Source organism: Lampetra fluviatilis, chromosome 1, assembly GCF_964198595.1.
Source record: "Lampetra fluviatilis chromosome 1, kcLamFluv1.1, whole genome shotgun sequence".
Lineage (NCBI taxonomy): Eukaryota > Metazoa > Chordata > Hyperoartia > Petromyzontiformes > Petromyzontidae > Lampetra > Lampetra fluviatilis.
In genome coordinates, this window is record NC_136275.1 from 32,732,295 (window position 1) to 32,795,461 (window position 63,167).

At 53.5% G+C, this 63,167-nt stretch overlaps 1 protein-coding gene across 1 annotated transcript; it reads left to right on the forward strand.

The window, feature by feature from the left end:
• Positions 1 to 36,744: 36,744 nt before the first annotated feature.
• LOC144934790 (uncharacterized) lies at positions 36,745 to 52,863 on the forward strand. Its single transcript, XM_078860949.1, has 2 exons — positions 36,745 to 38,454; positions 48,746 to 52,863. The coding sequence occupies exons 1-2, from the start codon at positions 37,466 to 37,468 to the stop codon at positions 49,761 to 49,763; spliced, it is 2,007 nt and encodes a 668-aa protein (XP_078717075.1). The 5' UTR covers positions 36,745 to 37,465; the 3' UTR covers positions 49,764 to 52,863.
• Positions 52,864 to 63,167: the final 10,304 nt, after the last annotated feature.

Sequence of the window (63,167 nt, forward strand, 5' to 3'; positions counted from 1 at the left end):
TCCACGTCCTCCTGTACCACATCACTCCATCTCTTCTCTAGCCCGTGCCGCGCCCGTTTAGCCCCCTCGATCCGGCCGAACAAAAGCTGTTTAGGCATGCGGTGGTTGGGCATGTGGGCTACATGACCCAGCCAACGCAGCCTTGCCTGCCGGAGGAGCTCACCGATGGGACTTTGCCCAGATCTTTCAAGGATTTGTGAGCTCCTCACACAATCCAGCCTGGTTAAACCCAGGATGGATCGTAGGCAGGCCAGCCTAAATGTTTCCAACACATACACACACACACACAGACACACACAGACACACACACAGACAGACACACACACAGACACACACACAAACACAGACACACACACACAGATACACGCACACAGACACACGCACACAGACACACACATACAGACACACGCACACAGACACACACACAGACACACAGACACACGCACACAGACACACGCACACAGACACACACACAGACACACACAGACACACACACACAGACACACACACACACACAGACAGACTCACACACAGACACACAGAGACACACATACACAGACACATACACAGACACACACAGACACACACACAGACACACACAGACACACACACACAGACACACAGACACACACACACACAGACAACAACAACAACAACCGCCATTCGCCACTAAGTGGCGGTGACGTCACCACGACGCTTGTGCCAGGCCATGTGCACCTTGAGGCCACGTGAAGTGTCGAACGCCCGCTGGCAGGAGGTCACGGGGCAGACCCAGGTGCCACGGGTCGACTGACCGAGATGACCGAGATGACTGGCTGATGCACCACCTGTGCCCCCTACTGTACCAACTTGCTGTGCTTTTGCCACCCGTCGCTCCGCTCGTTGTTGTGAGCGTCGCTCCTCCGCCCTCCGTTGTTGTTGGAGGGCGACTGCCTCCAACTGCCCAGTAGCGTCCTTCACGAGCCTCCTCCACAGAGGCCGATCTTGACACCGCTGGTACCAGTCATCGGCAAATCCACTCAGCTCCACATCCTCCTGTATCACATCACTCCATCTCTTCTCTAGCCCGTGCCGCGCCCATTTAGCCCCCTCGATCCGGCCGAACAAAAGCTGTTTAGGCATGCGGTGGCTGGGCATGCGGGCTACATGACCCAGCCAACGCAGCCTTGCCTGCCGGAGGAGCTCACTGATGGGACTTTGCCCAGATCTTTCAAGGACTTGTGAGCTCCTCACACAATCCAGCCTGGTTAAACCCAGGATGGATCGTAGGCAGGCCAGCCTAAATGTTTCCAACCGGCGAAGATGCTCCACTAGGGGGGTCCACGTTTCGCAAGCGTAGAGAAGGGAGGGAATGACCGTGGCCGAGAAGACCTGAAGCTTCGTGCGGAGCGATAGACCAGGTAGCTTCCACACAGCGTTACGCAACCGATGAAAAGATATTGCCGCTCGACTGATTCGGAGTGAGACCTCTGCTGATAAACTGGAGCCGGTCATAAGCACACTTCCCAGGTATGGGAAACTCTCCACTCTCTCCACAACTACCCCATCACCAATTGGCAGTTGTGGGGGTGGAGTGTCCGATGGTACAAAATACCCAGGCAGGTGCTTAGTTTTGGTGGGGCTGATGGTAAGGCCCCACCTCTTAGTGGCACGCTCCAGTCTCAGCAGCAGCGTCTCCAACTCCTCTTCTGAATGAGCAGCTATTACCAAATCATCGGCATACATAACGTGGTTGACCAATAGGGAGCCATCCCTTGATCGCACCCGGGCGTCGATCAGCCTCCCATTATATCTGTACCAAATAGAAATTCCCCCGGTACAGCTATTGAAGGCTTCACGAACTACGCAGTCGAAATAGATGTTAAATAATGTGGGAGCCAGAGGACATCCCTGTCGCACCCCAAGGTGTACAGGGAAAGGCTCCGACTCCCGGCCACGTAGTTTTACCCGGGCCCGCTCACCATCATGAAGGTCCTTAATGATCGTGAGCAGAGGGTCAGGGACTCCGAAAGCACGAAGAACAACCCAGAGCCCAGTCCTACTGATGGTATCATAGGCCTTGACCAGGTCAATAAAGCAGAGATGTAGGTCTTTTTGGAATTTCCTACACCTCTGCTGTAGCAGACGGACAGAAAATATGGCATCTGTGCAGGACCGCCCTTTCCTGAAACCGCATTGGGGCTCCACAAGCCTCTCCTCAGCGTGCCTAGCAAGGCGATGTTGAATAATCCTTGCCAGGACCTTACCCGGCACACTGAGGAGTGAGATGCCCCTGTAGTTGTTACAGTCAGTACGGTCCCCCTTCTTAAAGAGGGGGACCACCAGGGCATCCTTCCAGTCCTGCGGAACCCGTCCAGTGGTCCAGACTGTTGTTATGATGTCATGTAGGGCAGTCTGTGCACAAACGCCACCCTCCCTCAGCATTTCGCTTGGGAGATCATCTCTGCCCGGTGCCTTCCCTGGTCTCAGACTCCGGATCGCCCTCAGTACTTCCTCAACAGCTGGCACCTCAGCCAGCCACTCACAGGGGGTGACCTCTTCCAATATTTGAGGCACCGCAGCCTCAGCAGGGTTATCCCCACTTTGTGCCATGATGTTTTCCTGGCTGAGAGATTTTCCCTCCCCCAGGACCTCACAGAAATGCTCAGCAAATCTGCAAACCTGTTCCTGGGGGTCGGAGATTGGATCACCGTTTTTTCCTCTAATGATGGTACTAGGTGTGGCGCTGCAGGTTACTTTTTTGATGGAGTTAAATAGTGATTTGTGATCGTGGGCCAATGAGGCAGACTCCATCTCCTCAGCAACCCGCGACCACCACCCATCCTTACAGCGCCTCACGGCTCTCTGAACCTCCGAGCGAAGGCTGCGGTAAACCTCCTCATTCTCTGACGTGGGATGCTGTAGGCGATGAGAGTGGGCCTGTCGCTTTTTCTCAATTAACCTGAACACCTCCTCCGTCAGCCAGGGTTTCTGTGGAGGTCTGGACCGCGTACCCAAAGCAGCCATTGCAGCTGCATGAGTCACAGTCTTAAACCTCGCCCATTTACCCTCGACATCAGGTGGAGTGGGGGACGATGCCAACCCCAGCTGCAAGCAATGATGAAATTCTCGCTTGCAACTTTCATCAGCTAACTTAGACCAGGCCACTTTTGGTTGGAATGGGATCCTGGGTGTACACCCACCACCGGAGTGGAAGAATGGCAGGCGCATCTTACAGATGACTAGTCGATGGTCAGAGGTCAGATCAGCTCCACGGTAGGTCCTGGTGTCAAGGACATCCGCTGGTCGTCACTATGTAGTCCAGCAGATGTTCTTGCTTGGACCCGGCATGTATCCATGATGTTGTGTGGATGCGCCGATGCCGGAAGAGCGTGTTGGTAATTACAGCCTCCTACCGTTATTATTGAGCTGATCTGGCCCATGCCTTCCAATCACTCCAGACCAGGTGCCAGCATCATGACCAACTCGGGCATTGAAGTCACCCAACAAGATGACTCTGTCCCGAGTGGCCACTTTAGCCAGCACCTGTGACAGGAGGTCATAGAAAGCGTCTGACTCATCGGCTTTGCCTGCATCCCTCCACGGATGTTCGTCTTCGGTGGGGGCATAAGTAACCACGACCACCACTCCTCGCCTCTGGTTGATGGGAAGGCGAGCCCAAAGTATCCTGGGGCTTACAGCTTCCCACACCTCACCGCCACGCTCCCACGCCCCCTTCATTCTTTTGTTCAGAAGAAGAGCCACACCCTGTTGTTTGGCAGTCTCCTGCCCCGAGTAGAGGACTGTCCACCCCTCATGGTGGCAGGAGCCAGAACCGGTCCACCGGACCTCCTGAATGCCACAGAGATCCAGGCGGTATCGGTCCAGCTCCCGACAGAGGAGTGGCAGCCTCTCCTCCGCAGTGAGCGTTCGAACATTCCATGTGGCCATCCGCAATGGTTTTTCGTTGTTTCTGGAGGAGCCCCGAGGGTGAAAATTCAATCTCCTGGCTCCGCCAAATGGGGTTTGGCCAGGAGACGTCATAAAAACCTGACCCCCCGGGGCCTCCGGCACAAGCTTATTAATTACAGGTTCATGTTTAATTCGTAGTTTAGTGGTGGTTAATTGAAGGTGGAGGGGTTACCAGCCCCTCGCACCCGTCCAGAGCCCCCGTTTAGCCACTGTGGTGGTCACAGACGCCATGAGGGGAGAGGCCAATGGGCATTGGCCCTCCCCCCACAACACTGCCCACGACAGTGTTGCCCGTCCGGCACCGCGAGGAGGTAGGAGGTTGTTTTGCCGGACACACAGACACACACACACAGACACACACACACACAGACACACACACACACAGACACACACACAGACACACACACACAGACACACACAGACACACACACACAGACACAGACACACACACACAGACACACACACACAGACACACACACAGACACACACACAGACACACACACAGACACACACACACACAGACAAACGCACACAGACACACACACACACAGACACACACACACAGACACACACACACAAGACACATACACACAAGACACACAGACCCCCCTGAAAGCTTTAACAGACTGTTGGGACAAGTGCCAAGGGCTTCTAGCGAGTAACACCTGTGAAGGCCGGCACGGCACACGAGGGGGTCGGGTGGCCAACACCACTCCCGGCCACCTTTGTCTCCTCAATGTTGATGTTTGACCCCGCACTAGACACTCATTTGAGGTTGAGTAGACCTTGGGGAGGTCCAGAACCGGTTTAGATAGTTTTAACTGGTGTTGGTCCTGAGCGGGATTCGAACTCGGGTGGCTGAGGTTTTAGCTGCCAGCGCGCTAACCGCTGGAAGCTTTAAATCGGCCCATCATTCCTCCGGGATTGATCAAATACGTGCCACTTTGTGTGCAAGTCACGGGTCGTCGGCCTATGGATAAACTCGCCCCCGCCACAGTAACGTGGAATATCCGCCACTGACTCGGAGTCGTCGGCCGCCATTTTGGGCGCGCCTACCACCACGCGGCCGCCGGACGCCATTTTGTCTGCACCGAGTGGAGAGCGGGAATGGCGGCCGGAGACGCCCGCGGCACGCGCCTGCCACCGCGGACATCGCCTTCCACAAATAAAAGAATTTATCGCCGGGGGCGATTGGAGTGCTTTTACGTGGCGCTTCGAGTCAGCTTTTAGATCTGTCAACTGGACGGAGGAAGAAGCGCTGGGAGCGCTACCTACGCTGCTCAATGGTGTGTCTCTGGGAGTCTTCCACTCCATCCCGGCGTCCAAGAAGAAGACATTGCGGGATGCTTTCACAGAGATGGCGGAATTTTACGACCCGCCGACATCGGCCACCAGAAAATTTATGTCGCGTCGCCGAGCACCAGAGGAATCGCCGTTGGCCTATCGGGGGGCGTTGATGGCGATGGCCATGGCCGCCTACCCCGAATCAACGGCCGAGCATTTGGATCCGCTCATCCTTTCCCGCATGCTGGAGTTGTCTCAGGAGCTCAACATCTCTCTACCAGTGTGCGACCACGAACCGCTTTCATCGCGGTGGGTGGCGCGCTGCCTGGACGCTAAGTTTAATATCAAGCGTTGGGACCAGATGGCGGCGTGGACGGGAAAACCCGAGATTGACGGGCCGCCTCTGGGGTGGTCTCCGCGACTGGTTGTCTACTGCTCCGACGACTCGGGCGACGACGACATGCTGGCTGCTGCTGTCCCGCATAGGATTCCGGGACGGCGGCTGCGCGACCAGCGGGGCGACTACACGGGCCGGCCGCGTGCGGGGGCCGGGTCGTCCGACCACCGGCCGACGTCGGCCGCGTGTTTCAAGTGCGGCAGACGAGGCCACTTCGCCCGTGACTGCCGCTGCCGACCTCTGCTGTCGCCTCCTCCGCCAAGGGGACCTCCATCTCCTCTACCTGCTGCGGAGCTGCAACAACCTCGGGCGAGTCGGCACAAATCGGACACCCGCAGGTCGTGTCACATCACTCATCCACTCGCACTCATTCTTACACTCCTAAGGATAATTTTACTTCTCCTACTCCATTGACACGCTCTGCTACACAGTGGAAGAAATTGGCTCGCAGGATTGTGGCTGCGGCGTCGGGCTCGTCGACAGTACGAGGTACCATCGACGGCGTTGACGTCCGTATCTTGGTGGACACTGGCGCATCGGCTACCATCATTTCGGATGTTATTTTTCATTTGTTGTCCATTCCTGCATCGCGGATACGCAAGGTTAATGATGCGTGTGTTGCCGCCAATGGGGGGAGCATGGGTATCTGCGGACAGGTGGATGTGAGCATCGCTATCGGAAATATTACCGCCGCAGGACCTGTGTTAATTTCTCGCTCGCTAGCTGTTCCATGCTTGTTGGGTACGGATTTCCTGCGCTGGATGCCGTTGAGAATACGGGTCAACCAACTGTTTGGAAATGCCGGAAGGTCGTAGGATGGCGTTCCTGCCTTCCCTGCTGGCCAAGGCGCCTACAGGTAACGCAGTTACTGCTGTAGTTGCGGCTACGGTGGAGGTTCCATCGGGAGCGCAAATGCTTATTCCGCTGCGTTACCGAAAACCACTTCAAATGGGAAGGGATGCGAATTCCGTATCGAAATCTTTTTCTTTGGTGGCGGCACAAACGATCGTGCGCCCAGGTCAGGCACCTTTCATACAGGTCTTGAATGGGGGACCTGACCGCGTTGTTGTTCCGGAGGGATCGGTGCTGGCTCACGCCACTACCGATTTCGCCTCTTGTGACAAACCGCCACGCGCTCGGATGCCCGCGGACGGGCCTCCGCATGATCGTTCACAAGAACGCTGGATCGCAGATTTATGCGGAGAGAATTCTTCCTTGTCAAATGAACATAGGAACGCCTTGCGTTCGCTGTTGCTGCAGTACGCTGATGTGTTCAGCAGAAATGATTTGGACCTCGGCCGCACGTCGCTTTTGTCACACCATATTGAAACCGGTGCGGCGCCTCCCGTCTGTATGCACTCTCACCGCATGAGCCCGGCGGAAAGGGAACACGTGCGGGGGGCAGTAGATGAATTGCTGGCGGCGGATATTATTTCGCCGTCCAACAGCCCTTGGGGCGCGCCCGTCATTCTGGTTAAGAAGAAAGATGGTGGTACGAGGTTTTGCGTTGATTTCCGCCGGTTGAACAAAATTTCGGTAGCGGACGCGTACCCCTTACCGAGGATGGATGACTCATTGGATGCTTTATCGGGTGCTAAATTCTTTTCCACGCTTGACCTGTCCTCAGGGCTTCTGGCAGCTTCCCCTCGATGACGAGTCAAAAGCCAAAACGGCATTCCGCACGCCGCAAGGTCTCTTTGAATTTAATCGGTTGCCGATGGGCCTGAACGCGGCTCCGGCCACGTTCCAGCGGCTCATGGAATTGGTGTTGGCGGGACTGCAGTGGGAAACGTGCCTCATATATCTAGACGATATAATTGTCTTTAGCCGCACGTTCGAGGAACATCTCCAACGCCTTGAGACAGTTTTTCAAAGAATGCGTGCGGCTGACCTTAAGTTTAAACCGAGGAAATGCCACCTTCTGCAACACTCCGTCCGTTACCTGGGTCATATTGTCAGTTCGGACGGTGTATCCACTGGTGTTGGTCCTGAGCGGGATTCGAACTCGGGTGGCTGAGGTTTTAGCTGCCAGCGCGCTAACCGCTGGAAGCTTTAAATCGGCCCATCATTCCTCCGGGGTTGATCAAATACGTGCCACTTTGTGTGCAAGTCACGGGTCGTCGGCCTATGGAGAAACTCGCCCCCGCCACAGTAACGTGGAATATCCGCCACTGACTCAGGGCTGTCAACAGAAGATGGCCACTGACCCAATGCTCACGTGAGCTGGAAATCCCTCCGACTGTTGGACGCACGCACACACAGAGAGAGGCAGACACCAAACGAGGAATGCCAGCAAGAGTCTGACTTGCGGATAATAATTTCCCTCTCGGGAAAAATCTGAATTGGTGATGGAAGCGTTTCGACAGGTCAAGCAGACTTTGATCGTTCGAATCATCGTGTCACGATCGAGCTGGCAGGGGCGTCCGCATCTCTGCTCGATGACGCTATTTCTCTCAAGGCCTGGAGTAGATCCACAACACTACCGGTACTCGTTTAAGGCTGAGTCGACCTAGGGGTGGCCCAGGACCGTTTTTGATAACACTCGCCACTGATTGTTTGACCCGTGAGGGGGGGATCGAACTCGGGTGGCTGGGTTCGTAGCACAAAGGGTGCGCGAGGAGAGACACGGGGAGACAGAGACGAATGAGACAGTGGCATGGAGACAAAGAGACACGGGGAAACAGAGACGAGTGAGACAGTGGCATGGAGACAAAGAGACACGGGAAGACAGACAAAGAGGGACAACCACGGGCAGAGGGACAGTGAGGAAGACACAGACACTGGGAGACAGAGACGGGGAGAGAGACAGACACTGGGAGATAGACACGGGGAGAGAGATAGACACTGGGAGATAGACACGGGTAGAGAGACAGACACTGGGAGACATACACGGGGAGAGAGATAGACACTGGGAGATAGACACGGGGAGAGAGACAGACACTGGGAGATAGACACGGGGAGAGAGATAGACACTGGGAGATAGACACGGGGAGAGAGACAGACACTGGGAGATAGACACGGGGAGAGAGACAGACACTGGGAGACATACACGGGGAGAGAGATAGACACGGGGAGAGAGACAGACACGGGGAGAGAGACACTGAGAGACAGACACTGGGAGAGACACACACACTGGGAGACAGATACGGGGAGTGGGGAGAGAGAAACACCACTGGTGGAGATGTGTCAGTGTGTGTGTGTGGTGGACCTGTCGTGGACAGTGCTGTGGGGGGAGGGCCAATGCCGATTGGCCTCTCCCCTCATGGCGTCTGTGACCACCACAGTGGCTAAACGGAGGCTCTGGACGGGTGCGAGGGGCTGGTAACCCCTCCACCTTCAATTAATTACCACTAAACCACGACTTAAATATGTAACTAATAAGCTTATGCCGGAGGCCCCGGGGGGACAGGTGTCTATGACGTCTCCTGGCCAAACCCCAATTGGCGGAGCCAGGAGATTGAATCTTTACCCTCGGGGCTCCTCAGGAAACAACGAAAAGCCACTTTGTGTGGCCACGTGGAATGTTCGAACGCTCACTACGGAGGAGAGGCTGCCACTCCTCTTTCGGGAGTTGGACAGGTACCGCCTAGATTCAGGAGGTCCGGTGGACCGGTTCTGGCTCCTGCCACCATGAGGGGTGGACAGTCCTCTACTCGGGGAGACTGCCAAACAACAGGGCGTGGCTCTTCTTCTGAACAAAAGAATGAAGGGGGCGTGGGAGCGTGGCGGTGAGGTGTGGGAAGCTGTAAGCCCCAGGCTACTATGGGCTCGCCTTCCCATCAACCGGAGGTGAGGAGTGGTGGTCGTGGTTACTTATGCCCCCACCGAAGACGAACATCCGTGGAGGGATGCAGGCAAAGCCGATGAGTCAAATGCCTTCTATGACCTCCTGTCACAGGTGCTGGCTAAAGTGACAACTCGGGATAGAGTCATCTTGTTGGGTGACTTCAATGCCCGAGTTGGTCATGATGCTGGCACCTGGTCTGGAGTGATTGGAGGGCATGGGCCAGATCAGCTCAATAACAACGGTAGGAGGCTGCTAGATTTTTGTGCAGCCCATGGGCTTGTAATTTCCAGCACGCTCTTCTGGCATCGGCGCATCCACACAACATCATGGATGTGTAATAACAGCCATAGAGGGTTCACGTGGGGATTGGCTTGCCGGTCCTGCTTGTAGCCAATAAGGGTTGAGATAGGGACCATGGCCCAGGCGTGATCACGACATGTCATCAGGAGTGATTGGCCTAGCCATTCGGGGCCCCAGCTAATGGGGAGCCGGATGAGGGGCGTGGTCCCGGGATTGACAGGGAACCATCGAGAATGGTCGAAGCTGTCCATGAACGATTGGCTGGGGGGACCACGTGACGAAGGTATTAAGAGAGAGTGAGGGAGAACGATCGGGAGCAGACTGAAACTGACAAGAGCAGGGTCACGCGTGGACGGGGGCTCTGGGTGCCACGTGCGCGGTGGGGACTTAGTGCGAAGTCTGTCCTCTCTCCGTTGTCTGCCAGCAACGGAGAGTGAGTGAGCAAAGTGTATTGTGGAGTGGAATTAAAAGGACTGATTCCGAAGCCATCTCAAGAAAGATTATTACATTGGTGTCAGAAGTAATTCTGCGACTGTTTGGACGATCGTCAAGATGTCTAAGCACCCCAGAAAAAAGAACCTGCCCGTGCCTCTGGGGTGGTCTCCGCGACTGGTTGTCCACTGCTCCGACGACTCGGGCGACGACGACATGCTGGCTGCTGCTGTCCCGCATAGGATTCCGGGACGGTGGCTGCGCGACCAGCGGGGCGACTACACGGGCCGGCCGCGTGCGGGAGCCGGGTCGTCCGACCACCGGCCGACGTCGGCCGCGTGTTTCAAGTTCGGCAGACGGGGCCTTTTCGCCCGTGACTGCCGCTGCCGACCTCTGCTGTCGCCTCCTCCGCCAAGGGGACCTCCATCTCCTCTACCTGCTGCGGAGCTGCAACAACCTCGGGCGAGTCGGCACAAATCGGACACCCGGCAGGTCGTGTCACATCACTCATCCACTCGCACTCATTCTTACACTCCTAAGAATAATTTTACTTCTCCTGCTCCATTGACACGCTCTGCTACACAGTGGAAGAAATTGGCTCGCAGGATTGTGGCTGCGGCGTCGGGCTCGTCGACGGTACAAGGTACCATCAACGGCGTTGACGTCCGTATCTTGGTGGACACTGGCGCATCGGCTACCATCATTTCGGATGTTATTTTTCATTTGTTGTCCATTCCTGCGTCGCGGATACGCAAGGTTAATGATGCGTGTGTTGCCGCCAATGGGGGGAGCATGGGTATCTGCGGACAGGTGGATGTGAGCATCGCTATCGGAAATATTACCGCCGCAGGACCTGTGTTAATTTCTCGCTCGCTAGCTGTTCCATGCTTGTTGGGTACGGATTTCCTGCGCCGGATGCCGTTGAGAATACGGGTCGACCAGGACTGTTTGGAAATGCCGGGGGGTCGTAGGATGGCGTTCCTGCATTCCCTGCTGGCCAAGGCGCCTACAGGTAATGCAGTTACTGCTGTAGTTGCGGCTACGGTGGAGGTTCCATCGGGAGCGCAAATGCTTATCCCGCTGCGTTACCAAAAAACACTTGAAATGGGAAGGGATGCTATTATCCCCATCGAATTCCGTATCGAAATCTTTTTCTTTGGCGGCGGCACAAACGATCGTGCGCCCAGGTCAGGCACCTTTCATACAGGTCTTGAATGGGGGACCTGACCGCGTTGTTGTTCCGGAGGGATCGGTGCTGGCTCACGCCACTACCGATTTCGCCTCTTGTGACAAACCGCCGCGCGCTCGGATGCCCGTGTATGGGCCTCCGCATGATCGTTCACAAGAACGCTGGATCACAGATTTATGCGGAGAGAATTCTTCCTTGTCAAATGAACATAGGAACGCCTTGCGTTCGCTGTTGCTGCAGTACGCTGATGTGTTCAGCAGAAATGATTTGGACCTCGGCCGCACGTCGCTTTTGTCGCACCATATTGAAACCGGTGCGGCGCCTCCCGTCTGTATGCACTCTCACCGCATGAGCCCGGCGGAAAGGGAACACGTGCGGGGGGCAGTAGATGAATTGCTGGCGGCGGATATTATTTCGCCGTCCAACAGCCCTTGGGGCGCGCCCGTCGTTCTGGTTAAGAAGAAAGATGGTGGTACGAGGTGTTGTGTTGATTTCCGCCGGTTGAACAAAATTTCGGTAGCGGACGCGTACCCCTTACCGAGGATGGATGACTCATTGGATGCTTTATCGGGTGCTAAATTCTTTTCCACCCTTGACCTGTCCTCAGGGCTTCTGGCAGCTTCCCCTCGATGACGAGTCAAAAGCCAAAACGGCATTCCGCACGCCGCAAGGTCTCTTTGAATTTAATCGGTTGCCGATGGGCCTGAACGCGGCTCCGGCCACGTTCCAGCGGCTCATGGAATTGGTGTTGGCGGGACTGCAGTGGGAAACGTGCCTCATATATCTAGACGATATAATTGTCTTTAGCCGCACGTTCGAGGAACATCTCCAACGCCTTGAGACAGTTTTTCAAAGAATGCTTGCGGCTGACCTTAAGTTTAAACCGAGGAAATGCCACCTTCTGCAACACTCCGTCCGTTACCTGGGTCATATTGTCAGTTCGGACGGTGTATCCACTGACCCTCTGAAAACGAAGTGTGTACGTGAGTGGCCCACACCCACCTCGGTGGGTGATGTTCGGCGGTTTATTGGATTCGCTTCCTATTATCGCCGCTTCGTTAAGAACTTTGCGACGTTGGCAAAACCATTACACGTTCTGACTGGCAAAAATCAAAGGTTTAAATGGGGGGCGGAGGAAGAAAGTTCCTTTATGGCACTTCGGGACCACCTCGCCACGGCGCCTACGTTAGATTACCCAGATTTTTCGCAGCCGTTCATCCTTGATACGGATGCTAGTGATATCGGCATTGGGGCTGTTTTGTCGCAACGTAAGGACGGGGTTGAGAGGGTGGTGGCGTATGGCAGCAGGGTTCTGTCCCCTGCGGAAACGCGATATTGCGTGACAAGGCGGGAACTTTTGGCAATTGTCCATTTTGTTCGATTGTACCGGCCGTACCTGTATGGACGGAAATTCCTGGTCCGCACTGATCATGCGGCTTTGCAATATTCCCTCAAATTGGATCAGCCGTCAGGCCAATTGGCCCGGTGGTTGGAATCGTTACAGGAATTTTCCTTCGATATAACATACCGAAAGGGGGCCCATCACGCGAACGCTGATGCGCTCTCAAGGCTGCCGCCCGTTCCTCCGTGCACTTGCCTGACGGGCACGCACCGCTGCGCCGCACCGCCCACGTCGCCCTGCCCGGTTATGGGGGCGATAACGAATGAGGACGACGCAGGGGCGAAAGCGAAGGAGGAGGGCCAGCAGGTGTTGGTGGACACCGATGATACCTTACGGCTGCCGCACGCGGTCTGGTTGCGCGAGCAGGAGGCTGATGCCTCGCTGTCTCCGCTACGTAATTTGGTTGGGAAACAGAAATCGCAATTGGCGGGCTGGAAGTGGCAGATGTTCCGGGGTAAGTCGGGATTGTTAATGTGTACCAACGGGTTGTCTGACCGACCACGCTTGGTGGTGCCTACTTCGCTTCGCTACGACCTGCTCCGTGCTCTGCACGCTGATAAGTTGATGCACCTCGGCGTCCAAAAGACTGTGGCCGCGATGCAAAAGGATTTTTTCTGGGCCGGTATGACGGCAGACATCAATGATTTTGTCCGCTCGTGCCATGATTGTGCGAAGAGGAAGCCGCCTCAGAACCACTATGTACCACCGTTGCGTTCCATTGAAGTGTCCCGTATCAACGAATTAGTGGCTCTCGACATTCTGGGGCCGTTTCCCCCGTCGGCTAGAGGCAATAAATACCTTCTGGTCGGGGTGGAATATTTTTCTCGATGGCCGATGGCCTGGCCTCTGCCCGACCAAACGGCAGCGTCCATCACCGACGCTTTCTTGAACGGGTATGTCATGGACAAGGGGGCACCTGAAAGGCTGCTCACAGATCAAGGCCGGAATTTCTCCTCTAAATTGCTTAGGGAAGTTTGTGATGCGCTAGGTACAAAGAAAGTTCGCACCTCCCCATACCATCCACAAACAGATGGTATGGTGGAACGATTCAACGTACCCTTTCGGCTATGCTTTGTCACACGGTCAGTGAAAAGCAAACCGATTGGGACCTGCACATACCAGGCGTCTTGGCGGCATACCGCATGGTTCCGCACACGTCCACGGGATACTCACCATTTTTTTTTATGTATGGCCGTGAAAATGTTCCACCCATCGATGTGCAACTGGGTACGCCGAGTAAACAACCGTCCCGCTCCCTGCCTGACCACGTGCGTGACTCGCTTGAACGAGTAACGGAGGCGCGAGAGGCTGCCCGGTGTGCGACGGCCCGTGCTCAGGCAAGGAACGAACGGTACGCGCGTCGATCGCATACTCGCATGCCTTGGTCAGTGGGAGACCTGGCGTGGCTCCACTGCCCCCAAGTACCGGCGGGCACATCCCCTAAACTGCACAGGCCATGGCGGGGGCTTGTGACGCTGGTAGATGTTCGGAACTCGCAAAGTATCCGCGTTCAATACGGAAAACGTCGGTGGTATGTTCATTCCTCGCGACTTAAACCCTATGTTGACGCGCGTGTCGGTCCTTCATCCCCAATAGCTGACCTGCCGGGTTCTGCCGGGCCAACTACGCCGCTTGACACGCCCGTTGATCCCAGGGGGGACTGTGTTGTGCCTCCTGCAGATGAACAGGTTCTGAGGGCTGAGGAAGCCCCCGCTGCCCCCCCTTCAACGGGGCCCGCCCTGGACGTGACCAAGCACCAACAACCGACTTCTTCTTCGAGCCTGCCACCTCCTGTCCATCCGGAAGCAAAGCGACCTTGCGCTGGGAGCGGAGAGGGTCCCGCGTCGCGTACGCGGTCGAAATCTCTTCCGTTTTGTTAACGTTTGATCGTTTCGCTGATTTCCCTGTCGTTACTGCGCTGCAGGGGCGCCCTAATGTATGTTGTGACTTTTTTATTATGGGTGACTGTTTTAAATGTTGTTAAGCGCGGGAACGCCGGTTCACCCTCGAATTGATGAACGCACCTTGGTGCCCTAATAAGATGTTGCGGAATTGGTTCTTCACCCTTTTCCCAGCCGAGACGGCTAAATTTTTTCACCGGGGGGGGGGGGTGATGTAATAACAGCCATAGAGGGTTCACGTGGGGATTGGCTTGCCGGTCCTGCTTGTAGCCAATAAGGGTTGAGATAGGAACCATGGCCCAGGCGTGATCACGACATGTCATCAGGAGTGATTGGCCTAGCCATTCGGGGCCCCAGCTAATGGGGAGCCGGATGAGGGGCGTGGTCCCGGGATTGACAGGGAACCATCGAGAATGGTCGAAGCTGTCCATGAACGATTGGCTGGGGGGACCACGTGACGAAGGTATTAAGAAAGAGTGAGGGAGAACGATCGGGAGCAGACTGAAACTGACAAGAGCAGGGTCACGCGCTGACGGGGGCTCTGGGTGCCACGTGCGCGGTGGGGACTTAGTGCGACGTCTGTCCTCTCTCCGTTGTCTGCCAGCAACGGAGAGTGAGTGAGCAAAGTGTATTGTGGAGTGGAAATAAAAGGACTGATTCCGACGCCGTCTCAAGAAAGATTATTACAGATGCATGCCGGGTCCAAGCAAAAACATCTGCTGGACTACATAGTGACGGACCAGCGGATGCAAGCCCATGTCCTTGACACCAGGACCTACCGTGGAGCTGATCTCCCCTCTGACCATCGACTAGTCATCTGGAAGATGCGCCTGCCATTCTTCCACTCCGGTGGTGGGTGTACACCCAGGACCCCATTCCAACCTAAAGTGACCTGGTCTCAGTTAGCTGATGAAAGTTGCAAGCGAGAATTTCATCATCGCTTGTGGCTGGGGTTGGCATCGTCCCCCACTCCTCTTGATGTCGAGGGTAAATGGGCGAGGTTTAGGACTGTGACTCATGCAGCTGCAATCGCTGCTTTGGGTACGCGGTCCAGACCTACCCAGAGACCCTGGCTGACAGAGGAGGTGTTCAGGATAGATGAGAAAAAGCGACAGGCCCACTCTCATCGGCTACAACATCCCACGTCAGAGAATGAGGAGGCTTACCGCAGCCTTCGCTCGGAGGTTCGGAGAGCCGTAAGGCGCTGCAAGGATGGGTGGTGGTCGCGGGTTGCTGAGGAGATGGAGTCTGCCTCAGTGGCCCGCGATCACAAATCACTATTTAACTCCATCAAAAAAGTAACCTGCAGCGCTACACCTATTACCATCATTAGGAAAATAAACGGTGATCCAATCTCCGACCCCCAGGAGCAGGTTTGCAGATTTGCTGAGCATGTGTGTGAGGTCCTGGGGGAGAGTAAATCCCTCAGCCAGGAAAACATCATAACACAAAGTCGGGATGACCCTTCTGAGGCTGCGGTGCCTCAAATATTGGAAGAAGTCACCCCCTGTGAGTGGCTGGCTGAGGTGCCATCTGTTGAGGAAGTACCAGCGAAATGCTGAGGGAGGGTGGCGTTTGTGCACAGACTGCCCTATATGACATCGTAACAACAGTCTGGAGCACTGGACTGGTTCCGCAGGATTGGAAGGATGCCCTGGTGGTCCCCCTCTTTAAGAAGGGGGACCGCACAGACTGTAACAACTACAGGGGCATCTCACTCCTCAGTGTGCCGGGAAAGGTCCTGGCAAGGATTATTCAACATTGCCTTGCTAGGCACGCTGAGGGGAGGCTTGCGGAGCCCCAATGCGGTTTCAGGAAAGGTGGTCCTGCACAGATGCCATATTTTCTGTCCGTCTGCTACAGCAGAGGTGTAGGGAATTCCAACAAGACCTACATCTCTGCTTTATTGACCTGGTCAATGCCTATGATACCATCAGTAGGCCTGGGCTCTGGGTTGTTCTTCGTGCTTTCGGAGTCCCTGACCCTCTGCTCACGATCATTAAGGACCTTCATGATGGTGAGCGGGCCCTGGTAAAACTACGTGGCCGGGAGTCAGAGCCATTCCCTGTACACCTTGGGGTGCGACAGGGATGTCCTCTAGCTCCCACATTATTTAACATCTATTTTGACCACGTAGTTCGTGAAGCCTTCAATAGCTGTACCGGGGAAATTTCCCTTTGGTACAGATATAATGGGAGGCTGATCGATGCCCGGGTGCGATCAAGGGATGGCTCCCTATTGGTCAACCACGTTATTTATGCCGATGATTTGGTAATAGCTGCACATTCAGAGGAGGAGTTGGAGATGCTGCTGTTGAGACTGGAGCGTGCCACTAAGAGGTGGGGCCTTACCATCAGCCCCACCAAAACTAAGCACCTGCCTGGGTATTTTGTACCATCGGACACTCCACCCCCACAACTCCCAATCGGTGATGGGGCAGTTGTGGAGAGAGTAGAGAGTTTTCCATACCTGGGCAGTGTGCTTATGACCGACTTCAGTTTAACAGCAGAGGTCTCACTCCGAATCAGTCGAGCGGAAATATATTTTCATCGGTTGCGTAATGCTGTGTGGAAGCTAACTGGTCTGTCGCTCCGCACGAAGCTTCAGGTCTTCTCGGCCACAGTCATTCCCTCCCTTCTCTACGCTTGTGAAACGTGGACCCCCCTAATGGAGCATCTTCGCCGGTTAGAAACATTTAGGCTGGGCTGCCTATGATCCATCCTGGGTTTATCCAGGCTGGATTGTGTGAGGAGCTCACAAATCCTTGAAAGATCTGGGCAAAGTCCCATCGGTGAGCTCCTCCTGCAGGCAAGGCAACGTTGGCTGGGTCATGTAGCCCGCATGCCCAGCCACCGCATGCCTAAACAGCTTTTGTTCGGCCGGATCGAGGGGGCTAAATGGGCGCGGCACGGGCTATAGAAGAGATGGAGTGATGTGGTACAGGAGGACGTGGAGCTGAGTGGACTTGCCGATGACTGGTACCAGCGGTGTCAAAATCAGCCTCTGTGGAGGAGGCTCGTGAAGGACGCTACTGGGCAGTTGGAGGCAGTCGCCCTCCAACATCAACGGAGGGCGGAGGAGCGACGCTCACAACAACGAGCGGAGCACCGGGTGGCTAAAGCACAGCAAGTTGGCACAGTAGGGGGCACAGGTGGTGCATCAGCCAGTCATCTCGGTCGTCAGTCGACCCGTGGCACCTGGGTCTGCCCCATGATATCCTGCCAGCGGGCGTTCTACACTTCACGTGGCCTCAAGGTGCACATGGCCTGGCACAAGCGTCGTGGTGACTTCACCGCCACTTAGTGGCGAATGGCTGTTGTTGTTGTTGGTGGTGGAGCTGTGTGTCAGTGTGTGTGTGGTGGAGATGTGTGTCAGTGTGTGTGTGGGGGGAGTAGGGAGCGGTGGTGCAGCGGTTAGCGCACTGCGCTACGAATCCGGCGACCCGTTTTTAATTCCCGCTCACGGCCAACACCAGTGACGGTTATCTGGACCAGTCCTGGGCTTCCTCTAGGTCCACTCAGCCTAAAATTATTACCTGAGGCAAAGGCGGCCGGGCGTGGTGCTGGGCACCCACCACCCCCTCGTGTGCCGTGCCGGCCTTCATAGGTGCTCGCTAACAGCACTTCCTCCTCCAGTCTGTTAAGGCTACACGGGGGATCTTTGTCTTTGTGTCGTGGCGCAGTGTTTAGGACTCGCTCACATCTCGATTCCCGCTCGCAGCCAAAATTGGCGACGAACAATCCGAACCGGTCCCGAGCCTCGTCGAGGTCGACTCAGCCTTAAATGAGTAGCCTGGTGCGGTGTGTAAAAAAGAAAAAAGAAACACGTAATTTTTTTTTTAGAACCCATCTGTACTGCGTTGGCACATGCTCCCTGCTCGTGTGCCGTGCTCGCACATAGCACGTGCAACCAGTGGCATATGAATAGCTATGCGAGTGGGCTCGATGTGATCTCCCTTGGCCTGGTTACGCAGGAGGATGTGGGTTCGACCCCGGACCCTGACGATGCCTGTCGTATGTTTGGCGGTCGCGAGTGGTGGGAATTCTCTCCGAGCCTGCTTGTTCTGCCCTCTACATTTGTAAACACGAGGAGCTGTCACGTGTGGCCACCAGTAGAGCGAACAGCTCGGCGGGCTTTGCTCGTCGATGCCAATGCCGGAGTGAGTGAATGTGTGTGAGTGAATGTGTGTGAGTGAATGTGTGTGAGTGAATGTGTCTACGTGTGTAAACGTGTGAATGAATGCGTTGGTGAATGCGGGCGTGAGTGAACCTGTGCGTGATTGCGTGTTTACGTGAGCGAACGTGCGATTTGAATGCGTGAGTGAATGCGGGCGTGAGTGAATACGTGAGTGAAATACGTGTGTATGTGAGTGAATGCGTTAGCGAATGCGGGAGAGTGAATGTGTGCGTGATTGCGTGTTTACGTGAGCGAACGTGCGATTTGAATGCGTGAGTGAATGCGGGCGTGAGTGAATACGTGAGTGAAATACGTGTGTATGTGAGTGAATGCGTTGGTGAATGCGGGCGTGAGTGAAAGTGTGAGTGAATGCGTGTGTATGTGAGTGAATGCGTTGGTGAATGTGGGTGTGAGTGAACGTGTGAGTGAATACGTGTGTATGTGAGTGAATGCGTTGGTGAATGCGGGCGTGAGTGAATGTGTGCGTGATTGCGTGTTTACGTGAGCGAACGTCCGATTTGAATGCGTGGGTGAATGCGGGCGTGAGTGAATGTGTGAGTGAACGCGTGGGCGTGAGTGAATGCGTGAGTGAACGCGTGAGCGATAGTGAATGCGTGAGTGAATGTGGGCGTGAGTGAATGCGTGAGTGAATGTGTGAGTGAATGCGTGAGTGAACGCGTGCGCGTGGCCGTTGCGCGTGAACGTGCGCACGCGAGCGACGAGGCACGTGCGCGTTCGTGTAACGCGAACTGTTAAATTGGATTTGAAAATAAACACGCGCCGTGCGTGTGAACACGGCAGACAAACCCCGCCCCACCCCCCCCCCGCACAATGATTATGCCGAACGACCCGGGTCACGGTGTTTATTCGCCGCGTTCACAAACGTAATTGCGCGAGTCTTGCGGGTCGCCCTGTGGGGACTTGTCGCTACCGACGTGGCAATTACCCCGTGCACATTTTCCAACTTGCTCCGCCGCGCGAACCACCCTCCCCTCCATCCGCCCTCGGTATTTAAACCGGACGAGAGACAATTTGCATTCGCTCGCGATCGGCGCGCCGAGTACAACGGGCGAGACCCGGGAGCCCCCCGCTCGCCACGACGACCAGACGATGGGTCTTTGTGAATAATCATCATTTCGTGACTCTTAAAGTCGTTCGCTCCACGTCATGCACGGGCCGCTGTCTCTAACAGTGGGTGGAGGTGGTGGGACCTCGCCAGCGAAACAAAACAAGAAGGGCCATCATTTTTTTTTCCTTCCGAATTCGGTACCCAAACACAAACAAAAACACAAAATCAACGTTTTTGGGTTAGATCGCGTTTTTTATAAATGTGTCGTAACCCTCCACCACCCGACACGGCCAATCAGCAAAAAAGTGTCACGTTGACAAAAGATAAATAGTTCACTGCTTTAGCCCACCGGTGTATTGAAGCGTGAAACCACAACATTTACAATTTTTGAGTACGACGTTTCGCTGGTAATTGCATCCAGCATCATCGGGCAATTCGCCAGAATGGCGAGGCTCTGCTCTTGCTCCCGGTCTTAAATAGAGCAGCAGCAGCAGCAGGGTGACGTCATCATTTAACTCATCAGGTGCAACGATTTGAGGCGGAGGGGAGGGGAGGGTTATTGCAATTATATACTAGATTATGAATAATATTGGTCGCGAAAGCCTACGTGTTAAACCAACAAAAACACACAAGCTCCCTGTGGCGAGACGTCAGGTCCCCGAATCGATAACGGCCACGAAGCAATCCCTGAGAAGAAGAAGACGAGCTGCATGGTTGCCGTGCTGTGCTCGTGACGCCGGCGGTGTGCTGCAGAGGGCGATGCATTGGGCACGCTTCGTTCGCGTGACAGCTTTATGCAATGGGGGTGTCGTGTGGCGGAGGGTTTACGACACACAATTTGCTTACACCCCCCCCCCCTATTATTGGTGGCGACAGCCGACACGTGTTCAGTGTGTCACACCGTGTGTGAGACATACACGGTGCATGTGTAGGGGTGATACGCGCTGGCAGTAGGGATCGTGGGACAGCGCGTTGTGATTGGCTGTGTAGTGGTGACGCGCGCTGACAGTGATGGATCGTGTGGCAGCGCGTGGTGATTGGTCGACTAGGGTGGGTGCTCACATCGCGGTCCGCATAGGCTCCGTCTCCTCGGGAGCGGAGGGCTATATAAGGCTGTGCGCACGGGAGTTGGTGACCAGTGAAGACGAAAGACGGAGGAGGAAGAGATAGGGACCTGAGACCCCTAGTCCCGCTGTCCTTGTAAGGACCGGGGCCCTGTGTGGCTCAGAGGCGGGACCTTGGGACCCGGGGCCGGACGTCCGTGTGAGGGCCGGGCCGCGGGATCCAGTGGTCGTGACCCATACCCAAGCTGGGGTGGGTCTGTAGGTTCCCCTGGATGCTACGGGGCTGGAATGCCTGTGTGTGTGTAGCCGGGTGGAACGTGTAGCGTGAGCTGTAGTAACCACACGTGTCAGTGGAACGTGTAGCGTGAGCTGTAGTGACCACACGTGTTATTGTGGCAAAGACAAATGTTAATAAAGTGTGCTTCCCGTCAAGTGGTCTCCCGCCGTAATTTACAATATTACACATGCGTCACTCGTGGCATGAGTAACGTGCACACACCCAGAGACAGACACACACAACACACACAAAGATCCCCCGTATAGCCTTAACAGACTGTAGGGGCAAGTGCTGTTAGCGAGCACCTATGAAGGCCGGAACGGTACCCAGTGGCGATGTTTACACACCGCACCAGGTATTCATTTAAGGCTGAGTCGACCTAGGGGAGGCCCAGGACCGGTTCAGATAATCGTCACTGGTGTTGGCCGTGAGCGGGAATCGAACCCGGGTCGCCAGGTTCATAGCGCAGCGCACTAACCGTTACACTACCGCTCCCCACACAACACACACAACGTGCACACACACACAGACACACACACAACGTGCACACAGACACACACACGCACAACACACACAACGTGCACACACACACAGACACGCACACAACGTGCACACAGACACACACACACACAACACACACAACGTGCACACACACACAGACACGCACACAACGTACACAACACACACAACGTACACACACACACAGACACACACACAACGTGCACACACACACACAGACACACACACACAACACACAGACAACGTGCACACACACACACAGACACACACACACACAACACACACAACGTGCACACACACACACAGACACACACACAACGTACACAACACACACAGCGTACACACACACACAGACACACACACAACGTGCACACACACACACAGACACACACACAACACACAGACAACGTGCACACACAGACACACACACAACACACACAACGTGCACACACACACACAGACACACACACAACGTACACAACACACACAACGTACACACACAGACACACACACACACAACGTGCACACACACACACAGACACACACAACGTGCACACAGACACACACACACAACACACACAACGTGCACACACACACAGACACGCACACAACGTACACAACACACACAACGTACACACACACACAGACACACACAACGTGCACACACACACACAGACACACACACAACACAGACAACGTGCACACACACACACAGACACACACACACACAACACACACAACGTGCACACACACACACAGACACACACACACAACGTACACAACACACACAGCGTACACACACACACAGACACACACACAACGTGCACACACACACACAGACACACACACAACACACAGACAACGTGCACACACAGACACACACACAACACACACAACGTGCACACACACACACAGACACACACACAACGTACACAACACACACAACGTACACACACAGACACACACACAACGTACACAACACACACAACGTACACACACAGACACACACACACACAACGTGCACACACACAGACACACACACACAACGTGCACACAGACACACACACACACAACGTGCACACACACACACAGACGCACACACAACGTATACAACACACACAACGTACACACACACAGACACACACACAACGTGCACACACAGACACACACACACAACTTGCACACACACACACACAACGTGCACACACACACAACGTGCACACACACAACACACACAACATGCACACACACACACCTGTAGCGGAGTGTGAGACTGGCTGTAAGGGGCTAGAGGGGGCTAATCTCTCCCCCCCCCGCTCCCTACCACCTGCTCAAGGCTGAGCCCCCCTTTCTAATTGATTTTCGTCATCAGCCATGATCAATCCACTGCTGGATTAAGGCCTCACTCACCCGTCGCCATCTCTCATGGCCCTTCATGCGATGACAATCCACTTGGCACGCAAAGATTATTTCATCACTCCATCTCCCCCCGTGCAAGGCCCCTCCACCCCTCCCCTCGCCTCGGTCGCATTCCGTTCCTCTGTTACCACTCTGTCATTATTCTTGACCAAACTTGTTACGCTCGAGTAAAAAAAAAATGCTCTGCAGCATTTGCTTGTATACAAACACACATATAGACTGTATATCTACACACACTCGTTAGACTGTGTATCTACACACACACATAGACTGTATATCTACACACACACATATAGACTCATTCCGTTTAGCTTCTAACTTTTGTTTCACGTTCCTCGCGTGACAAAATACCAATTGCACAACTTGGGGAAAAAAGCAGAAATGCGTATTTTAAAAACCATTAAGACGCGATATTATAATAATAATTAAAATAAATAATGTTACTAGTGGCATAACCTACGCATGTGCACGGAGTTCAGCTTCAATTATAAAGTAAATTTTAAAACAACACATTCGCCAGTAGTTCTGTGATGCCGCCTTCCGTGGGCCCTCCTCTACACACGAGGTGACGCCTCGTGCTCAGCGAGAGTTGCGAGTGGATTCTGCGACTCGTGACGGTGACAGCACAAACATCGGCGCTGCTTTTGCTGCTGCGTCGGCAGCCGTGCGTCAGCAAAACTAACAACAACAACAACAAAAACCACTCGTAACACATCCGTGAATAACACCGCGGCCTTGAAAGCACACTTATATAACACGACAGGCGACGTTTTTGGTAATGGCCCTCATTCATAGCACTTACACAGAAGGGGCCAGGTTCGGACCTGGCCTCTCCATGTAGGTAAAGATTGCAAGAACGAGACTAAGATGGCGAGTGATCGCTGACACGTGGCAGGTTCAAGTTCATGGGGGACACTGACGAGATCGTTCTGACCATTGCGTGTCGATTGTTCGTTCTCTCTTTTTTCCAATGCTGCATCCTTTTCTCTGCCCTATCTGCCCCCACCCCAGAGGCAGTGGCGTTCATCTCCCGTTTGCTGCCTCGAGCCGGCGGTGCGAGTATGCCCACAGGGCAACCGCTGTTGACTTCCCCACAAAGCGGTACTCGTTTTATAAACCCCCTCGGGATGATGGGCTGAGTCAATCACGACCAACACAAATTTTTAATTCGCATCCTTCGGATTGTGTTTGTGGCTGCGAGTAAATCGATGTGGGTGTGTGTGTGTGAGATTGCTGTTGTGTCGGGAGCGGTGGCGCAGCGGATAGCGCGTTGCGTTACGAACCTGGCGAGTGATGCAAGTTCGATTCCCGCTCACGGCCCACATCGGTGACGATTTATTTGAACGGGAACTGCGCCTCCCCAAGATCGACTCAGCCTCAAATGAGTAACCTGGTGCGGTGTGTTAACGTCGCCACTGGGGAGACAAAGGCGGTCGGGCCTGGTGCTGGCCCACCCACCCCCTCGTGTGCCGTGCCGGCCTTAATAGGTGCTCGCTAACAACACTTGCCCCAACAGTCTGTCAAAAGCGACACGGGGGGTATTTGTCGTTGTGTATTGAGCGGCGCGGATGGGAATGTGGGTGGATGTGTGTGCATGTATGGGTTGAGGATCTTTGATGGTGGTGGTGGTTAAACAGCATTTGAGATCGTTACCCCGCTCTATAGCTCAGACACCTGGTCGGGTACTGCAGGCAGAATGACAGGAAACTGTTTTTGCTCTGCGATTTAATGTTTTATTGTTGATGCTATATATTTACATAGAAACATGCATACACACCCACATATATATTTAAGATACATTTGCAATAAGTATTTTCCCCCACACAAAGACAAAGATCCCCGAATGGATTGAACAAACTGCTGGGGCAATCTAAATTTGAATCTAGATTTGACGTTTTGGGGAAAGTGCTGTGAGCGAGCAGCAGATATGAAGGCCGGAACGGTGCACGAGGGGGTAGGTGGCCAACACCACGCCCGGCTGCCTTTGTCTCTCAAGTGGCCATGTTTACATATCGCACCAGGTACTCATTTGAGTCCGAGTCGACCTAGCGGAGGCCCAGAACCGTGTCCGATAATCGTCACCGGCATTGGCCCATGAGCGGGAATCGAACTCGAGTCGCCGGCTTTCTCAGCGCAGTGCGCTGACCGCTACACCACCGCCCCCCCACCCATACAACAACAACAACCGCCATTCGCCACTAAGTGGCGTTGACGTCACCACGACGCTTGTGCCAGGCCATGTGCACCTTGAGGCCACGTGAAGTGTCGAACGCCCGCTGGCAGACCCAGGTGCCACGGGTCGACTGACCGAGATGAATGAGATGACTGGCTGATGCACCACCTGTGCCCCATACTGTGCCAACTGGCTGTGCTTAAGGCACCCGGCGCTCCGCTCGTTGTTGTGAGCGTCGCTCCTCCGCTCTCCGTTGTTGTTGGAGGGCGACTGCCTCCAACTGCCCAGTAGCGTCCTTCACGAGCCTCCTCCACAGAGGCCGATCTTGACACCGCTGGTACCAGTCATCGGCAAGTCCACTCAGCTCCACGTCCTCCTGTACCACATCACTCCATCTCTTCTCTAGCCCGTGCCGCGCCCGCTTAGCCCCCTCGATCCAGCCGAACAAAAGTTGTTTAGGCATGCGGTGGCTGGGCATGCGGGCTACATGACCCAGCCAACGCAGCCTTGTCTGCCGGAGGAGCTCACCGATGGGACTTTGCCCAGATCTTTCAAGGATGTGTGAGCTCCTCACACAACCCAGCCTGGTTAAACCCAGGATGGATCGTTAGGCAGGCCGGCCTAAATGTTTCCAACCGGCGAAGATGCTCCATTAGGGGGGTCCACGTTTCGCAAGCGTAGAAAAGGGAGGGAATGACTGTGGCCGAGAAGACCTGAAGCTTCGTGCGGAGCGACAGACCAGGTAGCTTCCACACAGCGTTACGCAACTGATGAAAATATATTGCCGCTCGACTGATTCGGAGTGAGACCTCTGCTGTTAAACTGGAGCCGGTCATAAGCGCACTTCCCAAGTATGGGAAACTCTCCACTCTATCCACTACTGCCCCATCGCCGATTGGGAGTTGTGGGGGTAGAGTGTCCGATGGTACAAAATACCCAGGCAGGTGCTTAGTTTTGGTGGGGCTGATGGTAAGGTCCCACCTTTTAGTGGCACGCTCCAGTCTCAGCAGCAGCGTCTCCAACTCCTCTTCTGAATGAGCAGCTATTACCAAATCATCGGCATACATAACGTGGTTGACCAATAGGGTGCCATCCCTTTATCGCACCCGGGCGTCGGTCAGCCTCCCATTATATCTGTACCAGATGGAAATTCCCCCGGTACAGCTATTGAAGGCTTCACGAACTACGCAGTCGAAATAGATGTTAAATAATGTGGGAGCCAGAGGACATCCCTGTCGCACCCCAAGGTGTACAGGGAAAGGCTCTGACTCCTGGCCACGTAGTTTTACCCGGGCCTGCTCACCATCATGAAGGTCCTTAATGATCGTGAGCAGAGGGTCAGTGACTCCGAAAGCATGAAGAACAACCCAGAGCCCAGGCCTACTGATGGTATCATAGGCCTTGACCAGGTCAATAAAGCAGAGATGTAGGTCTTGTTGGAATTCCACACACCCACACACACCCACACACACCCACACACACACCCACACACCCACACACACACACCCACACACACCCACACACACACACCCACCGCTCCCCCCACACACACACCCACACACACACGCCCACACACCCACACACGCCCACACACCCACACACCCACCCACACACACACACACACCCACACGCCCACACCCACACACACCCACACACACACGCGCGCGTGCGAGAGTGTGTGTGAGTGTGTGTGAGAGCGCGTGGTCACTACAGAGCTCTTCGAGATTCATTGTCGTGGCTGTAGAGGCGACGCGGGCGGGCGGGGGGGGGTCACGCGGGGTCAACTATTATTACCAGAGAGGTGTTCGTTCAGTAATGCGGTCATAAACACGACCGGGGTTTGATCTACGACTTTGGGCGAGCGCTAAAGAAACTGTGTGGTTGTTGTTTTTCTCCAGTGATTGTTTCTCTCGGCTCGCTGCGTGCGGTGAGCTCTGTTGATCGCCCTATTGATTGTAACCAGAGTTCCTATGAGCGCGCGACGCGCTTCCTCTTGGCTAAAGTATCCATTGACAAATACCGTTGCCTGGAAATGCTCGCATTGCTCGTTTAGCTGAGGGCGCAGCCCTGCAATTCGCTTGCTCGCGTCACCTTGAGGGAGCTCTATCGAGGAATTGGCCTACTCTTCCAGGCTGGCTAGGCGTGGGAGTTGACACTCCACCACGCGCGCCCTGCCGATGCACTCACTGTGGCTACGCGTTTACACTACAGCAGAGGTCCCCAACCCCCGGCCCGTGACCTGTTAGGAACCGGGCCGCACGGCAGCAGGAGGTGAGAGCGGTGAGTGCGCGCGTGGAACCCGCCCCCGTTGTTTTATTATTCACCACTTCCGTCCGCGCCTCTTTCCCGCACTGCGCACTCGTCACAGTCACAGTGTTGGTAAGCCCACAAGCTCTAACCCCGAGTAGCCACGATGAGTAAAACACAAACGTCGCCGCTGGAGAGCTTCTTTGAAAAGGGAGAAAGACCCAATGGTGACCCCCCCCCCCACCGGTCCGTGAAAAAAATGTGTTCTACAAAACCAGTTCCTGGTGCCAAAAAAGTTTGGGACCGCTGCACCACAGGATGGATGGAGACTGCTGGGGATATTGCAAGCCCGCTGGCGGTGTTGGTGGTGGTGGTGGTGGCGATGGACTTGGCCTGTATGCCAGCACTGTGGGGGCAGCGAGGGTTGGTGGATCACCGCACACATGTTGAGAAGCTCCCTTCCCGTGGGCTTCGAGGAGGTTGCCGTGGTCTGGCTCGCTCCCAGAATGCGGTGCGGCGAAGTGTGCCCTCACATCATCTGGCCCTTCTGCATGGGATCGAGTGTTGCCCCCTCGCGTGCGTCGGTTTTCTCCGCGTGCTCCGGTTTGCTGCCACGCGTCTAATAAGCCCTTCACTAATTGGCTGAAAACATCTGAATATATAGAGAATTGCAGAGCATATTGTTGGCGCCAGCTCACTGCCCAGCAGCCTTCCAGCTCGTGCCTGTGGTTCCTCAGCGATTGTGAAATGCAATTTGTATGAACGACGCTCTGCTATATATAAAAAAAACGTATCATTAGACCATTATTTGTAATTCCAACTGCCGCGCTGGGAAATGAAATCGATACGGCGACCTCTGGGTTATAAGTCCAGGCTGGTAACCATTTACGCCAGGTCAGTGTGCATATCGCCTGCGTAATGGCTGTATAATTGCCAGCATATCTCCAGCGCGTGGCTGAAGCGTGGTCAACCCCCACGACCTTCATCCAGCAGCGGAGTGACACGGGACTCTGCGTGACTCATTGCGAGCGAAGGCAGCATTCATTCAAACAGATGAACGTGAACAGTAGCCGGAAAGGTGGCGTCAGAGACGCGTAATGCTTGAGCCACAATCAAAAGGTAATGATTTCAAATCCCGGTTCCAGAGTTGTTGACGCAACCTTGCCTCCTCCTGGAGTCGTTGGAATTCGGTACCCACTTTGTGTGTCGTTCACAGTGTCCTATGGATATACTGGTCTCCGTCACAGGAATGGGGAATTTCCACAACTGTCTCAAGGCAGCCGATGGAAATTTCAGCGGAGACGCATTGCCCGTTTGGAGCAGAGACCCTGGCAAATGATTCGGCTGAGCAGCTGTGGTTCTGATTGTGTGGGCGAGTATGCATGCCTGTTGATGAGAGTCGAAGATTGCACCCGGGGCTTTCTCTTAGCCGGAGCTGATCGGGACTGAGCACCGGAAAAGAAAAACAACTTTCGCGCGTGGAGGGAGGAGGTGGTAGGTGCGGGATCCGAGGAGTTGGGAGATCAGATAAAAGGAATGATGATCATAATTTAAGAATAGGTTTTACCCTTTCTGGCAATGAAACAGTTGTGTTGAGATGTTAAAACGCCAAACAGAAACATTTTGCAAGGAATAATGTCTGTCAATGCAGACATGATCGTTGTTTGTGCTGTTCGCCCTTTGGCGTCCTCTGTTTGAGACGAGGCTCTAAAGAAAGCCGTCTCTGGTATGGACCAATCAGTGTCAAGGACAATGCACAAACTACCAGAGCATGTTTTGTGATTGCATGTTCACCACAAGTACATTATGGTTAACGCAGACATGGTTCCTTACACAAGGTTTCTGTTTGGTGGTTTAACATCTGAACACAACTGTTTTATTTCCAGAACGGGGACAACCTATTCTTATATTTGATACTGGCAAGACAAGTCCCATGATGATGATCATGATGATGACCGAACCCTGCAAGTGTGATGTATGATGATGATGATTATTTCTAGATTTGAAGTTTCCGTGACTGCAAGGATCCATACTCTTTGTTTTTTTTCGGTAAAGTCACGTAGGTAAAAAACTAAATAATGTAGTTGTTTTCATATTTATTTATTTTATTTTGATTTTTTACCTACGTGACTTTACCGAAAAAAACTAAGATGATGATTATGATGGCGGTGGTGATGATGAGGATGATGATGATGATGCGTGTGGTTTTGGCCGTGACACCCGCTTTGTGCATCCTAGCTGACCTCGTAAGCGCTCGCTCACATAATTAACCCCAACAGCATTGAGCATCTATACGGGAGATGTATAAAGGCGATATGGGGCATATGTAAAGTGTTGGCCTTGAGTAGACGTGTGTGTGTGTGTGAGACTCGGGGACTCGAGTTTGATTCCCGCTGACAGCCAACACCATCGACGATTATCTAGACCGGCTCTGGGCATCTCTTAGGTCGACTCAGTCTCAAATGAGTACCTGGTGCGGTGTGTAAACATCCCCACTAGGGAGACAAAGGCGGCATGGCGTGGTGCTGGCCACCCATCCCCTGGTGCGCTGTGCCAAGCTTCACAGGTTCTCGCTAACATCACTTTCCTTAAATTATGTTAAGGCTATATGGGGGATCATTGGCTTTGGTTTGTCTTTGGCTTGTCTTTGCATGAGCGTGTGAGCGGATGTGTGTGTGGGTGATCTCTGTTTGATGATGATGATCGTGGCGATAAACCGTTTGTAGATGCACCATCATCAACATGGTCATCATCACCACCATCAAAGTGTACACCACCACCATCATCACCACCACCACCTCCGATTAGCACGCTTGGTTACGTCCGATGCGAAAGCAGTTCGGCGTGCATACATACATCATCGTGATCAGGTGTCAACTCTACAACACAGCTGGCAGACGGAATGCGGCAATGGTGAAGATGTAGTTTGGGTCAAGGGCGCTGGCCGAACGCCGCCAAGCATCGGGACAGAAGCGAGTCGAAGACGCGAGCGTAAATTACAAAGAGCTCCCTCGCTCGAGCCGAATCCGTGCCAAGCAACAAATTATGATCGGCGCGGGGAGCTCTCTCTCTCTCTCGGCTGCCGGCGGCTCTTACAGAGACACCTTCCCCGTGCTGCCACATCGTCCTTGAGTCCACGTAATTTACCGAGGCAAAGTTGCTAATCAGCCGCTAATTGCTGCTGCTGGATCTGACGCCCCGGAACCGAGGCGCCGGAGAGTTGTCAACCCTCCACCCCCCCCCCCCCGACGTGCACACCCACGGAGCGCGACGCGACGAATGTGGATGGGATTTTTAAGGGGGGTGGGGGGGTGGGAGATTCGTGTGTGGGGTGGCCGTCTTTCTTGTCTCTTGCGTGCGAGTGCGGGGAGCGGTGGCGCAGCGGTTAGCGCCGCTGCGCCACCGCTGCCCGGCGAGCCGAGTTCGATTCCCGCTCACGGCTGAGTCGAGCGAGGGCCTCCTACCCCCCCGTGTGCCGTGCCGGCCTTTATAGGTGCCACTCGCTAACAGCACTTGCCCCAACAGTTGGTTACGGCTATAAGGGGGAGCTTTGTCTTTGTGTATGGTGGCGAGCGGTGGCGCAGCGGTTAGCGCGTTGCCAATACGAATCTGGCGACCCGAGTTAGATTTCGGCTCATGGCCAACATCAGTGTGTAAACATCACCACTAGGGAGACAAAGGCGGTCGGGCGTGGTGCTGGCCACCCACCCCCTCGTGTACCGTTGCGGCCTTCATAGGTGCTCGCTAACAGCACTTGCCCCTACAGTCAGTTACGGCTATACAGGGATTGTGTTTGTGTTGTGAGTTCTATTGCCGCTCACAACAGCTAACGCCAGTGACGATTTCATCTGAACCGGTCGTTCAGAGGCACTTTGTCTCACAGCACTGGCCTCAACAGTCTGCTCAGGTTATCGGGAGATCTTTTGCCCTTGGGTACGTGGGCACGTGTTCGCGTGGGCAGCAAGGTGCCAACCATCACGCTGCATTTTGATTCGCGGCCACCTAAGTGCGATGCCCGGCTGACATCAGTGTCGACGGATATCAGAAATCTGTCTGGAGCATTGTGGTAAGGAGGCCCAGACTAATAACCCACGGCGTGTAATCACCAACACTGCAGGAGAAACAAAAGGGCGTGCATTGAGCTATCGACGCCACCGCCCTCACACGCGTACAGATGTCGCGTTAATAGGTGCTCGCTAACTACACGTTCCCATTTAGCCTATAAGGTGTCTGTGCGAGTCGTTCAAATAAGAGCACTGCACTAACATGACGACAGGTCACGCGCGCCGCGCAGCACCGCTGGCAATTTGGTGGTGTTTGAATGTGTCCTGGGTCTCCCCTAGGTCGACTCAGACGTGAACTAGCGGCGTGTCACGTCCGCGCCCGCACGGCACTTGCCACCCCGCGGGTCCTCCAGGAGGGGGCGGCAGAGAACCACACAGCAGAGAGGGCACGTGGGCTCGGCGCAGTTGGTGAGTGCGGTGGTGAGTGTGGTGGTGAGTGTGGAGTGGTGAGTGTGAGTGGTGAGTGTGGTGGTGAGTGTGAGTGTGGTGGTGAGTGTGGAGTTTGTGAGTGTGGTGGTGAGTGTGGTGGTGAGTGTGGTGGTGAGTGTGGTGGTGAGTGTGGTGGTGAGTGTGGTGGTGAGTGTGGTGGTGAGTGTGGTGGTGAGTGTGGTGGTGAGTGTGGTGGTGAGTGTGGTGGTGAGTGTGAGTGTGGTGGTGAGTGTGGAGTTTGTGAGTGTGGTGGTGAGTGTGGTGGTGAGTGTGGTGGTGAGTGTGGTGGTGAGTGTCAAGGTGAGTGTCAAGGTGAGTGTCAAGGTGAGTGTCAAAGTGAGTGTCAAGGTGAGTTTCAAGGTGCGTGCCAAAGTGAGTGTCAGAGTGAGTGGCAAGGTGCGTGTCAGGGTGAGTGTGGAGTGGTGAGTGTCAGGGTGAGTGTCAAAGTGAGTGTCAAGGTGAGTGTCAAGGTGAGTGTCAGGGTGAGTGTCAGGGTGAGTGTCAGAGTGAGTGTCAAGGTGAGTGTCAGGGTGAGTGTCAGGGTGAGTGTCAAGGTGCGTGCCACACGCCTGCACCCCGTCTGGAGCACGGACTAACCTCCAGTAAAGCTTCACAATTGAATTGCGGGCATCGTATGGAAACACTCTGACCTCGGCCACGGGAACATGGAATGTCCACCGATGGTTCAGGGCTGAAAAGCGCCGCCGTGCCGTTCAATTGCCGCTGGGAGCCTTCAACGCAACGGCAGCGAAATGTAAGAAGAGCCCGTCGCGAAATAATAACGACGACGACGATGTTGATGTTGTTGATGTTGTTGTTGTTGCCTTGCCGCAGTGGTTAGCGCACTGCACTCACGCTCCACTCACGGTCACGGCGAGCGTGGGTTGCGAGTTGATACGCAGATGGGTCCCGGGCTCACCCCCCTTCTTCACCAATGCCGTCCTCACCAGCGTGATGGAGTATGGTCACGTGAGCCCCTCGCCACCGCCACACACACACAACCCGCACGCCGTGGCATTGGTGGATCACAAGGGAGTATACAACAAGTAGGCAGTACAGCAAGTAGGACATTGTGTGTGTGCGCTTGAGGTTCACACGCAGAGGCACCCGATTAGTCCCGCGCCTCAGATTTCCACGGTTGGCTACGTACGGTGCGAAAGAAGTTCAGGACACACACGTGGGTACACGCGCGTACACACACACACCCCGTGCCCACAGCATCGCAGAACAATCGAGACGCATGCTGTTAACGAGGACCCATTCACGGGCGGGATGGAGCACCCACGCACATCACTCACACGCGTACTCAGGAGAGACAAAGACGCGCTCGCGAGAGACACCGTCCGGCGTCTTCACTTCGAGGGACAAATTGGCGAGATCTTCTTGGTTCTTTCGGTAAAGTCACGTAGAAGGGAAGTAATAAAATAATAAAAATAAAACATAATAAAATAATTCTCACGACGTTTCGTCTACAACGCAAGCAGCCGTCTTCAGGTGAAGAATGAAACGTCGTGAGAATTATTTTATTTTATTATGTTTTATTTTTATTATTTTATTACTTCCCTTCTACGTGACTTTACCGAAAGAACCAAGAATATGAATCCCTGCAGTCACGAAAGCTTTAAATCGAAATTGGCGAGAGTTGCTGCTGGCGAACACATTTGGAGGCTGCCAGCAGCCTACCCCACTCACGTACGAGCGGTGATGGTCACACAGCCGTGTCGGTGACCCGGTTCAGGCTGAGTCGACCTCAAGGGGGGAGCGGGGGAGGGAGGCCCAGGACCGGTGTCAGATATTCGCCACCAATGTTTGCCGTGTGCGGGAATCGAACTCGGGTTACATGCCGTGTTCGTAGCGCAGCTACGTTGATGGCGGTGATGTCCTCACCGGCATTGTGCCAGGCTAGGTTGTACGTTTATCACAAGGCACCTTTAAACGCCGGCAACGCTCACCGTAGCTCGCTGTGGTAAGGAACAACTCCCCCCCCCGCCACGAGCGAACAAAGCCAAATGGGAAGAGTTGAAGACGAATCTCGACACAGAGTGGGAGTGGGAGTTTGGTTGGTGGGGGCCTGTTGTATGAGAGGGTGCTGGAAGTGGTGAATGGTGAATACGTGTGGGTGGAGGAAGTGTTGTGTGAAAGTGCGTCCGTGTGTGTTGGCGTGTCTGCACTTGTGTGTGTGTGAACGTGATGGTAAGTGTGTGTGTGTGATGGTAAGTGTGTGTGTGTGTGAAGGTGATGGTAAGTGTGTGTGTGTGAAGGTGATGGTAAGTGTGTGTGTGTGTGAAGGTGATGGTAAGTGTGTGTGTGTGTGAAGGTGATGGTAAGTGTGCGTGTGTGTGTGAAGGTGATGGTAAGTGTGTGTGTGTGTGAAGGTAAGTGTGTGTGTGTGAAGGTGATGGTAAGTGTGTGTGTGAACGTGGTGGTAAGTGTGTGTGTGTGTGCGTGATGGTAAGTGTGTGTGTGTGTGTGAAGGTAAGTGTGTGTGTGTGTGTGTGCGTGATGGTAAGTGTGTGTGTGCGCGCGTGAACGTGTGTCTGTAAGAGGACAAAGATAAAGGTTCGCCCGAATAGTCTTAACAGACTGTTGGGGCAAGTGCTGTTAGCGCGCACCTGTGAAGACCGGCGCTGTGGCACACGAGGGGGTGGGTGGGGGAGCGGTGGCGCAGCGGTTAGCGCGTTGCGTTACGAACCCAGCGTGCGGAACAAGTTCGATTCCCGCTCACGGCCTAACACCGGTGACGATTATCTGAACCGGTTCTGTGCCTCCCCTAGGTCGACTCAGCCTTGATTTAGAATCCGATGCGGTGCGTTGTGGAGACAAAGGCTACCACCGGGCGTGGCCCTGACCACCCCACCCCCTCGTGTGCCGTTCCAGTCGTCAGAGTTGTTCGCTGACAGCACTTGCCCCGACAGTCTGCTACGGCTATAGGGGGGATCTTTATCTTTGTATGCAGCACTGCTCTGCGACGCGCGGCGACACGAGTTCGATTCCCACTCGCGGCTAAGGATTCGTTGCGAGTGGTTGTGTGCACTAACACCTCGACCGACTCGGCATTAAATGAATAAACTGGTTAATAGGTGCTCGCTAACAGCGCTGGCCCCAACAGCGTTGGGGATCGAATTGGTTTGTATAGTGGGCGGTGGCGCAGCGGTTAGCGCGCTGTGCTACCAACCCGGTCGCCCGAGTTCGATTCCCGCTCGCGGCCAACACCGGCTGACGATTATCTGAACCGGGTCCCGGTTCACCCCTAGGTCGACTCAGCATCAAATGAGTAGCTGGTGTGGTGTGCAAACGTCGCCACTCGAGAGACAAAGGCGGACGGGCGTGGTGCTGGCCACCCACCCCATCGTGTGCCGTGCCCGGCCTTCACAGGTGCTCGCACTTGCCCCAAGTCCTGCTAAATGCTATACGGGGGATCTTTGTCTTTTGGTGGTACGGAGTGCTGGGGTGGGGGGGGTGATGTTGGTTGTATGGGGGGTGTGGGTGGATGAGTGGGTGGGAAGGAGTTGTGTGCGTTGGTGTCAGCGTATGATCGGGGTGGATATGGCGTTCGAGTTCGAGAGGAGGAGGAGGTGTGGGGGGGGGGTGCCGATGGATGAGTGGCTGGGTGGGACGTGGGTGCTGGATGGGGGTGGTGTCACAGTGCTTGTTGTGTGGGAGGAGGGAGGTGGCGAAGTGAGGAGGAGGAGGAGGGAGACTGCCTGGGTGTGTGGGTGGGTGTGAGTGGGTGGAGGAGGGGAGGGAGTGAGGCTGTGGTTCTTGCCAGAAGAGTCAAGTCCCCTGCTCGATCGGAGGCACCGCGCGCGAGCAGCGCTTCCCTTCCCACACGCGCGCAGATCTCCCCCGCCGTGCGGAGAGGAGCCTTCACCGGGGCTTGCTGGAGCAAGCGCTGTTCGCCTGCACTTTATACTTACATAGACATCTACACACACACACGTGAGAAGCTATTATACACACATTTTACTTATATACACACGCGCACGTTTTTATGCAAACATCCACCGTGTAACCTGCGCAGGCTGTTGGGGAAAGTGTTGTTTTCGTACCGAGAACCGCACATACACATACACTGTACTAAGCACATCTATGATGCACACATAGCACGGGACACGGAGACCCATAGGCACACGCCGTTTACGATGTCAATCTGCCTCGCGTTACGCACGCACACTCTGCAGAGCGCTGTGTAACATCTCATTTACAACATACGCACAGCTCACCGAACTGAACGCGCACATATAATATGCACAACTGTGTATGTAGGTGACTCTGACACTCTTCAAACAAGTAACATATCCGTATCGTATAATACACTTTCTACATAACGCATACGTAGCCTGTGTTCCCTGTGTACGCGTGCATGTGTGCACACTTAACACGTGCGCTGGAACACACAAAGCATAGACATAACACTGGCACACACGAGCATACGTGTACGCACAGCAACATGCGCACGCACATCATGTCGTATCCACCACGTAACACTCACCAGCACACCGAATGCTGTATACAATACATACACTTGTAAAGATTCGCGCATATAACACACGTGTGCTCACAAACACAAGTGCACTCAAAGAAACATAGTCATACATAATCCATCCATACCCATACACTTGACAATTAGGAATTGATCACTTTAATATTACCACCACGCCTGAATTGCTGCAACCACGACAGCCAGCTTTCATCGCTGCTACCGCTGGTAACATCACTGCTAACATCAACCATCAGCATCACCGTCATCACTACAACCATCATACCACCACCGTCACTCGTGCCATCACAACCACCACCACCATCGTCAACCCCAACAGCACCGCCAGCTTTAATCACCGCAACCACCACTCGCATGATCACCGCAATTCATCTCCACTCACCCTTCACCACCACCACCACTCCCGCCCACATCGCGTAGAGTGACGAGACACAGACACACAGCAGAGACACACATACACAGACAGACACACACACACACAGACACACACACAGACAGACACACACAGACAGACACACACACACAGACACACAGAAACAGACACACAGACAGACAGACAGACACACACACACACACAGACACAGACACACACAGACAGACACACAGACAGACAGACACACACGCAGACAGACACACACACACGCAGACAGACACACAGACAGACACACAGACACAGACAGACACACACAGATACACACACAGACACACACAGGCACAGACAGACAGAAACAGACAGACACACACAGACACACACACAGACACACCCACACAGACACCAAGACACACACAACAACAACAAAGGGGGGGTGTGGGGTAGGAGGGGATTCGCGCTCCGGCTCGCCGCTGCAATATGTTGTTGGCTCGAACTCTCTGGGCCGGGCAGCATGGCGAGGACGGCCCCCAGCCCCGCGGGGCCGCAGGGACTCGCCCCGCCAGTCCCAACGCTCCCCGCCCGACGCCACCGTCACCGCCTCCTCCTCCTCGTCGGTCTCCCCGTGCGTCTCAGCAGCCCGCTCCTGGTCATGCTCTCCGCGCTCTTCCTCTCCACCTACCTCTTCCTCTGCTCCCTGCCAAGCTGCCAGCACGCCGCCGAGACGCTGCCGACGGGGGGTGGTAGCGAGGGGGGAGGAAGCGGAGCTGCTGCTGCTGCTGCAGCAGGTGGAGGAGGAATCGGCGTAACGGTGGCGGTGGAAGAGGGGCGAGTAAGCGGGCGACGTGGGGGAGCAGCCTCGTCAGGTGGTGCAGGATCAGAAGGAAGAGCAGCAATGGCATGGTCAGCAGCAGCAGCAGGAGATGAAGATGAAGAGGACAGCATCCAGGCTCCCCCTCTCAGCAGGCGAGGCTACGCGAGCCAGTCGAGTGGAGGAGGAGGAGGAGGTGGAGGGAGGAGAGGAGAAGGAGGCGACGGGGGAGGAGAGGGCCTCGCTCGGGGCTCCAAGACTCCGCACGCGGCTAGAGCGCACGGCTCGGCGAAGACGCGCGAACGGGGCTCTGGACTGCGCGCTCTGCAGGAGATGAGTGAGAACAATGAGGACGACGGAGGAGCAGCGGCAGGCTTCCAGCACAATGAGAAGACGAAGAGGAATGTCGACGACGATGTTGATGTCGATGATGATGTTGCTGATGGGGACAATGCCGATCTGGGAAAGGAGGAGGCGGACGAGGTGGAAAGGAGGGATGGAGGGCAAGTGGAGGAATCGGAACTCGGGATTCCGTGCTGCAAGAGGCTTCCGCAGGCGCTCATCATCGGGGTGAAGAAGGGAGGCACTCGGGCGCTGCTCGAAGCCCTGAGGCTTCACCCGGCCGTGCGCGCCCTGGGGGCAGAAGCTCACTTCTTCGATCGCAACTACGAGAGGGGCCTTGAGTGGTACAGGTGAGGGAGCCCACGGAGACAGGGGGCCCGGGCAACCGGAGGGCACTCGCCGGTTCGCTCAGTGGCGAAGATGCGATGGGGCTCGCAATGCGAGGTCGCCGGTTCCGTTCGATCTCGCGGGCGCGGCAGGTGACATTATTGTTAATTTAGGCAAGTTTCTTGAAGTATGCCTCGCGAGTCTCAGCCCCCGCCCGGCGGTATGAATCGGTAACACGGCAGTTGTTGTGATGAACGGGGAGGTGACGCGTGGTGGGGGAAGTGTGGGTGCTTCGGCGTATTCGAAGTCGTCTGGCCAAGTAGGACAAATATCATCTTTATAAAGGGTTCTCTGGAGCTCCCTAGAGTGGAAGCGCTTCTGCCAGCATCGGCGTGAATAGGCAATTGCAAGGCTGCGCCTTTGGCTCTTCCATCTCTCAGCACTGCAGTGAGAAGGGTTGGAATGGAACAGATACTGGCTGCAGCGTCCGAGCAACCCACCACGGAACGCCTTTCCACGCGTTACAATCTCCCCCGTTCAAACACAAACATAGTACACGCTGCACGCGTCCGATGATTGATAAACACGTCCAGCGTAAAACAAAAGCCCCGATTTTAATTGATTAAACTATGTATTTAAACTATTACTAGACGATTTTAAGGTCTACTGAACAATAGAGCTATTTTTCAAGACGCGATTTGGCCACAGATGATAGCTTATCGAAGTGGCTTATTTGCAAATGCGTGGCTGCCTTAAACCACTCGCCAGGTGCTTCTCCACGCGACCACGGAGAGAGAGAGACACCGCAAACTCCAAATATACGGCAGCAGGCGTCAGGGTCGAACCCACGACCTCCTGCACACCAGGCGAGGTAGTTAACATCTCCTAGCCAGCGTGGCACTGTGAACTCCCGTGGGTGGAGGGATGGCGCAGTGGTTGTTAGCGCTGCGTGCGCTATAAACCTGGCCACACAAGTTTGATTCGCGGCCACGGCGAACATCGATACCGAGCGATATCTGAACGGGTTTTCGTGCCTCCCTGACCACCCCTTCACCAACTCGCACTGGCCGGCGTCGTGAAGTATGGTCAATCAATGCCCATGCCCGATGCGTCGTGGGGAAGGCCTTCGTCCAGCAGTGGATTGACACACGGCTGTGTGTGGGCACGGTGTGCGTGCTTGCAGCGGTATACAAAGCGCCAATTCGAATCGATTTTGATGTCTTACGCGTGTTGAGAGCGTTGATCGAAATTGATAGACATAGTGTGTGTGTGTGTGAGCGTGCCCCCCCCCCATCGGGAAATAGAGAGGACGAATTGCTATGCCAATTGCAATTAATATTGAGATCTCGTGTGCGTGAGTGACCACAATGTGATGTAGGCGCTGTAGTTTAGCGGTTGGCGCGCTGCGCTACGAGTCCGGAGAGCCGCGTTCGATTTTCGAACAAAATCTGAACCGGTCCTTGGCCTCCCCTAGGTCGACTCGGCCTCAAACGAGTACGCTGCCTGGTGCGGTGTGTGAACATCCCACCACTCGGGAGACAAAGGCGGCCGTACGTGGCCGCTGGCAACCCACCCATTCGCGTGCCGTGCCGGCCTTTAATAGGAGCTCGCTGACAGCGATTACCCCAAAAGTCTGTTCACATCGAAAGCGGGGGATCTTTGTCTTTGTGTGCGCGTCCGTCCTGCTCTGGGTTGTCGACTCAGCGCTCTGTGCGTAACGTGTTGAGCAATCATGAGGCGCGGGCAGCGTTCATAAACGACGCGATGTGATTTGCGTTAGAACGAGAACACTGATCAACATGGGGAGGCGCAGTGGATTACGCAAGCCTGGCGTTTATAACCCCTAATTAGAGCGTTCAAAGTCACTCGCTTAAAGTTGTCAAATCGCTGCCCATCGGAGATTACCTTCTCTTGCGACACGCGTTTCACGGACTGGTCTCCTGTCACTCCGCTGCTGGGTGAGGACCACCCGACACCAAACTTCACCGCGCTTAGTGGTGGGGGTTGGTGAAGCATAGACGTTGGCGCGTAGTACAATACAACAGTGCTGATTTCACTGCATTGTCCCCTAGGCGATAACTTGTATTTAAGAGCTTGCATCTTGGAATCCCTGCCTCACTTGATGCAGCAAATCTAGCTGTGACGGTCCCACCTGATGACGGAGACTTGTGTTGCCTCCGAAACGTCGTGATTTTATTATTTTATTTTTTATTAATTTTCATTTCATTGTTTATCTACGTGACTTTACCGAAAGAACTAAGAGTATAGATAACGTAACCCCACGTAAACCTACAACACCTGGTTTATGCCTGTGGATTGGTCACCCAACCAAGCACTGTCCAGTCTCGACCATGCTTGGCTTACAAGATTTTCCGAGAGTAATTTTTCAGCGGTATTCCCCACTTTACTTGAGGCATAATCTTGTAATAAAGACAACAATGTAATTTTTTTTATTTAAAACTTTCGTGACTGCAGGGATTGATATTCTTGGTTCTTTCGGTAAAGTCACGTAGAAGGGAAATAATAAAATAATAAAAATATAAACAAAATTATTATCACGACGAAGCAATCATCATCAGGTGTGTAAACCACAGCAAGAAAATTTGAAAAAAACGCCACTTTTTTCAAAATGTCTTGCTTTGGTTTTCACACCTGAAGATGATTGCTTGTGTTGCAGTCGAAACGTCGTGAGAATTTTATTGTTTTATATGTATTATTTTATTGTTTCCCTTCTACGTGACTTTACCGAAACAACCAAGAATAACAATGTTACAATGCACTAATTGTATCCAGAAACGTCTCGCTAAGTCTCCAGACTCAAAAAAAATGATTTCATAAGAGTCCCAACATTTGGGGGACGAATGTTTGGCCAGTCACCATCCGCGAGTGTTGTCGGTGAGGCTGGGAAAATGACTCGGTTGATTGATTATCATGAAGCACGGGGGAGACCTCTTCGCCGTTGCTGAACAATCACCCCCTCGTTGTGGCAGAAACTACTCACAGGGTAACCCACGGGTGCTTTTAATCACCCATGATCAACAACAAAGCACAGGCAATATATCTCGGTCATATATCGGTCCCTGGATGTGCAACAATAAAAGGTGTGAACCAGAATTGTAATTAAAACTACTAAACTATTTTTTTGTTTTACCATGTAAGGCCCACTAAGCTATATAGCAAATTTTCAGAAGCGACCTGGTCACAAATGATAGCTCAACGAAGTGGCTTATCGTGTGGAAATGTATAGCAGCCAAATACTCCACGCGCGTGTTTTATAAATGTGGAGGGAAAAGCTGGAGAAAAATCCACGCGAGCACGGAGAGAGAGAGAGAGACACGCAAATTCCAAATACACAGCAGGCGTCAGGGTCGGGATCGAACACACGACTTCCTGTAGACCAGGCGAGGTAGTTAACATCTCATAGTCACCGTGATGATGATGAGAGAAAGACGCAATATCCAAATATACAGCACCAGGCGTCAGGGTCGGGATCGAACCCACGATCTCCTGCATACCAGGCGAGGTAGTTAACACCTCCTAGCCACCGTGGCGCCCATGACGCGCTTCTGTAAGTCGCTACTTATAAGTCGCCACACGCTTCTAATGTTGCATGGTGTGTGAACAAGGCAGAGGGAGGCTACAATTGTGCACGGTTAATGTTGTCTGCTATGCCACGGCAGCGGTGGTGGCGGTGATGGCTGAGTGAGCTCACCCGCTCGTTCCACCCGGACGCGCCCGTTGTGTCCGGGGCAGGCGTCGTTGACATTCGCCCGATGGATTTCCTCTCGCCGCGTCCGCACGACGCGCCTGATGATTGCTAAACGCGTACCACGTGACGTACAGAGCGATAAAAAAAAATATCTCCATATACTTTTATGTTGACAGATATGTGAGAGGAGATCCGTGTTCGTTATTTTTTTTTTTCCAAAACTGACGCGAATGTCATCGCTCATACGCCAGTTGCGGTTTGTGTTTAACGCATCACGCCTCTGATCAAATCGGACCTTCGGAAGCCAAGCAGCGGGCTGAGCACGTGCAGACGATGTCCGCGAGGGAGCTACCGCCACGTTCTGCGCACAGCAGGTGGCCGTAGCGCCGCTGCAGGGGTAGTGCGGAAAAAACCCAACGCTTCACGCCTTCACCAAACCCACTGCTGACCATCGCGGTCGAGTCAGATCGCAATCGGAGACGATGTGTTCGTGCTGGAGGACTCCGATGGAGCTCTTTTTGTTGTTGTCCACGATTGAACCTCGTGGCGGGAGCCCGGGGTTCCCATAAGGCCCACGGCTCTCGCATAAACTGCGTTGCGACGTCATTCTATGTCTGCTGAAGGCGAACGGCACGGCGATCTATTCCTCTAGACGAGCTCTACACGATGCGCTCATCAAAGTTTCAAAGTTTTGTTTCTTCTGTGCATTCGTCCTCGCCGCTGCGCTTGGACGACACGACAACGGAACGATCCGTGTCAGGCGGGTCGCGGCGTTTACGCGCGCGGTGGGACGCAGTCGCCAAAATTTGATTGCAATTTTGACTTCCGTCTATTCGGGACCCCGGGGACCCACCATAAGGTTCAAATGTCCAGCGGTAATAACCTCCATCCACACACCACCCACCACCACCACCCCGACGAGCGGCACGGCGTGGGGAGGCGCTCGTGCAGCTGTGGATGGACGAGGAGGGCTGGGCATGACGAGCAGCTCGCGTAGGGAGAGTCTTGGTGCGAGTCTCACGTTCTCGGCAGAAGAACGTAGCTACCGATCTCAGTGGACACCGAGGACGGTGCTGAGCGTGGGGGGGGGCAGGGGGTGCCTTGCTGGCCCCCAACCCCAAGCCCCCCTCCTCGTGGTGGCCAAAGCTACGAGTTGGGGGCGCCCTAGACAGCCACCCTGAGATCGTTTTTCAACAAGAGAACAAATCGCATTTTGGGGCCCCACGTGGCCGATTGCCGCACCCCACTGAGCCGAAGATGTCGTCGCTGCGCCGCTGTTGGCCACGTTTGGCGTTCAGGAAAAAAGCCAAATCAAGAGAGGCGGCGGCTTAGGGAGGCGCGCGTCCAGCAGTGGATGGACCATGGCTGATGGGGATTATTGGATGTAGTGCATTTTGCTCCCCCGCCCCCTCATTGTTTAATTGTTGTCGGAGGGGGGGGGTCTGCCAACATTGGAGAGTTTGGACGATGAATGTGATGCCACGTTTTGGTTCAGCGCCCTTCAAAGCCCCATACCCACACACGCTGGCAGGGCTAGGCACAGCGACCAGAGACCCACATCCACCCAGCGATGTTGAATGGAGCCCCACATCAAACGTTCTAATTATCAGCAAAGGCTTGCTTGCCCGCAGCTGCCGTTCACTCAGGAAGGGCGAAAGGACTACACGTGTCACTTATATCACGTGTTACTTATGTCACGTGTCACTTATATCACTACACGTGTCACTGATAGCACTACACGTGTCACCTATATAACTACGCGTATGATTTGTTTCCGAATTAGAGGGTGCGTGTCAGGCCTGTATTTTAGAGTACAACTTCGGGGTGCGTCTTACAATCGGACACACGTGCGCGTGCGTGCATGCGTGCGTGCGCGTGTGAGACCACATTTATATATCTTTATTGATACCGGGCACACATTTGAGATGCGTCTTACTTACCGTGAAAGTGTATACTCCGGAGAACACGGCATTTATTTTAGATGCAGCAATTAAGAGACTCGTCCCAAACGAACCCCACTAAACTCAGTTTGACCTCTCACAAATTCAACTCACGGGTGAGGCACCTTGCCTGGGCCTACGGACTCACGATAAAATAGATTTATGTTTATATGATTGTGGTTATGGTTGTACTTTATAAATCCCTAATCTCTGCCATTACATACAATGAAACAAGAAAATGTAAAAAAGAAAAATCAGAGCAATGTAATAGAATACACTATTATAGACATTATTGTAAAAAATAAATAAAAAAGTCCATCCTATGTATTTTATGCAGGAAATGGCAGGAAAATCTTTTCAAATTTAGATATATTTTTTATGGTGGGGGGGGGCAGATCCCCTGGAAGATTTGGTCCCCCCCCCCAATGTTGACTCCATGGCTACGGCCTTGGATTCATCAACTCGGAGTGCGTCGGTGGCGCAGTGGTGAGCGCACTGCACTACGCACCTGGCAGCAATGAGTTCAATTCCCGGGCACGGCTGCCATCGGTAATCGGTTGATATCTCAACCGATCGTGAGCCCCTTCGCACCCACACCACCGACACCGACCCGAATGGCCTCGCGTGGTGAAGTATGGTCAAAGAACCCCCGTGACAGATGCAGTGTACATGGAGGCGTTCACCATAGCGGTGGATTAACAGAGGGCCGTTAACCATTACGGTTTACAGTACACCATCAGTCGCGTGCGCATTAACACGATAACGTCACATTTAGGCGAATAGAGTGAACACAATCTGTGCATACGAGACGGGGGACAAAGATGAGACGATACGAACGGGTCAGTAGAAAACAAGATAGGACAAAAAAGAGAGATTTGATTTGAAGGTCTAAATCGTGGCCAGCCAAATGGTGGGAGTGCGGTACGTGGAGCCATGCTCTGCGGTAGAGGTCTCCATGTCAGTCACGGGGTTGGGGGGTTGTTTAACCATACTTCACCACGCCGGTCAAAATCGGATTGGTGAAGTCGTGGACTTTCGACGTTGGAGCACAGAAGCACAGTACAACAGTGGAGTGTGATGCATCACGGCTGGTCATTGCCGGTTAATTAAACGAGGTGTCCCAGGATCAGTGCAGGGTACAACCACCACTAACGCTAGCCGTGAATCGGACCGGGAGTCGAGCTCGTGTTGCTAGGTTAGGGGCTTTGGTATAAAAGTTGCCGGCCCGCGCCGAAAGAATGTGGAATTTCCTACCACTGTTGCAAACGGCACGAGTGCAAACCCTTTTGCGTTTGAGCGGTCAGTAACCCGCGTGAACCGGCGTGGTGAAGTAAGGCCATCTAGCGTCTAGGACCGACCACATTGAGGTTTTGGGGGGGAAGCCTTCACGCAGCGGTGTGTATGCGAATCAATCGGCGTGTTTGGTTGCGTGCACGTGTGCATGCAGTTGCGGTTAATTGCATGCGCATAAACATACGGAAGATGTGCGTACATCGGCGTTTTCATTGCCATTCGTCAACGTAAACACGCGTTTACTCGAGAGGGCTTGGTGGGGGGGCGGAGGTCGCAGTGACGGGAGGAGGCAAACGGGTGGTGGGGAGACGGGAAGGCTTGTGGATGGACTGGTCACGGCCATGATCATGTCGAATTTCCACCACTGGCTCAGTGCCGTCGGCAGATATTAACTGCAACGCATTTTCTCTTTTGTGCGCATTTGTATGTGTATGTATGGGCATCCCCCAGAACGATTCAGCATTCAATGAGTGCCTGGTGTGGTGTGTTATCATCAGCACTGGGGAGACAAAGGCGACTGCATATGGGGTTAGCCACCCACCACACCATGTGCCTTACCGGCCTTCATAGGTGCTCGCTAACAGAACTCGCCCCAACAGTCTGGCATTTGTATGTGTGGGGAGCGGTAGTGCAGTGGTAGGCGCACTACGCTGCAAACCCGGCGACCCGAATTCAACCCCTCGTTCACGGCCAACATCGGTGATGAATGCCTCCGTGAGGTCGGCTCAGCCTGAAAATAAAAAAGAAGTAGCATCTGCCGCCGAGTGTAAACATCGTCAGCGGCGAGACAAAGCTCATCGAGTCGCGGTGCTGGCCACAACACCACCACCACCACCCTCAATCGCTGGCAGGAACACGTGCTCGTCGACAGCGCTTGCTCTCGGGGTCTATTCGGTTAAATGGGGAAGTCTTTGTCTCTTTTTTTTGTGCGTGCGTGTGCATCCTTGCTCTTCCTTTGTGCATCCGAGTCTGCATCTGTCTCTATGACAACTGAGCTGTTGTATTCTTTAGAGGCTTATAACGGAGCGCCTCTCTCTCCATCTCTCTCGCTCTCTCTCTCTCTTTCTCCCCCACCCCGTGCTCTTCCTTTCTCTAACCCCCCCCCCCGACTCACAATTTCTCTCCCGCTCTGCCCCGACGAGTCTCCAGAGCCACCTGTTGAGTGTTAGCAGAGAAAATTCAAACCGGTGGCACGCTTCTCTGAAGGAAACCTTCATTTTCCAATGAGTCGATCGATCATTGAATCGAACGGTGGGTGATATTAATTCAGAGCCAGGCGAGGGTTTTAAGAAATGCACGGGGAGATCTGGGGTGGAATAACAATCTGGGAGGAATGACTAAAAAAAAGGTGCAGAATCGAGTTTAATAATAATCATCGTAAAAATGTACCAGCCCTTGGTCATTTCGCTGCTGGATGAAGGTCTCCACACGAATTTTGATCATCGGGGTTATTTGAGCAGATGTCAATAGTGCTGCATTTCGAAGAAGGGGCTACAGAGGTCCATCGAGATATTTTAATAGGGGGGTGGGCGGTCCGGAAATTTGAAGATGTTTAAATAATGAAACAAATTAAAACGTAAAACTATTTTCTCTGGCAACTTTCAATAAAATAGCAACGTTTGGGGTCTCGGCGGTGGGAGGAGTTAGAGCCCCTAATTCAGTGGGACGTTCTCACAAACAACACCGTCGACAAGCGGAGTCAAAGAAGTAAGATTGTCTCCATGTTCGTGTTGGCACTGAACCAGAGGGCTTTAAATTTCACATTCCCGTGGCGCAGAAGGGATTGAGGAGTGGGGGGGGGGTATCTCCGCTGGTTGACCATTGTTGATAGCGCAACAGGAAGTCGGGCCTCTCTACATTTCCCCGGAGGGATAATAGTCAGTGTCAACTCTCGACTGGGATTTGAACTCGTGACCCTTAGGTTGTAAGTCAAGTGCGCTAATCACAGCGCCACGCAGCCTCGCGTGCGGACACACACCGTTCTATACAAATCACCAGGAGAGCTCTTGGATTGTGCCTGGAATGGGTGACCACCATACACACACACACACAGTTGTAACAATATTTACAATGTAAATAATAATTGTAAATTTTATGCATCGCATCATGGATCGTGCAAATTGTATCTTACAGGCAATGCAGCCACGTGGTGAGCCTGTCCCACCAAATAATATTCTCAAGCTCTGCAGTCCTCGATATATTAAGATGTTTTCAGCCAATTGTTGAGTGTTCCGACATGTTGAGAGGAAACTGGAGCACTCAGAGAATACTCACACGTGTGATGGGGCAACTCTCGATCCCAAACCTCGAGCAGAGCGATGTGGTGGGCAGCACAGGGCATTTCAGCTCTATCCACTGCTGGACTATATGTCTATGCCCCCGTAATCTATTCTACCCACCGTCACCAACGGCACATTGGCCAGAGTGGCGACGTACCTCTTGCAACTCCACGCAACACGGAGAGGCCCTCATCATAAGCAGTGGATTCACCAAAGGGCCGTGCATACACGTGTCGCCTAGTGAATGCCCATCATGTATAATCATTATACTCTTGATGCACTGATATGAGTGTTTTCACCATCATCGCAACACTTTTGAGTTATTGATTATTTTCGATTTAAAGCTTTCGTGACTGCAGGGATTCATTTTCTTGGATCTTTCGGTAAAGTCACGTGGCTTTACCGAAAGATCCAAGAATATAGATTTTTTGTTTGTTTATTTGTTTCTATGCCGTCATCACCACCGTTCGACACTGTGGACGTACGAGCGGCATCTGTCTTTCACGCCATCCTGCCACTAACTCGAGATCTAGTGGCACAATTAAACGCTTCTGAATTCGACGCCTGAACGGCGAAACCTTGGAGCAGTGCGAGGGTTTCGGGTTCGCGGTTTTCCGCGCGTCCGATAATTCGCCGCAGCACCGGCTCGCCGTGGCTAAGAGACCCCCGGATGAATTGCGCCTCATGAACGTGGCGAGATGTTAACGACCTCGCCTGGTATACAGGAGGTCGTGGGTTCGATCGTGGACCTGATGCCTGCATATTTGTAGTTTGCATGTTTTCCCCGTGGTTGTGATGGTTTTTCTCTGGTTCCTCCAATTTTTTTCTCCGCATTAAGAGTCAACATCACGCATTCAGAGTATTTGGCTGCTATAATTGTCCACGTGATAAGCCACTTCGTTGATTTATCATTTGTGATAGCCAGGTCGCTTGTAAAAAAAAAAAGAGCTGCATAGCTCAGTGAGCCTTACCGGGTAAAATAAAATACAAAGTGTGAGGTCGTGGGTCGTGTCTGGCCCTCGATCCGTAGCTTAACCCCGGTAGTTTGAGCAGCTCATCATCATCATTAACTCTGCGTGCGCGCGACCCACAGGGGCCTCATGCCGCCCACGGAGCCCGGGCAGATCACGATGGAGAAGACGCCCAGCTACTTCGTGACGCGGGAGGCGCCGGCCCGCATCCGCGCCATGGGTGGCGGGCGCACCAAGCTGCTGGTGGTGGTGCGCGACCCCGTGACGCGCGCCGTCTCCGACTACGCGCAGACGCTGGCCAAGCGCCCGCGGGGGACGCCGCCGTTCCGCCGGCTCGCCTTCCGCAACGGCTCGGCGGCGGCGGAGCCCGTGGTGGAGCCGCGCTGGAGCGCCCTGCGCATCGGCCTCTACGCGCGCCACCTGGAGCGCTGGCTGCGCCACTTCCCGCGCGAGAGCATGCTCTTCGTGAGCGGCGAGCGGCTGGCGACGCGGCCCGCCACCGAGCTGGCTCGCGTGCAGGACTTCCTCGGCATCGCGCGCCTCGTCACCAGGAGGCACTTCTACTTCAACGCCACCAAGGGCTTCCCTTGTCTGCGACGCGGAGGCATCGCTGCTGCTGCTGCTGGCGCTGCTGCTGCTGGCGCCGGTGCTGCTGCTGCTACCGACGGACTGAGTGTCGGAGACCGAGGCGCGAGACTCAGGGGTAGCGGGAGCGCCAGGAAGGTCGGACGGCGGATCGCGCGGGCGACCGCGCGGATGCGTGGCAGGGGCGGGAGCTGGACGTACGGAGATGTCGGCGATGTCGACGTTGACGTGGGCGATGTTGGAGATGAAGAGGCGAAGCAGAACGAGCGGGAAGACGAGGAGGAGGAGGATGAGGAGGAGGTGGAGCGCCGGGACTCGGGGGAGGAGGACGGGGATGCGGAGGCGGTGGAGGACGATGAGTATGACGAGAGGGGTGAGTGGGCGGGTGGTGATGGAGAGGAGAATCACTGGGGCCAGCCTCACTGCCTGGGCAACAGCAAGGGTCGGCCACACCCACACATTGAGCCCGAGCTGCTGCAGCGGCTCCGTGAATTCTATCGGCCGTTCAACCTCAAGTTCTACCAGATGGTGGGACAGGACTTTGGCTGGGACTGATGGTCGTGCGTTGTTCGTTATCCGTTCGTAACAAGGCCGGCCGGCTCGGTGGTAGAGCGAGTGGCTCACAATCGGAAGGTTGCAATTATCAACTCCTGGTCTGAGGTTGGCTCGGTCCATCATCGACAGTTGTTGTCCTCGAGAGCGACTTGCCCCCATCACAGTAATGTGGAATATCCACCACTGACTCAGGACTGTAAAAAGGAGATGCCACTGCCTCAATGCTCACGTGAGCAGGAAATCCCCCTGGCTGTTGGGTGCACACGCGCACGCAGAGGGCAGACAAAACAATGAGCGGGGCAAAAGTCTGAATTGCAGGTAATTTCCCACTCGGGGGAAATCTGAAGCGGTGCCGAGAGCGTTCAGATGGGTCAAGCAGACTTTGATAATCATCGTTTCATGGCTGAGCTCGCACAAGATCCGTCCCTTCACATCCAATTATGTTGTCCGCTCACGGCGTGGAGTCGACATATAACGTCGTGAAGCGACGGTGGCGGTATTCGTTGCGTTCACGGCATTGGCAGTGGTGGCTCGTGGCCAGTGTTCATGGTAGGGTGGTGTCAGCACCGCACAATTTCATTTGTTTTATTTTATCCGGTAAGGCCCACTGAACTGTATAGATCGTTTTCAGAAGCGACCTCGCCATCACAAATGAAAGCGCAAAGAAGTGGCTTATCATCACGTGGACATTTCTAGCAGCCAAATACTCTGAAAACGCGCGTTGATTCTAAGACGTGGAGGGGAAAATCCGGAAGACCCGGAGGAAAATCCACGTGACCACTGGGGGAACATGCAAACTCCAAATATACAGCAGCAGGCGTCAGTGTCGGGATCGAACCCACGACCTCCTGTATACCAAGCGAGGTAGTTAACAACTCGCCACCGAAGATTGGGGTGAGGGGGGGGGCAGTGGGGAACGAGTGGGAATGTGGAATTTCCACCACTGGATCAAGGCATCGAGCCCATCTCAAAACCCACACCTGCAACAGCTGGCAGTCTCGAATAACCAAGTGCCTGCCGGGCTCAACTCTGATTCTCTTCCGAGATCTGACGGGAGAGGATTTGATCATTTGAGTGTTGCAGTCATTCAAATGAGTACCACTTCATGTGAAGTTTACAGCAGTGGCACCGTACAAAGATTGGGCCCCTGCCATGAGAATTAGGAATTTTCACCGCAGGGTGAGGGTCGCCAATGGAGTGCTATCCCAGGGAGATACGGTGGATCAAACCAGCATGAAGATCAAGGTCAGGGTCAGAGGTCATAACGGACACCTCATCCTATTGCTTCCTTCTGCTAGATCAGCAGAAGAGCCACACCACCACCATCATCACCACCATCATTGCCACAATCATCATTGCTACCACCACCATAGTGATTTCCACCACCCAACATCTGCATTCAGATCTTCTCCTGGGTCGCCGTGTAGAATCTGTCAACAGAATCATCATACAACACAATCGTACAAGTACACCTAGTCTGGCACCGGTGGTGCGGTGGCATCATCGCCGCCTCCGCAGCACCACAAACATTTGTAACCTTGGAGTAAACATGTGTGGCAATTGGAATATGGCCCCACGCAATGCAAACATCTTCTCCGCATGTGGACGGACTGCGTTGGATGACGTGAAAGATCTAAAATTTCAAACATTAGTTGATTTTGTCTCTCTCCGTTTACGTGCAGATATTGTGAAAACAAATTTTCTCTTCGGTTTGCAAAACCAGACATCGCGAAAACTGTAAGCTAACATTTGTAAATATTAATTCCTATCGTTAATATCACGGGGCCATGTAAGATGTATTCCTGTTGAGATTCATGCGAGGGAGAATTCGCGATAGAAATGTTGATCTTATTTTTGTGCTGCCTTTGGGTTGTGCATGTGAATGACCAGCCCAGCCCCTTTGTGAATCCACTTCTGGATGGAGCTCTCCCCACGTCATGGGGGGGGGCAAGGGGAGGGCCTTTGATTGTCTTGCGGAAAAAATAATTGCACCACTTTGTGGCACGTCAACAGAGATGGATGCACTCGCCCCACGCCATAGGAATGTGGAATTGCCAGCGCCGGCTCAGGACTGCGGTGGGAAATGTCAGCCAAGAAGACACTTTTACGGCTTCATTTTACAGTGTATACCGTAATAGCAGGTGTTACCCATAAGACTTAAAAAATATATATAGAGAGAAATCAATAAATGCAGATGGAATAAAGTAAAATATATAACGCGCTGTGTTGCGATGTTTCATTGCAGTCGAAGGGGGTTGGGTCGTTGGGAGCGTTTGAGATGCGAAATAACTACCCAGCAAAACTGCAACGCTGTGCCAATGTTGGCATGTGGGTGGAGCCGGTGAGGCCAAGGTTGGCACAACGTGAGGCCAACGTTTCGTGTTGACTGGATATTTCTTTGTCTCCATTGCCAGCGACCTCGTGCAGTTGTATCGTGTAAGGTGAGGATTGCGGCCTTGCAATGGCTCATGCCGCTGATGATTAAAAATATAATTGTAATAATGTTTACTTTTGTTTAATATATATGTATGCATCGCGTCGCCGTGGCTCGTGCGAATTGCATCTCTCACAATCGCGAAGAAGGGGACATTGACAGCTGGGCGGCGGGAGCAGCAGCAGCAGCCAGGTAGTGAGCCGGCGCTACCAACAATTGCCCAAGCTCTGCAGTCATCTATCAATGAAGATGTTTTTTCAGAAAATTTATGAGCGTTCATACATGATAGCAAGTATTTGAGTTTAATTGTTATAAAAAAAAATATGCTGCTGGTGCTGCTGCTCATGATGCTGTGGATGATCCTGATATTCCTGCTGATGGTAATTATGCTGCTGCTGATGTTGATGCTGCTGCTGTTGTCGTGGCTGTTGCTGATGTTGATTCTGCTTCTGCTGCTGCTGGTGATGATGATGACGATGATGCTACTACTGCTGCGGCATATGAGGCTAACATAAAATATCCATTCACTTCAAATCCTTCACCCTTACGAATAATGCCGTCTTTAAAATGAAGTAATTTTCTGGGAATAAATTTAATATCTCTTCCCCCACCACCCCCTCCTTCCGCCGGTCTCACACTCTCACCCCCACCGCACTCCTCCTCAACTGAAATCTCATAAACCCCAATAGGACGGAAGCAATAAACACGACGCAAATAAACACCAGAAAAAGTTGTTGATTCAAGCTGTAATGTGTTTATCGTTGTATTTGTTGCTGATGACAAATACGTGTTTCAACCCAGCCAACCCTCAAAGGAGACCGTGTAATGGCAATAGTAGCAGCAGCCAGTAAGTACAAGTGCGACGTCTCTCTCTCTGTCTCTCTCCTTTCGCTCTCTCCCAGCTAATTGCATCTTCCTCTCGCATCGGCTTTCTGCGATGCAATGCGCCTCCCTCTCCCCACGCCTCTGCGTCTCTCCACGCGAGCCCTGCCTGGCGAGCGAGGGTGCCACAACTTCGGCACCCTTTATCGCTTTCTTTCAAGAGGAGGCCTTGACTGTGAACGAACAATTCCTCATCTGTGTGATGTAAGAGAAAAAAGTTTAGCCTGAGGCATATTATATTTTTTGCGACGTAGAATTGTAATGTATGACTTACTGTTAGTAGCTCAGCTTATTGGAGAGTATATTTAGTAATCTGATGATACTGATGTAGTTTATATTTTAGTTTTTTACGTGATGGTTTAGTTGCTGCAGCTCCATACTATTAACATTCCTTCCCTTTATTACTGCTAACCCTACTCCCTCTATTCCTGCATAATGCACGGGCATAATATGACTTTGAAACCCCCTGCCCACCTCCTACGCATTCCACAAGTAGTGACTAATCCCATATCTGCATTTCCCATAAATATACTAAATTCCTCTTGATATGCAAATTCCTTTGTCAAGGCGCTCTTCCCCCTCCAACCCAGCTTAAATATACGCTGCCAAGCTTGGTGGTGCCCATTCAGACGCTGTCTTTCCGACAGACCTGTTCTTCACCTGAGGACGGCTGCTTGCGTTGTGGCCGAAACGTCGTGAGAATTATTTTATTATGTTTTATTCTTATTATTTTATTATTTCCCTTCTACGTGACTTTACCGAAAGAACCAAGAAGATGAATTCCTCATCTGCGGAAGTGGAGTGTGTAGTCGGTGCAACTGCACCGGAACCCATGGGCCATTGGGGGCCCATCGAGCCGCCGGGCTACGAAGATGATTTGGACGCGGGGCTCCAAGTTCGCACTGCCTCTCCTACCAAACGTCCCGGCAAAATCCGGGACGTTTGGTCCTCGACTTTGTGCTTCGCCGAAAAAAACTCAACGCGATTCCGTCGACCCGCCCAGACATCCGTGGCCGTCTCTCATTTGCATCGTTTCTCGTTTTTTTCTCGCTCGCACGCCGACGCCGTCTTCGTCTCCACAGCCAAGGGTCACACAGCCAAGGTCGTTTTAGGCTGAGTCGACGTAGGGCAGTCCCCGGCAAGGTTCACCTACCACTTGTCACTGATGTATGTGCTCTCTCTGCTCGGGCAAGAGCTGTTAGCGAGCACCTGTTAAGGGACACTAAACTAAACTTTTTATTTTATCAGGTGAGGCCCACTGAGCTATATTGCTATTTTTTTCAGAAGCGACCTGGCCACAAATGAAAGCTTAACGAAGTGGTTCATCACTTGGAAATGTATAGCAGCAGCCAAATACTCTATACACGTGATGTTGCTTCTAAATGTGGAGTGAAATAAGTAATATTTAAAAAAAAAAAATTAAACACGCTTTAATGAAATGTACCATACTAGTAATGGCAGAACTCCACGACTCCAGGAAGTGGCCCCGAGGCTTGCCACAACGTAAGAGGCCGTGGTTATTTACAGCCAACGTCAGTTGAGCGTGGACAATTAGACCCAAGGCGAAACATAACGTGTAAAAAGATTGTTTAAAAATACTTTTTTTATTTTTTTATGACAGAATATAGTATTGTCATCAGTATGACATAAGTATGCCAAGTTTACAGTCGATACCACATTGGGAAGTGGGTTAAAATTGAGTTACAAGATTTGAGGATACGACAACAACAGACAGAGTGAATTCATAGAAAGCGTGTAAAAAGATCGTTAAAATATTTTTAAGATAGAATATGGTATTGTCATCAGTGTGACATAAATATACCAAGTTTGCAATCGATACCACATTGGAAAGTGGGTTTAAATCGAGTTACAAGATTTGAGGATACGACAACGACGACAACAACAGACAGAGTGAGTTAAATAAAAGCGTGTAATCAAAACCGGACCCGGGAAAAAGCCCACACAACCACGGGGGAGAACGTGCAAACTCCAAACATGCAGGCGTCAGGGTCGTGATGGAACTGCACGACCTCCCGCATACCTGGCGAGGTAGTTAACATCTCGACATCGTGGGGTTGGTCTCGCCACCTTTGTCTCCCCAGTGCTGATGTCCCCACAGGCGCGTGTACTGTTCCTCCCCGCGTGCTCTTAATTGGGGAGGAATTTTGGGCAAAGCTTCTTAAATCACCATCGAGTCCTCTGTCCATCCAGCGGTATAAACTACTGGACAACTGTGAAGAAGAACTTTATAGCTCATCGGATTCCTCCATTATAAATGAAAGATTTTTGACTCCGGGTGACGCCACCATTAAGTTGATCGGCGGATCGCGTGCGGTGGGTTAGAGTTGCGGGTGCACCCAACTCTTCCGAGACGTCTGACCAGCGTGGAAGAGTAGGCCAAGTAGCCTTCCACCAGCGGTGGCGTGAGCAATCAATCGCAGGGCCTGCACCTTTAGCCATCATCGCCCAGACGAGTTTCGATGCAAGTGGAGCCACATGGGTTTCTCAGCAGGCCTCCCTTGAGCATTGCCGCTGCGAGCCCTCTGTCCGTCGTGTGGGTTAAGCGCGCGGCGCTGAGAAGCCCGCCCCTACGCTTAATGAACAACTCCTCCTCACGGGTGAACGCCCGATGTATCGAGCACGATGTATCGAGCGCGTGGTGCGTGGGGCGGCGAGTGAATGTCCTGAAGCGGTCGTGGGCCCCCTCCCCCCACCCCTCCTTCACCAAACCCGCACTGCCCGGCATGGTGAAGTATGGTCGAACAGTTCGCGTGACCGACACGGCGTGGATTGACAAGGTAGTTGCAAATGAATATTTATTATTAACACGCAGCAGAATTTCGCGACCAATATCAGCCGTAATAGAGGTTTTATGGGTTAGACCGCATAAACATATTATATAATATATTATAGATATTATAGATTATATTATTATTATTATTACCACCACAATGCAATCCGTAGGTAGGGCCCATGCTGTTGCAAACCCGGTGGAACAATGCGCAATCACGGTCAAAAATAGAGGCGTCATTATTTTTTGTGTTGTAATAATGAAAAAGAGGCAATCAGTGAGAGGCAGAGAGAGGAGAATGCGAGGTCTCGAGTTGACACAGAAACATCCGACAAAAGGCCTCTCCCCCTCTCCCTCCTCTCTCCCTCCATGGGAGAGGAGAGTGCGTTGTGTTGTGTTTTGGGGGGCGGGGGGGGCAATGAATGTCTCCCACTCCTTTTGTGCCGCGTCGACTTCCAGATGCGAGTGGCATTGAGATGCGTTCGCTCTGCGTCAGAGGTGAGGAACGGTTTGCCTTGAGGGCCGAATCGCACTTTCAGATACACTTGGCCGGGAATCACGAATTCAACAAAGACAAAGATCCCCCCCCCCCTCTCCAGGGGCAAGTGCTGTTAGCGATCACCTATGAAGTCCGGCACGGCACGCGACGGTGTGGGTGGTCAACACCACGCCCGGCCGCCTTTGTTTCCCTAGTGGCGATGTTTGCACACCGCACCAGGTACTCATTTGAGGCTGAGTCGACCTAGGGGAGGCCCATAATCGCCACTGGTGTCGGGCGTGAGCGGAAATCGAACGCGGGTCGCCGGGTTCGTGGCTGCGGCGGGCGCTAACCGCCACGCCACCGCTCCACCCCCACATTCAACAACAACAGCAACAACAACAACAATCGACATTTGCACCACTAAGTGTCGGTGACGTCACCACGGCGGCTGTGCCAGGCTATGTGCACCTTGAGGCCACGTGAAGTGTCGAACGCCCGCTGGCAGGAGGTCACGGGACAGACCCTGCAGGTGCCATGAGTCGACTGACTGAGATGACTGGCCGACGCACCACCCGTGCCCCCTACTGTGCCAGGCTAGGTACAGGAGGTCACGGCACAGACCCTGCAGGTGCCACGAGTCGACTGACTGAGATGACTGGCCGACGCACCACCCGTGCCCCCTGCTGTGCCAACTTCAATGGACACAGTCGCACACACGAACTTTCGTCAGCCGAGTCACTCGTGTTGACTGCAAGATGAACCTCGGCCGGTGTCAGGAGCACAGTCGTCTCTGCCACCTCGAGAGAATTCCCCTCCAGCACCCGATTAGTGCGGCCGAGATGCTTGTAGTGATTCGTAAACAAATGTGTATAGTTTGACGTCAAACTTTCGTGACTGCAGGAATTCATATTCTTTGTTTTTTTCGGTAAAGTCACGTAGGTAAAAAATTAAAAATTAAAAAAATTAAAAGGAAAACAACTAAATAAAATCACGACGTTTCGGGCGCAACACAACCGTTTAAGTATCCCGTATACTCCTTAAGTATCCCGTATACTTAAGCGGTTGTTCTTTCGCTGTGTTTGTCCCCACCTGAAGACGGACGCTTGTGTTGCGCCCGAAACGTCGTCGTATAATTTAGTTGTTTTCATTTTAATTTATTTAATTTTTTACCCACATGACTTTACCAAAAAAAAAACAAAAGTATGGATCCTTACAGTCACGAAAACTTCAAATCTAGAATGAATAAAAGGAATACAAATAATAATGAATAAAAATACATGTATATATATTATTTGCCGGCTTGTGATAGGCCTCATTGCGGGAGCGGACCGTGCGAAATCAAGTCGCGGGTCGGCCCCAGCCCCACGGTGGCGTCATTGAATCCGCGTCGCGTTCGAGTGATCGCGACGATTTCTCGGCAACCCGAGTGCGAGGTCGCGATTCGAGCTGCAAGGCGGCAGCCGTGTCGCCCTCCCAGTGTTCCCCGGTGCTCGTTTCCCCGATCCGCGTCGATTGCAGCCTTTGAATAATTCCTAAATCCGTCTCTGCCGTTGAGTCACTGGACACCTTTTCACCGGCGGTGATCTGCCGGTCCTTGCGCGGAATGAATAATGTAGCTCGGGGTGGGAGAAAAAAAAAACCCCGCGATCTCGCGCGGGATGAATAATGTAGCGAGACCGCGATGCTTGAGGGCCGCGTGACGCCTCCTAGCCCAGAGACACGACGCCACGCTCCAGAGGGCACGACCGGCGAGGAGGAGATGGAGCGATGAAAATGAGATCGTGCACATCTGCAAGGTTGAAGACCACACAGGAGCACGTGCCCGTAAGAGATAGCGACGACTTGGAGAGGTTTTCATCCAGCAGTGGATCGATCATGGCTGCTGCTGCTGTCAACCGACGGTTGTAAAGATGTCCCCCCGTCCCCCACGCCGATATTCGATTCAATAATCGATGCTTTAACGTTTGATCGCACGACAAATGTATCGATTAGTTGTCATGTGGATGCGGATTTACAACACGCATTGTTGAACACGTGGCAGGCTTTCGCGACCAATGTTATCGATAATATAGGTTTTTTGGGGTCAGATCACGTAAATATATAAATGTGTCGTTAAACCCGCCACCACCCGACACAGCCAACAAGTAAGGGTTGTCACGTAGTCGTAACATGCCAATTCTTTACTAGTACAGCACACCGGTGTGTTGGAGAGCAAATCAATTTGTAAATGTTGTGGATTTGCTCTGACCCAATATCAATTATCAACCAATTTATTTTTGTCTGCGTGTCACGCGACCCAATTGCATGCAAAGTATGCGAATTGATAGACATTGCTCCTCACGTGATGCCATGGACATTGCGTGTTATTGGTGGAGGGAGGGAGGGAGGGACAACCAAAGGTGGTGAACATTAATTCTATTTGGTTATTTCGGTAAAATCACGTAGGTAGAAATAAAATAAAACAAATCACTACGTTTCGATCTTCATCAGGTGGAATAACCACAGCAAGAAAATGCTCAAGTCACGAAAGCCTCAAATCAAGAGCGCTGAAACATTGCCGATGGGCTGAGCGACCTCCAGTAGCCAAAAATCACTGCGTGGCTTAGGGGAGTCGCGGCGGCGATGCTGCGGCACTGAGGCAAGCAGCAGCAGCAGCAGCAGCAGATCTGAGCACAGTGGTTCTGATCCCGGTCTCAGCCCCCCGTGATTAACGCGGGCTCTCGGAGTGTCGGAGGAATTGATGGAATTGAAGCCACCACCAACCGATGCAAAGGACAAAAATAAAGATCCCCCGTGTAGCCTTAACAGAATGTAGGAGCCAGTGCTGTTTGCGAGCAGCTATGAAGGCCGGAACGGGACACGAGGGGGTGGGTGGGCAGCACCACGCCCGACCGCCTTTGTCTCCCCAGTGGCGATGTTTATACACCGCACCCAGGCACTCATTTGAGGCTGAGGCGACCTAGGGGAGGCCCAGGACCGGTTCAGATAATCGTCACCGTGAGCGGGAATCGAAACCGGGTCGCCGGGTTGGGAGCGCAGCGCGCTAACCGCTACACTACCGCTCCCTATGCAGACACACAGAGACGAAGGTCCCCCGTATAGCATTACCAGGCTGTTGGGGCAAGCGCTGTTAGTGAGCATCTATGAAGGCCGACACGGCCTTCACAAGGGGGCGGCTGGCCAAGCAACGCGTCCGGCCGCCTTTGTCGATGTTTACACACCGCAGCAGCTACGAATGTGAAGCTGAGTCGACTTAGAAAGAGACCCAGCACCGGTTCAGATAATCTTCACTGGTGTTGGAATCGAACTCGGGTGGCCAGGTTCGTAGCGCAGCGGTGGCGCTGTAGTTGGCGCACCGAGCTATGAAATAAGAAGACCCGAGTTCAATCCTGGACCACGGCTAACATCCTAGCACGTGGGCCAGCAACAAGAAGAGCCATTTTGTTTGAATTCGGTACAAAAACCACGACATTTCTAGAGCCGCAATGCGCGTGCAGTCAGAGTCGGCGGTCCTAACGGCACCCCCAGATTCGACACCGCTCCCTCCTCGACCCAAACGCAAGGCGTGGGAGAGGCCTTCGTCCGGCAGCGGACAGACAGAGCCGTGCGTTGCGAGACATGGAACAATGGCATAAAAATTTCGATTTAAAGCTTTCGTGACTGCAGGGATTCATCTTCTTGGTTCTTTCGGTAAAGTCACGTAGAATGGAAATAATAAAATAATAAAAATAAAACAATCAAATAATTCTCACGACGTTTCGGCCACAACGCAAGTAGCCGTCCTCAGGTGGAGAACAGGTCTGTCTCCTGTCTCCTCCGAAACGTCGTGAGAATTATTTTATTATGTTTTATTTTCATTATTTTATTATTTCCATTCTACGTAATTTTACCGAAAGAACCAAGAAGAATGGCATAAGAACTACAAGCGTTGGACATTCCACACCGTTGTGGAAGAGGCCGATCTCCCCTCCTGTTGTTTACGACGACCCCACAACTGTTAACCCCCCCCCCCCCCACACAAACACATTGAGTGGTCGTAGTTTAATCGAGCCCAAAAATGATGATGGTGGCTCTGAGCCGACCGATTCTCACACGCCCTGAACGGGATGCGAACCGGTCAAACCCTTTGTGACGGGCGAACCGAATGATCGGGCCCAGCGACACCCGGGCGGATGATCTCACTCGAGGCGAATCGAGGTGAAGACTTCGCTCTAATTCGCTGATGCCCATTGACCCTTGACGACCCCAGCTCACAAGGACGAAGCCGAGAGATGAACTTCCACACAGAGAGTCACTTGTGTTGTTTGGGGTCCGGGGTGACCTGAGCGTGAACCCGCGACCCCCTCCTCCTGCCTCGCGCCCCCACGCTCCCCACCATGTACTGTGTTTGTGTACTGTGTGTGTGTGTGCCGTGTGTGTGTACTGTGTGTGTATGTACGTGAGTGTTTGTGTGTGTGTACTGTGTGTGTATGTACTGTCTGTGTGTATGTACGCGAGTGTGTGTATGTACTGTGTGTGTATGCACTGTGTGGGGGGAGTCTGTGTGTGTATGTACTGTGTTTGTGTGTGTGGGGGGGGGTCTATGTGTGTGTATGTACTGTGTGTGTATATGTACTGTGTGTGTGTAGGGGGGGGGGGTCTGTGTATATGTAGGTGAGTGTGTGTGTGGGCGGTCTGTGTGTGTGTATGTACTCTCTGTGTATGTACTGTGTGCATGTACTGTGTGTGTATGTACTGTGTGTGTGTGTGGGGGGAGTCTCTGTGCGTGTATATGTACGTGAGTGTGAGTGTTTCGACTCGGCCTCAGATGAGTGTGAACATCGCCACTGGGGAGACAAAGGCGGCCGGGCGTGGTGCTCACCACCCGCCCCCTCGTGTGCCGTGCCGGCCTTCCCAGGTGCTCGCTATTACCACTTGCCCCAACAGTCTGTTACAGGCTACGCATAATAATGTTGAGGATTGCCATGAACACCATTGCGTCACATTCTATCTGGGAACCCTCATGGCTCGCGTATTGCTTCGCTCCCATCCACACTTCAATGGCAATCAAGAATCACGGTTCGCCGATTGCCCGCCGGCCCTCTCTCGCCTCGCGCTCCCTCTATCCAATCCGTTTGCAAACTTCATCAGGGGCGTAGCGTCGCCGGCATGAGCCCAGGTGTAAGGAATGGAATGGAGCCCCCCACCCACCCACCACCGCCCGAATGATCTCCTCTTGGCAGCCCGGAGCCAGGGTCCCATTCGGACCGTGTGTTCATCCACCGCAACGCCTCTCAACTCTCCCGCTCGCTGATGCCTCCGTGTCAATATCTCCACGACGTCTTCGTCCTCTCTACTGCTCTAACCCCCCCCCCCATCACCACCACCACCCCACGTCCTCTCGTTCTCATATCCTGCTTCCTCTCTCGCTCTCGACTTCCCCACATCTCCGCTCTGTCTTCCCTCTCGTTTCTCTTTCGTCTCCCTCATCTCGGAGAAAGCTCTTGTCCTGTGTCCATCTCCCTCTCTCTCCCTTCATATTTCCTCCCAATCCTCCCCATCTCTTCTCTCCTCTCACACTTTCTCCTCTCAACTTTCCCCCCCCTCCCCCCCCCCCCCCCCCGTATGTTCCTTCTCTCCTCCCCCCCCCCCCCTGGTCTCCACCATCAGAAGGAAGGCCACGTGTGTTTTGTGAACTCCAATTCATCACTTCAGCACAATGTTGATTTTTTTAAATCTGCTGCACCGTGCAATCTCCAAACTGTGAGCCCCTCTTTGTCTGATCTCTCTAAACCCCCTCAACTCGCTATCTTCCATTTTCCACATCGTTCTCCTCTCTCTTGTCTGCATCTCCACGCTCTTATCTCGCCTGCCTCCAGATCCTCTCGAATTTCTCCTCCCTCTCGCTGCATTCTCCATCCCTTTGCATCTCGCATATCTTCCCTCTCTCTCTCTAAATCTCTAATCTACTCTCTCTCGTCTCTCTCGTTTTTCTCTTCTCTCCATCCCCCCCTCTTTCTCTCTCTCCACCATCTCCCTACATCCCTACTCACTCGTTCATCTCATCGCTCTGCCCTCTCTCGCTCTGCATCTCTCTCATCCCACCCCCGTCTCCTGTGCGTTGTCCCTCTCTCCCCGTCTCCACCCACCCCTCGCCCCGCAGTCTCCTCTCCCACGACTTTCTCCCCTCCTTAAAAAGCCGCCCCATTCTCCTCCGCGTTTCTCATTTGCACACAGCTGTTGGCTCCGCGGAGCCTTGTGAATGCGCGCCGCTATTAGGGGGCTGAAACCGAGAGCCATTTCGAGGGCGCGTCCATTGTGCCCATTGAGAGACTCGGGAGAGCTGGGAGGACACCTCCCGGCGCATTACGCTGCCCCGTGAGAAGCCACACGCCACTCGAGATCCCTTGCCGCAGACATTGCCCGAATCGTGTCGCATTCAATGCATCGTCACCCCTCCGGCTCCTTGTCTCGTGGGTAGCGATGCATTGCCCGCGTCGTATGCGGTGTGCCGCTGGTGGTAACGCCACCGCCGTGCTGTTCTCCGTCAGCAGCGCGCGCCGGAGGAGCAGCCGCCAATGAATTTCCACCGCTGGGTGAAGGCCCTCCTGCCCACGCCAACTCCATGCCTCATGGGCCAATGCTGCTGCTACTGCCACCATCCGTTTCACTTTTTTGCCCACGAACCGATCTCGGGGCTCTGCGTCCGCGGTGGGTCGTGTCCTCTGGGACACGTGCTCTCCTTCGGCTGACACTCCGCCAGGACATCATCCCGCGGAGCGATGTCCCCCGTGTTGAAGCACAATTATGGATCTGATCCCGTGCTTGCCCTCTGAT

Bases quoted from the DNA above. Each gene is read 5' to 3' on its own strand.
- LOC144934790 (XM_078860949.1), top strand. From the start codon at position 37,466: ATGGCGAGGACGGCCCCCAGCCCCGCGGGGCCGCAGGGACTCGCCCCG. The intron at 38,455-48,745 runs GTGAGGGAGCCC...CGCGACCCACAG, and splicing joins AGGGGCCTTGAGTGGTACAG to GGGCCTCATGCCGCCCACGG.